At 43.1% G+C, this 72089-nt stretch overlaps 1 protein-coding gene across 1 annotated transcript; it reads left to right on the plus strand.

Annotated features, from left to right (window-relative positions):
• The first annotated feature begins 14816 nt into the window (after positions 1-14816).
• Positions 14817-58904, plus strand: BMP7 (bone morphogenetic protein 7). Its single transcript, XM_027881298.1, has 7 exons — positions 14817-15297; positions 38949-39141; positions 49424-49572; positions 54255-54452; positions 55719-55795; positions 56389-56499; positions 57713-58904. Exons 1-7 carry the CDS (start codon positions 14817-14819, stop codon positions 57860-57862), a joined length of 1359 nt encoding a protein of 452 aa, XP_027737099.1. The 3' UTR covers positions 57863-58904.
• Positions 58905-72089: the final 13185 nt, after the last annotated feature.

The raw sequence follows: 72089 nt of genomic DNA on the forward strand, positions 1-72089 counted from the left end.
CCTGCAGTTCCACTGATATTTCAGCCCATGAGAATCTGAGATCATAGTTTGGCTTCAAGGAAATTGAATGTACTGAAGTACAGATATACCGTCTTTTCTCACCACTGGAGGGAACGTTTTTGCCCTAGCTTGAAAAAGAACTTGGGTGTCATTAAGATAAAATAGATTATGGAGAATTTGATATATGTGTAAATGCCTCCAGATATTTAATCAATGGGGAAGCAGTGGAACAGGTTTGGGCAGTCTACAGGTTGATGACCTATTCTGATAAAACCTGACTGGACTATTGAAGTCATTCAATATCCATGTGTGCTGCAGTTTCTCATGGCCAGCTACCTACATGAAGCACAGATTCCTGATTTTATTAACTTTAACTTGCCACCCTCATAGAGGTTATTGCTTTAGGATATAAGAAAGTAATCTGAAAGGGACGTTGAAGTTTTGCCTATCAAAAACAAAACAAAACCAAAACCAATCCCTCAAAACCCCCCCTCAGCAACAAAACCAAGCCATTATACATCCAGACGGGGATGGAGAGGAGGAAACTGCGGGAAATATTGGCTATGAGTTCTACTATATGCATAGACACGAATTCTTGGCTGCCCACTGTATGAGCTAAAAGGTTGGATAGTAACAGTGCTCTAGAAAAGATTGAACCCTGGGGCTTACTGCGAGGCAATGATGGATTTAATGAGCTGGGTGTGTCTAGAGGGAATGGAGGAGATTCTTCTCGGGACATGCCCGCACTTGAAACTGTGTGGGGTTTGTGCATCTCTGTTAAATGATTTAAAAAAACTATTGTATGATCAGAGACACACACCTCCTCACAACACTGCCCTGCACATAAGATAGTCTTATTTCTGTCATTGCAGTTCCTCGTGCAATAACAACTTACTCCTTATGAGCTTAGTTTATTTCCTCGTGTTGTTCAAACTCCTAAAGTGTTTTGTGCTATTTGCCCCATAGTCGGTTGTGAACCATTTCACACCTTTTCAGTTACAAGTAGAATGAAACCTGGCATATTCAGTGTGAAACTGAAATAAAAATGCCCAGTGAAAATGCTAATGCTACGGGTTTGCCTCTGTTCAACAGGCTGCATTAAATAGCACATTTCCATTTACGCAACAGAAGGTTTTGTTAGTCAATAAATCCATGCAATCTCAGAGGAAAGAATTAATCTTACATAATTGGAGTTTTGTTTCAGGAAATGAATTTATACTAAGAGATTCAATCTCTTAATTAAAAAGATTTAGTGTATTTGTGTTCCACTTAGCAGTTTTATTTGTTCTTTAATTTGCAGGAGTCCATACTGGGAAATAATTTAACAAAAACGCCAAGAGGAAAGGGATGTGCATACCAGGTTTGTGTACAGACAAGAAACAGGCTCTCTTGAGCTATGCTACTACTTTTGACTCCTAAAGACCTCTGAAAATCTCTGAACATGGTAGTTGCTGTGTCTGTAAAATGAAATGGAGCAGTGGGTTATCTCACATGGCTGAGAGTGCTGGAATCCATAGAAGGAGCAGTTGGTAAGTGCACTCCTGGTATTATGAATGTAACAAAATCAAAGAAAGCAGGATAAGATTTCATGGATGGGAAACACTGCCTTAACAAGAGCCTTTTTCAAATGTCTGTCTCTGCTGACAAAAGATGAGGAAATTACTAGTAAATGCATTAAATTGTATTACGGGAGAAAAAAAAAAAAAAAAAGGAGCTGCCATCTTTATATTCAGCCAAGAGAAGAAAACCAGCATTGAGTTGTAGGTACAAAAATGTTTGCATATTGAGAGTGATCCTGTATCGATCTTGTGTCCCAGTGTGGGAATTTTGTTTGCAAAAGAGCTGCTGGAATTGTTCTGCAAAGAACATCCAACCCTCCGGACCCCCCTGCCTTTCCCAGGAACTCTTGCTGCTTGGCTTACTCTTTCTGACTGTTAAGTCTGAAAAGAGTTCACAGAGGAGCAACAGGATCAGAATTTCCCTCTCACCTTTTGTTGCAGAAAAAGAAAGGGGTTTGATCCAGTCCTCTAAAAAGTGAACTGGACCACAAAAACCCCCATGTTATGCTCACAAAACCATCACCCTCCTAACTCCTGGAATTAAAATTTTTAAACCTGCTGTTTTCAACCAAATATAGCCAAATATCTTTTAGACCCAACAAAAAATTATTCTGCAAATATCATTTGCTATGACTTAAGTAAGTATTTCATAGATCTGACTTCGGCTTCCATTGAAAACTGATGGAAGGAACCAGTACCCATGGACACAGGCACATATTTCATCCAACCCACCACTACCAGTTCCAGGTCATGCTGATTAACACTTTTCACATAAACACACTTCTTATTTCAAATGTTAATGCCTGCTTAGTGCAAGGTGAAAGTCTATCCAACGATAGAATCCCTTAAGAGTGTTAATTAAACAGGACAATAATAATCCACTGGTGATTTATAGTGAGGTGGATTACTAGAGCATAGTGGTTGGTCTGATAGGCATTTATTGCCTACTTAACCATTTAAGTATAACAAAAAAAAAATCATTGTGGGACAAAAGGTGATGAATGTTTCTGCTAAAACAGTCCATTAAGATGATTCATTAACATTACAAAGAGGTCTGCAGCCTGTGTGCCACTTGGAGCCTTTAAAAGTCTGGGAAAGTGAGAGGCATTACCATAGGAAATGCTTCATGCTAAATGCTCGCTGATAGAATCTAAAGTCCACTTTCTGCAGATAACATCACTTTTTACATTTTGCACTACAAGGTCTAAGGATGCTTTGTACTTCTCGGTTCCTAGAGAATGTATCTTCCTAACAGCGCAGTGCGGGAGAAGAGGAGCAATAAAAGTCCCAATGCTCTGGAATACATTCGAGTTCCTCACACTTCCCTTTGAACTGATGGGCCTGGAATGCTGAATCGCTGGTTACACCACTGCGGAATGACATGGGAGTCATGAGTTATAGTCACAACAGCTACAGCTTTATTAAATGCACACCAAATAAAGCTCCCATAATGATCTTTTCAGGTCAAATAACAGCAGATGCCTGCTGTGTAACAGCAAGGCAGTATACCAGCTACAACTGCTACAGGAATTGTGGGAGGGTTAAATCAGCGTGTAAATGTACCCAAAATAGCAAAATTTAGTTCTCAATATTTTCCTAACAAATTATTCCCTGAAAAGTGAAACTAATGAAGCTTGATTCTTCATGGACTTACACTACAGCTCTTACACTTCCCTCTTGGAATAACCCCCGTTGTCCTCCACCATATCCCACTGCAATGCCTCCAGCCCCCCTCACCCCTCCAGGCTCTCACCTCCCCGCTGCAAGAACAGGCAGTTTGCCTTATCCCCTGAGGAGTACCACAGCATGCCTTGGCATCTTTCTCCTAGCCATTCCTTGGCTTCCTTTGGTTTGGCAGCCGAAGGAAGCAGTGTTTTCACCAAGGAATATCAGAGCAATGTGCAAATCAGTCAAGTGTCTTGCTGATGTCAAACACAATGAACAATTGCTGAATTCTCCCTTCTTCTTTAATGGGAGCATTAATAAGGATTCCTTCCTCTACTTAGGAGCTAATTCTTGCAAACTGGTAAGGACAACTGGACAGGCCCTGAAACATCTGCATAACCTGTGACAAATGTGTCAGCATATTGGAAACTGGGTCAGACAAATAATAAGATTGTGTAGGTGGTTTCCCTAGGGAACCAGACTAAGAGGTGTGATAGGATCTCCACTGACCAGAAGTCAGTAGAATCTTGTTTATAGTGTGTACAGCACCTGCCCAGACTACCTGGTCTCAAAACAAGCTGGACCAGGTTCTAGGAGCATGGCAAGACACTTGTACCAGAGCTAATACATTCTGCTTCTCAGTAGGTTATTGAGTTGGTTTGTTTCTCAGTTGGTGAATTAGCACAGCTACACCAAATCCTGGGCTGGAGATGACTTTCCTGGCTTTTATTTTCACCTCTAGATACTTCAGTTGTTCAGAAATGAATGTTAGAAGTGAAACATTACAGATATTGAATCTGTGGAAGGAAGTAGAGCTTGACGAACACACGTGTCATCAAAGACAGCTACCCGAAATGTAACTCCCCCCAGTATTGTTCAATATCTCCCAACTACCTGAAGGATTGGGCAAGCAAGATTTAATGTGTGATGCAAAGTATATTTCCATTTTATTCTTCTAGGAAAACAAGGTGCTGACTGCATACATGATCTATGAGCTTTATTACAAGGCATGCTGGACTGGACTGACTCCATCTACAGAAATGGCATAACTGTTTCCAAACAGGGCCATTAACTCAGTAATCAGCTTTCCAATAACTAGTCTCAGACATGGTAAACATCTTTAAAATTCACTATGCTGATTAATGAATTGAGAGTGCTGAGGTGTGGAGATGTGGAAGGAAGGAATACAAAATAGTGGGAGGTTGGCAGGAGCACAGGCTAAACCAGAAAGAGAAGCTGAACATGTGTGTCCACTGCCACTTGATGAGATTCAGAGTGGGAACAAGGATAAAAGGACTGGATTGAAAGATCCATGTTTGCAAAGCAAAGGAGAAAGGCTGAAATTTCAACCCAATAAATTTTCTGTTTTCCCCCCACACACACATACTGAATTTAACCTCATTTCAGTATTAGTTAAGAGACAGTCATAACATCTCTTTATATTTTACTCTAGATATTCCTTATGAAGTTCCCACAAATCTACCCACCAGATTTCATCATTCCAGACCTCACTTCACTTGTGATCTCTTCTTAAATCTACAACAATACTGAAGATAAATGTCTCACATTTGTACAGTACAGAGGTAGGTCTCAGCTCAGAAAAGCTGGTTGAGAATCTTTGGACAAAGCGCTTTTTTCCATCAGAAAATGTTAACTTGCCAAAAATAATTTTTTAAAAAGTAATACGCTGATTTCCATGGAAATACAGTCAGGCAGGTTCAGATATTTCCATGAGAAAAATCTATTCTGAATGAGAATGGAGTAGAAATGTGGATGGTACTTTATTGACTCCCAAAGTCAGAAAAATACCCAAGTGTATGCTAGCACCCTACCAAACACAACAGAGTAACTGTCTATTCTCTGTACAGCTACTTCATTTTGTTTTAAAAAAATAAAAATAAAATTCCCCAGGCCAAAGAGAGACTGAGTGATGAAACAGCTGGTGACTAAGTCTCACCTACGAAGCACAGGACTCCAAGCAAGCTCTTTTTCAACCCACTACAGAGCCCAAATTTCAGTCTGACAAAAATAATGTTGAAAACATTATGTCAAATGTCTGCTCCAAATCCCATAAAGCACTCCTTGGATAGGGCCCAAGTAAATACCCTAGCCACTGGATGTTGGCTATTCTGGGATGTCTCATTCTTTCTATTCATGTTTTGTTTTTTAAATCATTCTGTGACAAATCTAAAACAAATGTCAAAACCGTTAATTTTTTTACACACTAGATTTTTTTCTGTTTCTGGACAACTCTAATTCTCAGTGCACCACCCTTAACTCTTCAATTCATTTCTTCTCTTATAACTTGGTCCAAGATGCTGGCCTTTAGAAGAGTGAGAGACATTTAGCTCTTGCATAGGGAAAATTAATTTGATTTGTGCATTCTGTATTGTCCTACATCACTGATTTTTAAAATTGGGGCCTATGAGCTACTTCTATAGGGATTCAAAAAGGTAATTAAGACATATTGCTTTGGCGTGACATAAAGAATTGGCGGCTGCCAAAGTCTGCAAATCAGAAAATGTTAAAGATCTCTGCTTTAATATCAATATACTGTATCCTACTGCTGTTAGTGTAGGTTGAAAGCTTGCAATGAGCTTTCACTTGCACTGGAATAAAGAACTACCAACATTATTAAAAACTAAGAGAATCACAATATTGTTTGGAAGAGAGTGAGAAGAATATTCTGGCTCAGGAGATACATGTATAGCCAGATCCATCACTTCCAAGAGAAAGTCATTTTACACCAGTCAAAGTTAATATGGAGTGCACGTTGTTACTTTTTTATCTTCTTTATCCTAATGTAATCATATGAAAACTGAAGAAAAATATCACTTGACACACTTCTTTTTCATGATTAGCTGTTATCACGTCTCCAATATGACCTCTAAACATGAGAGTTTCTAGTCAAAACATTAAATGAAATCTGCTCTACATGGCATTAAAAACAGCTAGAAATCCATTTATTAATTTTTTTCTGTTTAATAAAATCCCATAAACTTATCTAGATAAATTCAGAAAACAGCCTATCCACCTGGACTTCTCAACCAGAAAGTCTCTGAAGCAGCCATTTTAAGTTAGATACAGTTAATTTTTTTTCCTAGAAATTTCCAGTAAAAACAATCTTCAAATGTGTATTTTTGAAGAAAGATTTGACAGAATGAATACCGTACCTTCAAGCTATCACATTGCACAGTTATCATATTTAATCCTGCAAACTACAGCTACAGTACTCTGTAGGAAGCCTACGTGCATATAAATTAGAAAAATAGAATTACATTCATTGAAAACATGGACATGTGCTCATGGGCTTCGGCTACACTGCTGTGAAAACACATTTTCACAAAAGGCTTGGTCAAGTCTCAGCTGCTCTTCCTTCAGAACTGTCCTTTAACAGGAGCATTTTCTCTATCCCAAGCCCAACAACGCAGTTTACAGTAGAGAGGAATTAGGCCCTGCAGTTTTTTTCCCTTGATGTCCGAACTGCCCTTCCATGCACACCAAATATAGTAAACAGTAAATGCTCAGCTTTTTGTTCTTGCCTCAAGGCTTAGAAACGACTTGCAAATCCTCTCAATTCACTTTGCCTCCCCATTCCTTCCATTAGACTTGCTAACAGTATCTTTCACAAAGATTCTTTTGTTTGCACTGGAAAGATTTCTTTGACGTTTCTCTTTCTCTCAGTATCCTGCCACAGGGCGCTGGACCTTCATCCTGGGACTTGCCCAAATCCTTCCTTTTTCCAAGACTGCAATGAAACCTTCCGTCCTACTCTCCTACAGAGGACGAGTGTGGATATTATTCATAATCAAACCACAAAAGCTTAAAGCTGTGAACTGCTGAGCACTTCCCAGAAACACGAGACTGCCCTCAGACCCCCATCACATCATGGAGACTTGAAGGTGTTCTGAATCTTGTTACTTTCTCTCCACGCTTTATCCTTTTGCTCAGAATTCCTGTCTTAATGGATGTTCTTTTCTCTTCCCCTTCCACAATCTCTTCCTGTCTGAGTCCAAATAAAGCAGCAGCCCATGCTTTAAGTTAGAAATACCCCTATAAATCCAATAATAGGACACAAACTCCAACTTATTTCGAAAGAAACTGGCATTTCTATTTGCAAATGTAGCCAGTGTAATTCCTAAATCATCCAAATGATGGACTTTTGCTGCCCGACTTGTCATCACTTCCCAATTACAGACAGTGAGATGCTCTGTAAACAGGTTTCTGTTGAAGTGGAAGGTCTCCTGTGCTATTTTCCTGATGTATTCAGGACATGGAAATAGGGACAGGAATAATAGGAAGTGATTCAAAATCTCCATAGCCCTCAACTGCGTGAAGACACGCTGTCTATGCTGCACGTATCCTGCATTTACTCGGCTGGAAGAACAGGGGTTTGGTCCTTAATAGTTTCAGTTTGTCACTGTGCCTTCAATATCTCTAACTGAACAACTGAAACCTTTCCCCTGCTCATGCTAAACATGTTATTCACAAAGATGATATTTACCCCCGAAACAAATGTCAGGAACTTTGCAGAATGTAAAAATCTTAACTTCTCTGGACTCCAAATTTTTATTTTCGTGAATTTAACAGATAGCAACTAATCTCAACTAATTGTAAGCTCTTATATGGAACTCGTAAGAGTCTATTTTACAGCTCGATTCAAATAAACAAACAAACAAACATACAAACTGTTTCCTTCTGCTCTTTTCCCGACCATCCAAATATTTAGTACTCTTTATAGGATGCTAACTGCGGAATTCCATGCTTTTAAATTATGCTTTTTGGGTGCCTTGAACAACAAAAACAACAGATTCTCTTTTGCGGTCAGACCACCAAAGTGGAGTAAAGTGCAGTAACTCTGAGAGTTTCTGCCCCATGTTCTGCTCTGCTTGTCCTTTTGAAAGGGGGCTCAATGAAGAGCCTTGTTGAGACCTCCGCTGGTGCCACTGTTTATAGAGGGGGTCATTAGGAACAGTTTAGTCAGAACAAAAGGGGTTTTGTTTCTATTGTCCCGCTTGCAGTTTGACGATGTCTTAACTGAAAAATTATCTTAATAGTCTAACAGTATATATTCGCCTATGGGGCTCAGACAACTGCAGAAAAGGCTTTGGATGAATGCTGAAAAGATGCACTTTACAAAGCAAACTCAGTGCACGCTGAGCACGATTTAGGAAGCACTTTATTTTCTGACTGAAAACTTAGAAGTCCCAGTCTCGGGAAGATAAACTCTTATAGCATTGCACTTACAACTAAAGTAGCCTCCACAAAAGGATCGGCAGTGACACCAACCACTCCATACAAAGCCCGGGGAGCCCGGAGTTGGCTTCTGGGCAGGTGTAAATACCCACATCTCCATCTGCTCACACAGTGCTGCACCAACCCACACCAGAGGAAAGAATCCCTTCAATATCAGCTTAAAATCCTCCAGCATAAACGTCTGATTAATGATTTTCTGCTGCTAAAGCTCCGGGAGATTGCTTCATGCAGCCACTTGTAATGTGGCAAACCTCCTCCCTCGGTCGGACCGGGAGCTGGAACTTCCCTCAAACTGTGGAGAACTGGGGCCAAACTGTGCTACTCTGAGCGACTTGGGAAGGGATTTTTGTGGCCAGGGCTTTAGAGAATCAAAGGAATCTCCAACTTCCATCTTGTTTCAGACCGGTTCAGAAACACAGCTATAAATCATCGCAGATATAAAGTTATTTTAGAGGCAGAACCAGAGACCAAAAAATGCACATTGTGTCTCTGCAGCCCCATGCAGCTCGGAATTGGCAGCTCAGAACTTCCAATTTGAGTGGCTTTAATACGTATTTAAAACAAATTGTGAAAATAATTGTTCCTATGGAAATGAAATATAAATAAAAATAGAAGCTGAGACCATATAAGATAATGTTGGACTGAATTCTGTTTCCTGCTTATTTAAATGCACAAGATAAGCCTCAACAAGAGAGAGACTGCAGGGTGCAGCTGTTGTATATAATCCTGCTTCCTACAGACCTGTAAAACCAGCAGTCTCCAAAGATCTCTCTGCTCCAGCAACACAAGTTTTATGATTCAGGGGCATGGTACATATGGTTTAGCATACACACCCCAATTTTCCATGCAACCTCCCCTGTTAGGATTACTAATACTTGTGGCATGAGCAGTTTGTACAGCAGCTGTGCAAGGGTTATGCAAGCATTTATGTACACATTGGAATAAAGGCTCAAAATAATGGTTCTTTTGAGGTATTACTCTGCACCTGCCTAGAGAGAAAAAGTAAAGCCATCCAAATTCATCCCATTGCACTTTACAGGTCAGAATCAGTTTTTGTTCCCTTTGACAAAGAGGGATAGGTTTTATATGCTTTTTGTACAGCATAAAAAAATCAAACTGCCTTTAGTAAATGCAAACAGCAGAAAACTATAAAAGACACAAGTATACGTTAATAAGAAGAATCCCAAATGTCTGGTGGTGAACTGCAGAAGCAAAGATCACCATTTCTTGTAAGAAAATGTAACAACTAAGCAGAATTTCAGAGGCACATTTCCAAGGTGCTGCAGCACGGCTTAAGTCCTCTCCGAGCAGTGACGTCCGAGCGTGTGCCCAGCATAGCTTTTCACAAATATAAGCCTGAGATTTCAGATGTTCAGATTACAACGTTACCAGTGAAGGAAATGCCTGGGTTTGTGCCAAAAAACGTCAACCAAATCGAGTGTGCACGCAATAATTTAATAGTACAAAATTAAATTCAGTTTTGTTTGGGCTGCTTTGGCAATATTTGATTCCACGTTAAACAATACTCATGTGGCTGTATCTGTGCTGCAGAAATATATTACTTACATAAAGTTTGAAGACATTACTGAAGTATACTGGTGTGTGCACATTTACAAATGCTCACACCAACGTACAAATAAAAATATAAAATACAGCATAGGCCTATATTCAAGCTGTAAACAGATGCATGATACAAATGTTTCAATGACATGAACTCATTTCTGATGTTCCCTGAAATAAATATAATAAAAGAACCCCTGTGAAGATCCAGTTTTATGAAGTGAAGCCCTTTGAAATACTGAACTGTGAAGGGCTGAACTTTGTCCACCTTACTCAGTGGATGAACATTAAACTCAGTGCTACAGTCCCATTTCATAAATCCAAAGATCATTTTCTATGTTAGCTATCACTAGCATCTCCAGAAGAAATAACGCTTTTTTCAAACCTCAAAACACAGATTTCATCTCCGACTCTCCTCTGATCAACAGCAATGAGAATCAATACTAAATTTTTATAACATAGTCAGTATTGTCCAACCCAGCACCGTTCAACCCAAATCTGTTCAGATTCCTGGTTTAGAGCTAATATAATGGCTTACCCATAATGAGATTAATTTCCTGTTGGTGAATATGTTCTCAGTAATAATGCTGAAGGGATGAATAGAAACTTTTGATAAGAATGATCCAATACAGCGTAATTAAATATGCAAGCTAATTATCCATTCTTATACAAATAATAATACTATTATTTTTGCTATATAAGTGTTTTTCGTGCTCAGGGCACAGAGAAACAGTTTAAAATTCCCCAAACACATGTTATTTTAGTGGGATTATTTGGAAGGAGAAAAAAGTTTGCCATAATTTAGGACCTGCACTTTGTTCAAGACAAATGAGAGAAGATGCAAAACAGAGGGGAAAAGAAACATGGTTAAAGTTAAAAAGAGGACATCAAAGTAGGAAGACAAGGAGCTTGACACTGATTCCACAGAAAAGAGGAAAAAATGCTTTGTGTCTGATTTTTGAAAAGTCATTAAATGAGTCTGTGAGCAGAACCCACACTTTTTACTGCCCATTTGGTAAAATTGAATGCAAATGGCCAAATTTTGCCACTGGCACACACCTTGTATGGGCACAGGACGATGACCTGCACATTGTTGTCCATTTCATGGTTTTAAATAAGACCCTTTATTTATCTCCTAAATACGTGCCTGCAAATACACCGACTTCCACACAAACGGCAGTACTTGCTACAAAAATCAGATAAGACTGTACATATAAAGCTCAAAGAGATCAAAAAGTTACTCAATTGGTAATGTGGCTTGTGCAGAACCTCAGAAACATTGTGAGTTTGTTTTTATAGAAATTATCTGGAGCAGCAAGTGCCAACAAACAGGGATTACTTCATCGCAAGCATTTAGTTTTCCTTCTCAAGAAGAGGAGAATAGACAAAAGAAGCAGAGAAGAGTAAGAGGAAAAACTGGTTTCTTAATTGATTCAGGAAGGAGGAGGAAAAAGACAGTGACATGAAGGTGCCAATATTTCAGCACCCTGTGTGGAACTGATCCTACAGGAAGCAGGATGAGGTTTACACAGCAGGCAAGAAAGGAGAGAAGGGAGAGATGTTGTCCATGAGAAAAGGTACAAACTGGATTGCCTTTCTGTTTGAAAGATATTTGAAATTCAAGCTCAGATCTGAGGGCTGAACCACTGCAGTTTGAGCTGTATCATCCTTTATTGTATCCAGCAGAATAAATGCTGCCCTTTGTTGTATCCCAAATCAAGCTAAAGCCAAGAGCTGAGGACTTAACATCAAAAAGTTATTCTTTAACAAATTCACTTTCTCATCACACACTGCTAGAGTGATTTTGTTCTGCTGCTTTAAGAATACATGCAGGCAGTACCCCTATTTCAAACTATCATAGACTTATTTAATGCTCTATCAGTGCAACACAATCAGTGAAAGTATTGTATAAAAGAGAAAACTTTCCCAACTATTCCTATGAAAGCCTAGGATACAATTTCAGCATTGCCCCTCTTTAATGAGCATATCCTGCATTAAATCAGGATGTAGCTGAATGTGGCCAAACCCAGACCATTTAAACAGACAGAACAAGAACGAAACAGATTCAAACATCACTTTTTCAAGAAATTTGTCAAATCAGGAGGTTTCAAGGTTTACTTTTTATCCTCTGCTGTTTCTTTAATGACACCTAGAGCTCCAACAGCAGCTACCTAAGGTGTTAGCAAGCCAGCAGCCAAACCTCCCACGCTTTTTCTTTTCTTTCTCTCAAAGCGTGTTGCCATTCCAAAGCATAACACTGACCTGAAGTTTAGCCAGCTTTTGAAAGGGAGCTACAAGTAATTCAGGTGCAAGTAATTTAGGCAGCAGAGACACCTGCTCTCCACTCCACTGTTCCAGCCTTACAGATCTTTTAATCTCAAAGTCCAAGCCAAAGGCAAGGCTCCTTGTCCTACTGCTGCTTGATGAAAGGCCAACACTCACAGTTCTGGAAAAACAGTCTACAAGGAACAAAAAAAGAAAGAGAAATCAAGTTGTCTGCAGCTGAAAGGGAGAGCAGAGGGACACCAAATCATCTGTCAGCCCTTCCTACTGCAGCCTGACCCAGACACCCTCTCCTTGCCCCCAGCTGTGCATTCCTGTGGCCTCCTTAGTTCCACCACAATAGGTAGTCAGTCAGAACAAGGAGCTGATCCAGCAGAAAATTAATACAGCAAAAACAAATACATAAATGGTTAAAAAAATACTTTAAAAACAAAATAAGCTTCCTGACCTGTGTGTAAGTATTGGTACCAGCACTGGAGAGAGGTGGGGTTGCACAGCTGAAGGTCCAGGCTAGGGTGGGATGAGAAAAAAAAAGGTCTTTCTCAGGGGGAGCCTGGCTTTAAATCAGCTTAAATTGATTGAGAAACCACACCCTCACCAAGAAAGAAATTTAGGCAAATACATGCCTCGTTAAGAGCAGGTTAGTGCTGCTTCTCAGGAAGTACAAAAGATGCTGGAGAGTTTGATCTTAACTGGGCAGCTAAAATGCAGCTGCTCAGGTACTGGTGTTTCCATTAGTGGGGAGCACTGGGACAGCAGTTACAGGGGTAATATTTTGAGCAGCCCCATTTGCACCAGTAAGTTGAGCAAGTGCTCCCATGTTACCTAAGGTGGATGTGGTTTCACAACCCCTCTCCCCCCATCATCCTCCGAGAGCTTGAGCCATTTCTAAATATGTGTTAGGACTGAGCCAGGACTTCAGTGCTGGTTCCACCACTATTTCAATAGTGCCATGAGTCATTTTGATGTGATGCCTCAGTTTCCCTATTATTACAAGGTGCACATGCATGTATACAAACACATTAAATCATTCATCGTGTTTCCCATGCAGCTTTTTGACTAGTTATCTGCAGTTCACGCAAGGATTTTAAACATAAAGCGCTAAAAAAAGTGCTGAGCATTAGTTTCCAGAACAGTTGCAAGATCTGGTGCTGGATACTACTGAATATTGATAGTCTGAAAATATCAGATGAATAATCTATCAAAAAAACACCTCCAAAACTGCTGAACTCTTTTATCCTCTGCTCCACTTCTTCCTCCTTTGCCTTAGAAATGAATCTTAATATCAGCATAAACTTAGTGTGTGTGTGTATGTGTGTGTATACATATATATGTATATATATATATGTGGTTTCTGAAATTACTTCAGGGTGGATTCAATGACCCAAATAAACTATCCTGCCTTCTCCTTGTTTTCCAAGTAAGATTTGGGAAGCAGTAGTCTACATTTGATATTGTTGTTGTTATTATTATTATTTACTGTTGTAGCAGACGTGTACCTGGGCTAATCAGGACTGGGGCTCCATTACTGCAGATGTTGCATCCACTGAGTTAAAAAAGCCACTGCTTTGAGAAGGTAACAATTCAGCTCAGGATGGTATCCCACAAAAGTGTGTACCAGGGAGCAGGAGGAAAAAGGGAACGAGAGAGTGCAGGGTACTGTAGTGCCATAAACCACCCGCGTGCACAGGTTGATGGTTTCAATTCATTTCATCCCTCGGATTTCTAACGCTTCTCCATTAACTCTCCCCGTTGCCAGCTGGAAAAAGTGACCCGGGGCTCTGTGCACACAGACATACATACATGTCTACGTGCGTGAATATATAATCATCACGTTTTAAATAATTTAGTGCTCTTGGTTTCGTTCTGGACAGCCTCTCCTCATCTGTACTTCTTTAAAAAAAAAAAAACTAGTAGAAGGGGGAAAAGAGTGTGTATGCGTGTTTGTGCAGACAGACGATGTACTCGCATCTATAAACTCTGTGGGAGTTTGGGCCCCTTCCTTATGCATAAACTGCCCTCCCTCCTGGGGTGTCTTCTCCTTAATGACGTTCACGCTCATTTAGACGCTCGGGACCGGCTCAGCCTCTCACGGAGCCCGCAGCCTCCACACACATCCTGAAAAGCAACCTGAGCAGACGTCCCTCCTCGAGGCAGTTCCAGGGATTTTTCTCTCCCGGGCGGTTTAGGAGCTGGCGAGCGAGCGAGCGAGCGAGCGCTTGGGTTTTCCAGTGCCTGCTCCTCCCACCAGAGACACCCTCCCGCCGCTCCCCGCCGGGCCGCGCCGCTCACACGGCTCCTTCGCGGCGTGCGGGACGCGGGCACAGCGCGGCCGCTCCCGCTGCCGGACGAGAGCTCCCGGGGAAGGGTCCATGGGCCGGGGCCGATAGGAGCCCCCCGCCGCCGCCGCCGCCGCCGCCTCGGGCCATGAGCGGGCAGCGGCGCCTCCGCGGGGGCTGAGCGGGGGCCGTGCCGTGCCGGGCCGTGCCGTGCATGCCGGCGGGGCGCGTCCCGCGGCGGGGCAGCCCCCGCCGAGCCGCGATGCCGGCGGCGGGGCGCGGGCAGCCCAGCCCCTGGCTGCTGGTGCTGGGCGCCGCCGCCCCCGCTCTCTGGCTGCGCTGCGTCCTCGCCGACTTCACGGTGGACAACGAGGTGCACTCCAGCTTCATCCACCGGCGGCTGCGCGGCCCCGAGCGCCGCGAGATGCAGCGGGAGATCCTCTCCATCCTCGGCCTGCCGCACCGCCCGCGGCCCCACCTCCACGGCAAGCACAACTCGGCCCCCATGTTCATGCTGGACCTCTACAATGCCATGTCCGTGGAGGAGGGGGCGGCGGGGGCCGCCGCCGAGGACGGCGAGGGCTTCTCCTATCCCTACAAGCCCATCTTCAGCACCCAGGGGCCGCCCCTGGCCAGCCTGCAGGACAGCAACTTCCTCACCGAGGCTGACATGGTCATGAGCTTCGTCAACTTGGGTGAGTGCCGGGCTCGGCGGGGCTGGGTCCGGGGCAACAGGGCAGGGAACCGTGCCGAGGGGAGGCTGGAGCGGCCTCCTGACCACCAGCGGGAGGACAGGGGCTGGTGGTGCAGGTGGCCGCGCTTGGGAGCTGTTTCCCAGAGGGTCAGGAGGGTGGCAGCCCACCTGGGCAAAGGAAGGACAGGTAGCGGCCCTCGAAAAAGCGGCTCCTTTGCCAGGTAGTAGTTAAATGGCACCAACGTGGAGAGGGCTCAGACTTCCCATCACAGCATTTGGACAGCCACAAGCTTTCTCCACGCTCCACCCTGCGCGCCGACACACTTAAAGGTCTCCCTTTAATAGTTGCTGCACTTCAGAAATTGGATTTGCAGGTAGGAGCTAGACAGGACGATCAGCAGGTCTGTTCCACATCCCACACTGCCAAGGAATACACGAAACCGAGGCAGGACCACGGGTCCTGCACGGCTCCCAGTGCCGGGCTGGACGCAGAGCCACCAGGGCTGGCCGGACGGAGAGTTCCCTGCGGCATCCCAGCGCCGCGCTCCCGCGGCCGGAGGGGCTGAGCTGCTCGCACATGTTTTCCTAATGGCTTGGGAGGGATTCCACAGTAAATCCTTATTTACTCCTGCAGCTTTTCCTGTTGACCCCAGTTTATGCCGCTAACTCGCCTCTTTTCACAAGCACATGTGGATGGGTTTATGCAAGCGATAGAGAGTTGGCACGCTTTGTATGCGCCTCGCTAGGCCTCTCTAATTGGATGCCACGGCCCAATCTGATTTCCATTTGCTCGCTGCAGATTGCACACCCGTGTGGACTGACTTGGCCGGATTTGAGTAAAACATTGTCAGGGTGCGCGTTCTGTTTTAAATACATAATTATAGACCTGGTTCACTCTATCCATTTTTAGACCTCATCATGTGCGGCTCTTAAACCACACACGTACAGATTGGGTGTCTGCAAGTGCAAGGCAGAACCTGAATTGTATTTCCAAAACAAGATCCACTCAAACTTTGTCCCAAACAAAGGGAGACACAAAGCACAAGAAGAGCCCACCTCTGGCACATAACCTACTAGGGATTGCAGACCCCCATCTCCAATAAATCCATTGACACCTTTATGGATGTCACTGTTCTGGACACTTCCACCGTCTGGAACTTCAGAGGGAACAAAGATTAAATCACCACCTAAATCACCACCTCTCTAATCCCAGCACTTTAACCAACTTGAAAAGATCAGCAGCTGTAAAGGCTCTGTGACACACGTTAATAATTATTAGACACGGTAGCCATCCCGGCACAATTCGTGCATGATAAGGAGACACAGGACGCTGTGGGAGATCTCTAGTTTGCATGAGCTGCACCTCCTTATTAACTGCCATAAGCTTCACAGTGGGAAGCTTGGAATTACATCTGGCCCGGGGGCTGTGCTCTATGAGAGCTGGTGCTTTCCATTTGGAATTACAGTGTTTGTCTAGTCGGTGCTGGATCCTTAAGCCGATGAGCATGATACATTTAAAATCAAATATTTGAGCACTCAAAAGTACCAATGGCAGTTAAATATTTGACTTAAGAGATAAGAGAGATCTTGCTAACACTATTCTCCGTGGTTCTTGGGTCCTACACTGTGTACAGCCGAGTGCAAGGGGAGTCTCGAACAGAAGACAAAGGATGCTGAAATAACATTAGCAATATTCACACTTCTCTTTCTTTTTCGTTAGAGAGGAGAGAACATTTATGAAACATGTAAGTACCTAATGCAAGGGAGTTTAACCCTGGGGAAGCAGCTCTTCTCCTCAGGTGTAGTTATCTACTGCCTAACTTTCATCAGTGAAACTGCAGTGCTCTCGTCCCATGCTTCCAATGTAAGGAAAATCTCCCTGTCAGCCCAGGTCACTAATTATTTCAAGTACAGAGGAGTGGAATCGATCCATAAACTGTGAAATAAAAGTTACATTTTGGATATGTCGTGTCTGCGTGAGAACTCTTTACAGAGCAGGTTTCACCTTTATAAGCCGTAAGAAACTGATAGCCAACATCCCGTTGTGACGGGATGGCTGCAGCGGGTATTTCATTCATTCCGACCTGCCAGGTTTTGTAGTCGGCTTAGAAACCCAAGAGTGTTCTTGATGCAAAACACTAAATGATCATTTTATTTAGGTGCTGTCAGCATGGTCAGTGAGTAGTAAGAGCATAGGCAAAATCCAATAGTTTTAAGGACAGGTGGAATTACTACCGGCAAGGCACATTTCGGAGGTTTATCTGTGCTGTTTTGTTCCCTTGTCAACAGTGCATGCCAGGACGAGTTTAAAAAGGACATAGATCTGTAATAGCTTTCTTCATCTCTGTGCACACCTTTCATCCCATTATAGTCATCTCTCTTTCATCTTTATAGGACAAAGACAGGCCTGTTTATGGATGTTTTAATGAATTAGACCAGCCACTCACTCCCGTATATAGTCAAACACAACACCTGCTTTGAGACGTACAGTTTTCTGCGACATTCAGGGAAAATTAGAACAACTATTGTAGAACTGAATTTTTCTGGAGACTTTCTACAATGATCCCTTTTAAAGCAGAGCTGAATTCCTAAATGCAGACTGTAGTAAACTGTGTCCTACTTTTGTAAGAGATACTCTGTGAGCATTGCATTTCACAGGTAGGCTTTTATTACTATACTAGAGCCATCACAATGAGGAAGTGTCACAGCATAATAAAGTTTCATTTCAGAATGGAGGAAGTAAAAGTGAGTAAAGAAATAATACTTTTAAATTTCATTCAATAAAACATGTTAATTCCAGGCTTCTAAACGTTAATCTACAAAAAGCACTTTTTTTGCCTTGTTCATATTCTTCATTTATCCAGTTTCACAATTTCAGAGGGAAAAATATTAAAAAAAAAAAAAATTGCAAGATTTACTGGGATATATAGTAAAAAAGCCAACAACAAACCCCACACACATTGATTTCTATGGAGATACTGTGTATATTTATTCCAGAGAATTTATACTGGGGATTTGTAGGGAGGAACCAGAATACAGGTGCTCCGTTTCAGGGAGCTTTTTACTAAGCATGTAATGTTACTGTAAAATCTTGACAATTAATTAGATTTAGATTTATAACTAGTTAATTCACAGGCTACATTTTGCCTTAGCTTACACCTGTGCTAAGATGAATGGGGAATGGATTTTTGTCAAGAATGAAGTTACATGTAAATTAAAAGAGAATTTAGCCGCAGTGGTCTGACTAAGTTAGTCAGTTAATTACTGGCTAATTTTGTAAAATTTATTACTATAATTTCAGTATTTGGAATTTCATTTCTGTCCAAGTATAGTTTACAAACTGAACCATTTTAGGAACTGAAAAAACGCAAAGCATTTTTTTGCACAAGTTTAATTTGAAGTTTATAAACAGCAACTAAGGAGTAAACATCCTCTCGATGACTTAGACCTACTCTTCTAAAAATAATTGAGTTGTCCTTATGACGGTAATCTTGCCTTGGTAAACAGAGTTGCTTAGAATATTTTTAAAAGAGTCGGCACAAGTGATATGCAATTTGTTAATTTCTCTCGTGGTTGATTATAAAATGAACAACATTGTTTAATCCTGGCAAAAAAGAAGTGGGGGGGAAATTAGTCATTCTTGGAAGGAGCACTTGAAAGTGGCTTTTGTTAATATAAATCAAGAAGCTGAAGAGCCCCCAAGTTTCCTTTTATTTCATACCATCTGGCTATCCTTTTTGTTGACAAGTGTTTGGCATAGAGAACCATCTCCTTGCCCTTTAATAACAGGCTTTAACACTGTAGGGTATTAGAAAAAGATTCTATAACAGTTAAAAAATTTCCTTCGGGGAATACTTTATAAAGTGAGCACGGGCTGCAGGCATTTGCAGCTGTAACCTGGCTTGTGTTAAAATTTGGAAGGGGCTGCCTTGCATTCCAGCTCACTACAGGCCTTCATTGGTGTACAGCCAAAGGTTAATATAGATGTCACACAGTTTTTCTTTGGAGAGCCTTAGATATAAGAGTACGCGTACAGCTGTGTTTTTAGTAACCCTTTCATAATCACTTCTTTTAAACCTCATTTTCCTGCTTATATAAATCAAAGATTTTCAAGGATATTTGACCTGGATTTGAACTTATTTGATCTTCACATATTTCCCACTTGAAACAAAGCAGATTAAAAGTTAGCCCTGGATGCCTGGTCCCGATCACATGGTTTGTCCATACATTTGGCCAAGCCCTTGGCATTTTTTTTATCCTCCTCCACCTAGAAGCTGCTAGAAGCTCTCAAGCCTGAACAGGTACATCCCATAATTGTTTTGGGCAGTGTGGACATGTGCAACACTTGGTGATAGAACATTAGCTAAGGCAGAAAGCTTGCAGCAAAACAAAGGTATGAAGGACACTGATGTGCAGCAGGTATTCTTTGAATGTACAGATGTGTTCTAGAGAGAATTTAATTGATTTTCTAGTGGCAGAGCAGAACAGAAAATATTTACCTCTGCCATGCTGGTGCACTGGTAGCAGAGAAAGAAGCAGCTGAGAACAGATGTCCTTATGCAAGGAAAAAGGACGTGGAAGTTGTCCCCCCCTGTCACTCCCCCTGCTCTCACACGGTGGATTTATCCCGGAGTGAGATCTTTCCTCCTTTCCCACACAGGCTGTCCTGGGGGGGTGAAGCCCCCTCTGTGAGCTGTAGTTTAAAAGCCAAAACACAGAGGCTTATAAAGTGCTTTTGAAGGAGACAAGCCTGGATGGCCAGGTCTTGTGGTGCTGGTAACAGGAGCTGGGCACCAGTGGAACGTGCAGGACCTGCTCCCACCCGCACGCTTGTGCCCCCAGTTGTGCTGTGTGTGTGTGTGTGGTGTGTGTGTGGTGTGTGTGTATGTGTGTTGTGTGTGTGTCCCTGAAAAGAAGATTTAACTGCCTCTGGGCAGGCAGCACAAACCCAGGCGCTAGTTCTCCTCTGGAAATAAGCCCAAAACACATTTTCGGGTCGTGGGGGGAGAGATGTGTGAGAGAAGGTTACACAAGTGGTTGGAAACATTAATTAAAAAAAAGATTATAACTATTAAAGCCCGGTCAGAGCTGTTGACAGGCTCCTTTTAAATAGGACACTGCGATGTTTTAGTTTAATACATTCTGGCAGTGTCACCGGGGTTAAGGCTAATACTGGGATGTGTGGATCCTGTCATGTTATTGTCAGGAGGAATGCAGGGATTAGGTTTAAAAGTGGTGGTGGGTGAGTGGTGCAGCTGTGTACACTTATTATAAAAGATTTAAGTCCCACTGGTAAAATCAATATATTAAATTGCAAGAGCCCCTGTTTTTAATTAGTTTAAATCAAATATACTGTTAGTGCCATTATGGCTGCTATCCCTTGAACCAAGTGAGGAAATGCTAATATTTATAGGGAAACTGTTAATTTGTGGTTAAAATGATAACACATTTAGTTTTATGCTTCCAAATTGTTCTAACTGGATGAATACCAGCGAGCAGTTGCAATGGTGGATGAAGGCATCTGAGCAAGAACACAAGTAAGCAAATTTTGATAGTATGCCAGATAAAGAGACTACCTGTTGATATATAGCATTAAGAGACCATGATATTTTAAGCCCTTTCCAGTTCTCCTCTCTGGGGCCTGCATCAAAGTGAATTAACCACATCTATATAAAAATGCATATATAATTGTATATAAATAAAAAATGCTATTTTATATAGTTCTTGTCTAAAGGGAAGGGACTTCTAAAGAAATGAGGGAGCTGTTTAAATTAGTTGCAGGATGAAGATTTTCCTTCTACAACTGTTTGAAGTAAATGGGACTGCTCACGAGGACTAATCATGGATAAAGTTCTGCACACGCTTATGTTTGGAAAAATGGAAACCCCAGAGAAAATTCTTGGCTAGGTCTTCATTGGTGTAAATTGTCAAATTTCTACTGGAGCTGGCCCTGTGGTCTCATTTATACAACTCTACGTCCAAAGTAATTCCCATAAACTCCCTCTTGATTTACACTAGCACCACTGAGAGCAGAATTGGGCCAAAGAAATGCCCCTGTGTTGAAATAATGAGCACGCAGTAGTTTCTGCTAGAGCTTCACACAGTTTTCTCTCCTAATCTTGAAATTGTTTCTGAGGGAAGTTTCCTTTGCTGCAAATAATCAAAACACGAGCTAGCTCCTATTAGTCACTGCTTATCATTATTAGCCCGATCCATGTTGTTGAACTACAGCTGAATTCCCATCTTTGCAACAAACAGAATTTAACAAATAATGTTTGACAAAAATGTGAAACTGATATTTCTTAATGCAAGACATATTTCATATGGAGAAACTTCAGTGCTGAAAGATTCCTGGTATCAAAATATCTGAATCATAGTACAAATAAACAGCGCCTTGTAAAGACTGCAGGGCCGAATTCCGTGCTGGAATAATTCCACTGAAGTCAGTGGAATTGTGCCAGCAGATAAACTGCCATCTAGATTTTTTCGGTGTTAAAGATTTTGTCAGTAAAAATCTTTGGTACAAAAAAGGTTGCAGGTAGCAAAGTTTGAACTGATTCTAATTCAAACAATCCTTCTGGAAATCCTTATTTTGCTGATAAAAGCTACAGAGATTGCTGAACCCCCCTTTATTTGGATATATGCTCTACAATTCCATTATTTATACATAAATACACCTGATTTACAGCAGGTAAAATAAAAGCCATCTTGGGTGTAATTCCACAACACTGTGTTTTACCCATTCTTTTAAATATTTGTATCATCTACATCTCAGACTCAGTGAAAATCCTTTAGTAATTCAGACTGAGTGGATTGAATTAATGGCAACTTTGAGACTACAAGTTTTAGTGTAATTGCTTTATTGTCTTGGAACCAAGATGCTTACAATCCAGTTCCTGTGCAAACATGTTTAACGTGTGTTAATGTGTTTCAAAACCAGACCCTCTCCGCAAAATTCTGCTTTTCATTAATTGACATCAGTAGCATGGTACAGTATTTCAAAGCGCTGGCCAAATATAAACTGTGTTTCTAATTTCCTTACTTTCCTATGTTTGGAATGCCAATGTTAATTTGTTCCCATGGAAGAGTGAGAGCTGCCAACCACAGTTTTATGTAAATGGCTTTACAGTGCAGGGCTGCCAATATTAAATGATACTTAGGAATTTTCATGACATTTTGTATTTAGTGCTTGTGTGTGTGTGAGAGAGAGAGAGAGAAATAGAGGGAGATGTATGGGATGTTGAACAGCACAAGCACTGAAGATCAAGACAAATGTTTGAAGACGTGTATCCTTTGAGTAACTGTTACTTAATCTTCTCATTTAACATTTTTTAATAATCCACCAGATATTACATAGCGTATTCCCTATGCCTAGAAAAAAGCTGTTTTGCAGGGAACTTTGTTGCTAACCATCCAACTAATTCCCCCCACCTAATAATTTTAGTTATTTATTAATAGATGAGCAGATGGACTTTAGTTTGTGTTGTTCCTCTGATCATTCTGAACTAGACTGTGAGAATGTGATATTACTCAGCATGAGAAAATGTAAGAGCAAAAAAATCTGCCACAACTAAGGAACAGGGGAATTAACTGATTCTGATTAAACTGCCAACAGATAATTTTTCTTTAGAAGAAAAGGAGTAGCTAGATAAAATCATTTGCTTTCTTAAAGAAAATCAAGCATAATCGCTTCTTTAGTGGTATGTCTGCCTTTGTACATGAAACAAACATGAAGTCCCCTTTAAACAAGCTTATTTTAAACTGATGTTGGTAAAAACAAGGTCTGTTTATGTATTTCTCCTTTTATTCCTGGAAGATATTCAAAATACAAATTGTTCATGTTTCAGTAGATTCCTCTTAATGAGTGCTACGGTTTATCTCTCCATTTCCCCCGTTTATTGGAACAGGTGCAGTGTCTGCCATCTGTGCCAGCCCTGTGCTATACCAACAAACAAAGTGTTGTTTTGGTTCACTGGATTTAAAAGTCTCCTGAGAGTAAAAAAATGAAAGAGAAAGAATTTAGAAAGTGCCTAGTGAGGGAAAGGCACTTCAAGTAATGTGCTTTGTCACTCAAGTCTTCCTGTAAATTACCTTAAGCTATTTCTAAACTGTTTGAAAAATTTTATCCATCAAGGATTAAGTTTCTGTTGCATCTTGGAGGTCCCACACAATTCTTTATCATGTTCATCCTACTGCAGTAGCTTTCAAGTTAGAGTCTTTTGTTATCGGGTTGAATTAAATTTTACAGGAGTATAAACTCTTTTTTTCCTTGTCTTAAAGTGGAAGAAGTGCAAATTTTCATTTTTTCAGTGTTTCTGCTTCCACCTCATTTAAGGGATCCTGCAAATAGCCATCCAAGTTTAAACAAGATTATGTTGTAATTAGACAGACAAACTCATAATTATTTAAGGGCTAAACCAACAACAACAACCCTTTCAGGTTCATTTTGACAGTGTTTATCCAGGGTATCTGGAAAGGCTTACAATTAAAGTGCCTGAAGGGTGGGGATGAGATTTTTCAGCATGCAGTCAGTGCTATCAGGTCCACCTGGCCTGGGAAACTATGCAGGCTTTGTAGCAGAGAAAATCCTTTAACTTAGATCTTCGTGGCAAGCTCTTAAAAGCTACCTTCCTTTAAAAAATAAAAATAATAAAAAAAAAAAACCAAGGAAAAGGAGGGGAGAGGGAAGGCGCTGCTTCCCTCTGAGCAATAATTAAAATGAGCAAATGCCCTTCAGGCTCTGTGTGACGAGGGACCCCATCGCTCCGATCGCACCATAATCTCCCAGTGCATCATTTTTTAAGATTTTCCCCGTTGTACACAACTGCCTTTGGAATGAGCACAAAGTTTCCTCTCGTCAGGCTGCAGCCTCCCAGCACGGTGCTGGGCTGAATCACACCTCCACGGACCCCACTGATGTCACCAGGCAATATCCTCAGCTGGAGCAGCCTGGCCTAGGGCCACCCCGGCGGTGAAGTCACCACCCCTGACACCATCCGAGGAGCTGGCACAGTGTCCTGTGCCCAGTCTGGGGGGCTGTAAATTAGGGTGAGATCTGACTCTCCTACTGGAGCCACTGGGCCAAATCCTGCCTTCAGCCACCACATTTCCTTGGCGTTGTCGGGGCTGTCTCGTTTCTACCAATTGTTCTTCCCACAGCACAGTGGCAGTAAAACTTTTTAAAAGACACCAGAAAGAACTCTGGGAGAACTACTAAAAAAATGTTCATAAAATAATATAACATAAGTAGTTGGAAGTTATAATTCCGATGGAGAGACAAGTTTCTTCCTGAGTGAGGATTGGGAGCAGGGCTGGTCATGTTTCCCTCCCTGTCTACCTGGAACACCCATTGACTTTAATGAGTCCTTTGGCACTCCAAGGGAAAGCAGGTTCAGGTCTACCATTGAAATGGAAGATTAAAAATTACTGTAATTTAGAAATTTCAAATTCTTGTGGTTACAACTGAGTAGTGTTCAAATTGTTTTGTACCAATATTTTGACAATTTATTTTCATCAGCCAAGTATCTATAATGCCATCAGTGATAACCACTCATCACTAACAGGAATCATTTCCCAGTTGTATTTGTTCTGCTCGCATGCTCAGTGCTAGCTGCTCCTCTCCTGGTTCTCAAGGTTAAAACTTATTGCTTCCATCACTAAAAATATTCTGAACAATTTAATCTTGCTACTTTTATTTGTTTATTACTCTGCAGTCATTATAATCCCACAGGGACTTTTTAGATGTTAATAAAGAGAACTGCACATCACTTTTCCTGAATCTTGTGTGGCACTATAAACATCATGCTGAGTTTAAGTTCCCCTTTCTGACCATATCCTTAAAAAAATCCAGCATTTGTTCAGAGAAAGGAGGGGATTTTTTTCTTTTCTTTTTAACAAAAAGAAATAAAAGGGGGGGGGAGGAAAGAAGTAACTTTAGCCTCACAATCTGCTAGCTACATAAAACAGTAAATGTTCAGCTGAGGCAGGGAAAAACCAGAACTGCTAGAGACTGGTTGTTTCCTTTTGGAGGAAACAATAAATGTGCCCACTTGTATTTTAACAACATTACTACTGGGCCCCCTAATTACACAAATATACTTATAATAAACTGCAGAAGAGAAGAGCTGAAAAAGAACCATTCAGCACAGATCTTTCTCCTCAGCTCAAAGAGAAGCTCTTGGGTAACCACTCTAAAATCCTGGCCCTAATTAGAAGATGAAGATATTTCAGCACTGTGTGATGAATCATTTGTCTCCCAAGACAGGTGAAAAGGAGAAGCAAATCAGACATGTGGTGTAAAACTTCTCTCACTGGTGTGGGCACAACTTTGACCTCTGAATACAATAGTTCCTAATATCAATGGCATGCATTATAATCAAATTACCAGAATATTAGAGTCTATATCCATGGAAATCTCTGACTGTTACACTACATTAAAACCTGACACAGGGAATACAGAAATGCACGAAAGAATCCAGAACGATGCAGAAACGCATTCAAGCAGATCCCAAATATTTTTTTAGAAAACAGTAAGTGTCATTTTGCTCATTAGTCCACAACTGTGAGATGGGAGCTGTTTCACTGAAAATATACAGAGTAGGGGGGAAAATCTAAGTCAGCGTGTCTAATACACTGAAAGTCTTTCCTCCCTGTGTTGGCAGTTGTAGTCAAACAAATGAGTTGTGACTGGTAGGCAAGGGACTGGGCTGGAGAAGAATGATCTGTGCTTCTACTCCTTCAGAGATGCTTTCATAAACCCCATACACTCATTTCTGTGCTATTTTTACCAGTTGCACGCAACAGGACGTGAACTGCGTTCCCTTCATTCATACCAAACCCATGCGAGGACACGAGGGCGTATTACAACAGCTGATCTTTTACCCCAGAACTGCAGTTGCAAAATTGCTTTTGAAGATACACAAAAACCCAAAACAAAACAGAAAATGCTGTTGTTAGGGGCTGACTCAGGAGGCTGGGATGGCCCAGCCCTAGTGAGAGGCTCAGTGTCAGGAATCCAGCCCTGAGCCGCAGTGTGGTATGCAGGGCTAGGTGCTGCTGATGTCACTGATGGGCTTATCTCGTACCAAAAAAAAAAAAAAAAATTCCTCTTGTATAATAGGGATCGTGGGTGGCAATTAAACTGAAAATAAATCTTTGCCTCACCATCAGATGCCGTTATGCCTCAGGCATTGGCCACCAACATTTACAGTGCAAAGGGGACAGATGTGCACACACACTGTACATCCATATATATGTTTGTCTTCCTGAGGACATCTCTGAAATAATAGTTTAAACTTGCCATCACTGTAAGACACTGGCGTTTTACATCTGCCAACAGAAATATATGTGGATGTCATCAACTCCCAGATCTTTAATATTCATAGCTCTCAGGCCTGTATAGAGTTATTAAAAGAATAAACAGCCTCCTGCCTGTTTCTCAGTAAAAATAAATGTGTAGCACAGTAAACATTCCTAGAAAGCAAAACCATCTCATGCATAAGCTACGAGTCCCGTCACAGGCAAAAGGACAGTGAGAGGATGTGCAGTGGCCAGCAGGGAGGATCATTCTGGGCAGTGACCTCCTCTCCTGTGTCCCAAACCCAGTGCCCCACCTGAGCTCGGCTCTCTTGGCAGCACAGAGGAAACATGATGATCTCAGAGAAAAATGTGAACTAGGCCACGAAGCCACATTTGCACAAGGGAGGGCACTCTGCAGTATCTTTTTAAGCAGTAACTGAAGTATCTAATGATTATCTTCCAAAATGTTTACTCCCATCCCTCCAAATATTGTGTTTCTGTTGAATAATCCTGGTTTATAAACGGTGTTAATATCACTGGACCTCACACATGCAGAACACCTGAGAAATGTGCAATAGCTGTAACAGCCTGGGTGCAGGGCAAGCACTGCTCCAGCAGGGATTTCCCCTCGGGGGCAGCCAGACCTTTCCCCTGAATAGTTTGCTGCCCCCTAATCTCCCAGCACTTGCCTGGCCCAGAGCTGCAGATGTTTGTTAGTGCATAGGAAGCTTGGAAAGCCTGGCTGATCGTGGTCTTAGGGCACAGTGTATACATTCCAAGTTGAAATTGTGCTGATTACAATCAAAGGCTGAGATTCTTATCTGATGGCTGCGTGCCAGGCTGGTTATTTTGTAATATCCCACAAGCTGCTTTCTCAACAAATGCAGAATCTGGGATTTCAGCTGAGAAATCTGGCGAGTCGTATGGATTCAAACCTGGGAAACTGGTTCCTAAATTATTTTCCTTTTATCACAGTAAGCCACAAGAAAGGCTGGATTCCCTGCAACTCCTGCCCTGTTCCTCCCAGGGAGCCTCTGCAGGTGTAGACCCACACTCTGCAGTATTGGGGGGGATGCTGGTATTGTTGTGGCAATACAATATTAAAGGAGGATTAATTAGATTTAGGCTATTTATTTGGGCAGCTGTTCAGTAGATGAAAGGAAGCCTTATGCAAGTGAGATGAATAAACCTTAAGAGGCCAATGTCCAGTCACTTCTCACTCGTGTCCCTTAGCAATGTGCAGAAATGGGCACATTCCTTTGGCAAAAATGAGGCATTTGAAGATTCCATCAGCTGAACTTTGTCTTTCCAGTGTTGCCAGTAGATGCACAATATATACATGTGCTTTTAAAAGACTTTTATTTTGAACTCAAGATGTGAATCTATGGTATTAAGGAAAGCAGAACAATCCTTTATTTAGCTGCACCTGCACCTTAATGCCTAATGAGTTTAGTCTGATGGAATCCAGACCTCAGGAAGGATTATAAATTCTCATTTGATTTCATTTACTTCTAAAATACCTTAAACCAGCTGTACCAGTCTGGAATCCAGTCCTTCTTTCTCTATCAGTTTTGCGAGTGTTGTTGAATCTTTTGCTGTATTAAGAGTAACTTTATGCTATATAATGATATGGCATTAGTAATAAGGAACAGAGGGCAGCTTGAAAAAATCATGTAGTGGAAGATAATTAGCAGCATATAAGCTTGGAAAGCATCAGATTATGAGCACAACTTTTCATAAAGTTCTTTTTGCCCCAGAAACAAGATTTGGAAAAGTTGAAAGGAGATTGGTAGGCAATATCCTCTGTGACTGGGCAGTGTGAGGCAGAGGAGCCCAGCCGTGTGGGTGAACTCACTCTCCAGGCACTACTGGTACATTTAGCCTTTTCTGTCTGTTTTGTATAAACACATCAGAGACACTTGGGCAGTGACCTCCCCAAGATTACTGACTCAGGCTGTTTATTATGAATAGTGTCTAATTTATCAAATACATCTGAAGACTTCTTACTTCCCCCCAGTGTAGTTACGGGAGTGCAAGAGCATAATTTGATGCTGTTGCATCTCTGCATCCAAGAGTTACTGTGCCGTGATTTGTTTTTAATTTGCAAGTCCTCTGCACATGCCTCTTGCAGATTGAGGTGCCTGTGCTGCAGGCTCCCAGCTTCCTGCAGAGATGTTTAGTCCTTCCTTTGTGCAGACACAGGGCAGGGAAGCCCTCCAGGGATGAGCTCCCTTCCAGGCTGCCACTCACTGTGGGTTGTCTTCCTCTACCTGAATTTAGGTTAGAGCTGTCTAAAAACACTTCAGGGAAACTTTCTTTCCTTCCCCATGCTCTGAAATTTAGTCCAGGCTGAACAACTATTTCGCACTTTGGAAGTTTTCAAGAACGACCTGAATTTTCTTATTCAAAAATTTGTATTTCATGCCAAATATCCCATTTTAGATTTGCTTCTAGCAGCCTCTCACGCTGCCTCTTATCTCCCCTGGCTGAATACACTTCGTTTCTGACCAGATTTGTTCAGCCACTTGTCTTTCCTTGCTTGGGCCTGGGAATGTGTTTCCATCTGCTCAACACTGTGTGTACAAGCAGACAGGCAGGCTGCTGGTTTTTGCATCAGTGATTTTTTGAGAGGCCTCTAGCCTCGGAGCAGGTTGCAGGAAGCACCTTGGGCCCCATTTGTCTGCTGGTTGGACTGGGGGATTATTTTTCTCAGTGAACCATATTGTCAGTAACTTTTCTCCCTCTTTGTGCTCTCCAGCCTCCTCACCCTTGAGACACCCACCACCCTGCTTTCTCCTCTAAACCGGTACTACCCTCCTCTGTGCAATAAATGCCACCTCCATCTCCAGTGTCCTGATCCTCGTTGCAATACCTTCCCCTCCTCCTCAGGCTGCCACTATCTCCCTGACCCTTGGATGCACTGGCAAAATGTGTGACTTGCAGTTCACACCTAATGCTGGCACAGCTTTCCTGGGAAATTAGGCTCACCAGACACAGCTCCTTGATTTCACAGAACGAGGGAAGCAGCCCCTGCTGCCCCCTGAATTACAGAGAGAGCAAGCAGTGTAATGTAGGAGTCATCTCTCTTCAAAGGAGAAAAAGAAAAATGTATTCCTGCACCTTTACATGCCTCCCACAGCTGCATCCAGAGGATTTAGTGTTGAGGGCATGTATTAGACAGCAACATGTCTCTGCTCTCAGCCTGGGTTATTCCATGCTGTGCAATATAGTACAGACAGAAAAGAAAGCAGCAGGAATGATGAGCTTTTGCCTGTCATTTTGCTCACTGCACAGTTTGGCTACAGGGACATTACTAGAGGGGGGTGTAGAGAGAAGCTGAGGTTGCCCTTGGTGGGCCGGAGACCCACAACAGCCCTAATCTGTCTGTCTGTTGGGGGTAAATACCAGCACTCTCCCAAGTGCCAGCACGAGAGCTTGAGGCAATTGTGATGGCCACAACACTGGCCAGTTGGGAGGACACAGTAGGAGACACATTTTGCAGCATCACCACAGTGCCCAGCTTGCCTCTCTGTCCCTGTGGAAAAATGCCACCCCCAAGGTGCTGGGAATGGGAGAGCTGCTGGGGCAAATCCCCAGGTTAGCGCTGTCCTGGGTTCCCCCTTCCCCATGAAAGGACAAAGAGAAACAAGATTCAAGATGCTGGTGAGGGAGGCCCTGCAGGAGACTTCCTTACAGTGGATTCCTGGAGGATGAAGGTAGAAATACAGGGAGTCTGTCAAAAGGAACAACTTCATGAACTCCCATTTATTTCTTTCCCCTGTCACCCCCCCATATTCTCCATCCCCTCACACCCCTCAAATCCCACAGCAATCCTCAGTGCATTACAACAGCTGCAGATGGATTGCAGCTCCATGTGCTGCTGTGTTTCACATGACGAGGCTGTGAATAAGGTATTCTGAAGAAACACAACTCTTCCCTGCTTATTTAACTTTGCTTTCCCCAGATACACATACAGACACAGCAAACAGCATCAGGATTCGCACCACGATCAGTCTGTTTACTATTAGGAGAGTTTTGTGTTCACAGAGCAGTCCCACGTGTAAATTTTTCACAATACCTTTCATCTAGTCTGGCTCTGCTTTCAGCAGAGAAACCACAGAGTAAACGGGTACCAATCAGGGCACACTCAGAAAAGAAAATAGATTACCTGTGCATAACCTGCCCAGACATTTTTTAAAGAACATCCATTCTTTAAGAAGAAATAGCTTTACCGTCCAGCATTGCCCTAAAGTGTCTGCAGAGAAATTCCGGCAGGGAATGTCTCCAAATGCAGAAGTCAGCATGCATGCTTCTCTCTGTCCCTTTTCCTCCCAATGAGTATATTTCCCCTTTGCCATCGACCATACTAAGGAATTTTAATTTAAAAGCCTCCTGGGTGACACATGGGACGAGAGGATGTGGTGACTCACAGCATCCTTTCATCCCCACACCGTGATCACGGCTCCCAAGGAAGCAGGTGGCTCCACATCGTGCTCCAAAGCCCTGCCTGATGTGGGTACAACACTAACCCCAACACTGGGAGAACATCAGCAAGGGAGAAATACCAATTTCTGCCCTGAGCAGTCCTTGCTAGCTGAAGTTTGACTTAGTCAGGAAGAACTTGCTGCTGCTTCGGAGATAATTAAACCCATCTTCCCTCACCCTGCTGTTTGTACACACACAATGATACCATTGTTCGGAGTCATGCAACACATATGCTGACATTAAAGTGTTTAATCTTGTAGTACAGTATTCCATTATTTTTTGGACATCTGTACATGATAGAAAGGGTACGTATTAAGGGATTTGTTGACAAAGAAATGGCTAATGCTGATACATGTGTGGACTGAAAGGATCTTTCCAAGTTGTGTTCGGCAGCAGGGAGGCTGCTGCTTCCCAGGCCCAGCCTGGCACAGATGTGATATGCACTGTTGCTATTACCACTTTTCAATTTATAACAAGGAGTCAGTGTTTGGAAGAATTTTGGAAGCTCCCTGCTGGGTTTGTGGCTAGGTGGTCTTGCTGGCAACACCACCTTCATGCTGAAAGCTGAAAAAATGAAGTGATGGCTAAAGGAAGAATATTAACTCCAGAGGGTTTTTTTTTTTTTCTTTCCCCTTTAGAGGCAAAAATGCTTACCCCAGATCACTTTGCAGAATGAGCACTAAAGAAGTTCTAACCTCTGGGTTTGGGGATCAGGATTTATGGAGCCTGGTTTTCATCTCATTTGAAATTAGTGCATTAGTCCTGCTTTCCACCCGTGGACAGGGCAGGACTTGCCCTGCCACACACTGAATTTATCATGCAGTTACCTTCACCTCCCTCTACTGAGCTCTATAATGGGTCCATGAGCACCTGGGTGCAGGTTCTGCTGAGCATTGCTTTGGCTCAGAGCAGCCCCTTCTGCATAGGGCAGATGGGAACAAGCCCATCAGGACAGGGCTTTGGCAGATGAGCCCAGAGTCCCCCAAATGCCTGGGGGTGCCGAGCCTGTGTCTGAAGGACAGGCTGTGTTTTTAGAAGTGTCAGGATGGCAGCAATCCCTGGCGATGGGATGCGTTAATGAGTTATAGAAAAACCACAGGCTGTTTTTCTAGTAAGCTTATCTCACAGACCAAAATCAAGACAGTATTTGTTTTTCATTAGGTTTCTCCAAAAACCTGCGGTAGCTTTTAGATGACTTGGAGAGCTGCAACTATTCAATGTAAAAAGCCCTCCAAATACTGTTTTTATCACTCTTTAAAAAAAAAAAAAATCCCATCACACAGCCCGGGACATTTGCTGTATTCCATTTATAGAACTCCCAATTTATAATCTTCAACTACGTCTTCAAGTATTTCTTTAACTGCTGCTTTAGCTGCCTAATGTCAGCATGTAAATCTTGTAGCCGAGAGAATGAAACAAATGAAAACCAATCACAGAACTTCGCATTCCCAAATTCTTGCCATTATAAATTTCCTGCCACTGCCCCTGTAATTCTTGCTGTCAAGCACAATGAGGAGGGAAACATGTGCCTTTGCAGACTGTGGCCTGGCATGACATTATTGCAATCTTTGTTATAGTCCTCCTTTTGCTCAGAAAAATATAAGGACTGACCTTGCACTTCTTGCTCAGCCAGGCATCCTGCTGAGCCCAGTAGGTTCTTTCAGCTGCAGAGACCGCTGGATCCTTCCCTTAATTGGTTTCCTCCTTCTTGAACCTCAGTAACGTAAGGAGAAAAGGCCTATATTTCATAAGTGCCACGGCTTTATCCACCAATTTAGAGACAAAGAAGCGCAATTTATAGAGGGAACATTTAATGCCTGTTAATTAGAATCCCATCAAGAGGTCCCGAATTTGGCATCCTGAAAATTTACGGCGCAGTTTCACAACCACCGCAGGCCCAGAGTCCAAGGGGTGGCCCTGGCCTCCCTCCCACCGCGTTGGGAGGTCCCCAGTCCTCCTGCCACCACTCTTGGGCACTGTGGCGAGCAGGGAGAGGGCGGGATCCACCCAAAATCTCATCTGGGGAAGGGAAGATTATTTTCCAGTGGAACACACTTCCCAAGGGAAACAGGAGGGTGAGGCAGCAGATAGGACAGACCTTCCCTCTGAAAGCAGAGGCTGAAAGGGCTCCTGGACCCCAGGTGGAGCTGGTCCCAGGGCAGCTGGTTCCTGAGAATCTCACGCTCTGCACTGAAACAATGCAACACATTTTCTGAAGTTTTGGCTTCAAAGGGATGGTGATGGAGGGAAATAAAGGTAAATTTTCCCACAGAATTCAAACAAGATTTTGCACTGGTGGATGCAAACAGTGTAACTCAGAGTGTAGTTTGCCCTTCCATGGAAACGCTAAGGGTAGGATCAGTCCACTGGCTCTCAGGAGAAGCCAGGCAGCCCCCAGCCACCTCTGAAAAAACTGTCTATTTTCTGTAGCTCTGCAGCTATTGGAGGAAAGGCAGATAAATACCTTCCTACCTGCTAAACTCACCTACATTACTTCATCCTTGGGGCAAGGCAGGTACAGGTAGACTTTGAAAACCTGTTACACTTTGATGCCAGAGTGTGGCAGATTTTTTGCCATCCAAATCTCTGAGGGGTTTCTTAGGCAACTGCTGATGGCTCAGCAGCTGCCTGGCTGAGAGGCTGAGGCAAGGGGGTGTTGTCTTTTGGAATCTATTTTCCTCTGACTTATCTTTTAGTCTCAGGAATTCAGGACCTTTAATCTATTAGAGATTAAAGTCCTTTACAAATCCCTTCTGGCCTTTTTTGGGAGTAAAGAAGTTACAGACACCCTACTGCACATTCCTCCTGGTGCTTTTTTTTCATTGTAAATGAGAAACAAGTAGCTCTAATTGCAAGCACTACAATGAATGAGACAACTACTCCTAAAGTGCCTCATAAAAACAATTAACATATTATCAGGCAAAAGTGTTAACAAGAAAATTTAAGTTTTTACTTGTTAATATGTTCAAGATATATTCCAAATGCATTACCCAAATGTGCCAGGGAGGAGGAAGTATGGAATTACCAAAGCTTTCCCAATTTGGCAGCTTGAGCACAGAATCTATTCACCTGGTGTTGACTTTCTTTGTGAAAAAGAAATTTTGCATCTTCAGAAAAAAAGAGAGTAAAAATATCTGGGTAGGTAATTGGCCTCCCATGTAATCCACTGAAATTAGTGGAAACATTTCTGTTGACTTCCCTGGAGTTTGAATCAGCTCTTTGATGCAATTATTTGTTTAAAAACAAAATAATTGTTTTTTTAACACAGTTCATTCTTGGAAAACTATTGCTGTGATTCACTGATTCTTAGCTCAGCACGTGGAGTTGGTGACTGACATGGTGCTACTGTGCTGGGTACAAGGGCTGAACCAGGATGTGTCGAGAGAAATAATAATACTGCAAGCTATGTCTCAGCATAATCTCTGCTGTCACATGTCATGCCTTGCCTGCCATCAATCTGTATTACAAACTCAGAGGTCCAACCACTGTTTACAGAATTAGCTCAGGTCAGCTTTTCACTTACCAGCAGTGATTTACAAAGAAGCTGAAAACAGTTGGGGCGCTTATTTCTAGTCTCAACATATTTTGCTGTGAAAATGGCCAAACACGGGATCAGCTTAAGTTTAAGTTTTATCCTGATGTGTCATTTGCTTTGGAACTTTGGATACCCTACAGTGTTAAATCAGGACCGCAAGCTTTTCTGTCCAACATTATTTTTTTAGTACTTGTTTCAACTGTACTGCTCTGAGTTCTTGATGTCAACAGCTACACTTTCTCATTCCTGCATCTTGCTGTTTCCAAGTTCTGTATCTGAAGACTACACTTCAGCACAGGTCAAAACAAGTACCCAGTATCTGTTGACATTTTATCTCCATCTTTCCCATATTTTTGGATCTGATACCTGGCTACTTCACACCTGAGCACATGTATCCATCCTGTTTTGTTTTTACCATCCCTGTCGTTACACAACTATGCCAGTCCTGTCTCCTCTTGCATCACCATCAGGCCACAACAGAGTCGATTTGGAGAGACAAAAGACTTCAGAGAGCTCAGAACCCTATCTCTATCAGATAGTGTAGTCTGTGCAGCATTCAGATCCTGCACAGATAGGCAAGGCCAAACTTTCACAGATGCTGATCTCACTTGCATATTTGCTACAGGTGTGGCAAAGTTGCTGATAACCACTAACCTGAGATATTGCTTGTTTTGTCTGGATCACCTTAATTGTCCTGCACATTTTGGTGTCTTGATTATTTTCTCGTGAATCTGTTGTCCATCTCCATCCCACAGCTCACAACTCCCTCCCAACCTTTCCTTTCCCAGAGGAGTACGCCAGAGGGAGTGTCTGATGATCCTCATCCACTGTAGCTCCAATTAACTGCTACACTCACCATGTCCAGAGTTATTTTGCAAATTTTGAGCCATGTGTTAAGTTAGGTCAGAATTTTTTAACAGTGTGTGTGTCTCCAAAATGTGATACTACTTCCAAGAATGAGGACAGGCACACATTTACACATGCACCACCTGTGAGTGACTTTGGGTTGTTTTTTAAGGAGAGGAAGTCCACTGTTTTCCCACAGCTAAGGCACACAGTCTGTTTCGCAGCAGAATTATTTTTCGAGGATGTTCTTCCTTTTCCTATTTTACAACCTTTGATTGCACATCCAGAGCTTTGGCTTCCTCTCCAAGCAGCTGCCTTGCCAAGGCATTTGAATTGTGAGCTGGAATTTCCAATGTTTGAAATTAGGAACTGGGCTAAAACCATTCATCAAAGCCTTTGGATAGTAGTGGGAACAAACATGAGTTCAGGTTCTGTGGGTAAAAGAATTGAACCCAGCAAATATTCATATTGCTTGATGACTTTTAAGGGAGCATATAACACATAATGGCTGACAAACAGCTGAGACTAAGTCCTTCAAGAATGATCAAAACGTTCTTAAGGTATGTTGTGTCAATGGGGATCATGGATTTTATAGATCCACTGGAGAAACTACAGTCAGTCACATTCAAAGAGCTGCTGCAATTCTCTCGACTGTTTCACTGAACACTTCAAATACCACTTCCTCCAATCCTTTTTTTTTTTTTTTTAGCACTCCCCCTCACTCTCCCCCTTCAAACTCCTCAGGTAATTAACTGGAAATGACCCAGTTGCAGTATTGTCAAAGGTCTAACACCCATCAAACCCAGGAAACTCAGGCTCCTTGAGCGCTCCCCTGCTTAGCCCATGGTGTTGTATTGAAGGTATTACTGGGGTCTACAAAAAGTGCTCCATCATATATACTGTACCATATGTTCCCAAATACCAACACACAGCAGCATGACTTAGGATAGGATTTCAACCTTCATAATGAAGAGTCTTGCTTTTATGAGTTCGAGTCAGACCCTTAACGTTATTTTAACATAGATTTTGGTGTTTAATTATGTAATAAGATTTACTGCAGTCGTCTAACAGATGTTGATTCAGGGTCAGTGTTTCTCATAAATTAGTTCTGAAAGGATTTGTTACTTCTGGGTCAGCAGATAGGTCCAGAGTGCAAAGAAAAAGGGGAAAAACAATAAACACTGAGTTGAAGGGTTTCTTGGGATTCTTTCTTCAGTTACATATCCACATATTTTCATGATCTTAATGACTATAGCCACAGGAATGTTTGCTTTAACACTAAAGATGGCTCAGGCCAAAACCCTATATCCCAACATCTGCAAAGCATGGGAAAGTTCAAACTTCGGGGCTTTTTGTTTTATGACCCTGGCTGTTAATTTTTCATACTAATATGACACATTTTTTCTAGGGCTCTGCAGAGGAAATCACTGTGAACTCTAGCAGCACCCCAAAAAGTTTCATCTTCATGTGCTTGTTGTCAGACCTAGTGTACAAAGTGCATCTAAAGACCAGTGTTGGCTGATGTAGTTGCTTTGGAAGCAAATCATATTGGTACACCCTACTGCTTACACCCTGCCTGTGGTGTTATCTGTAATACAACTAAAACCACACAGCATTATAGTCATTCTTCTGTAGTTGTGGTTAAAGGAGCTATTCCATATGAGAGTGTTTTTCCCTTCCACCTATAATTTTGATGCAGACAAATTCCTTTGAGGCTGAAATCACACTTAGTATCTTACTCTATTAGGAGCATTTTAGAGGAAAGGGACTGAGGCACATTTAATAGTGTTGCTAGCACTTCCAGGCCAGTTTTAGCCTGCCAAATATTTTACAGACACTGGTGAATATTCACAATATTCTCCCATGTCAGGGTATGAGACACTGAACAATCTCCCTGAGGCTTATGAGATGTCTTAGCTAGAGATGCAACTGCTCAACCTGTAAAACCATTTGCTGAACTTAATCACCTTTGTCTTGGAAAGTTCAGAGGTTTCATACCTAAAAAACTCTCTAAGATGAATCCCAGCTATGACTAAGAGCTCTGAATTATTTCCCTGAACAGCAATCACACAGTGGCAAACTGTGAGCCCTGGACTCCTTGCAGAGGGGATGTGAGAAAGGAGGAAGAGTCCATGGCCAGCAGCTGAATCTTGGCCAGCAAAGCAGCGCTGAACCTGCTCCATGCTTGGACATAGCCTGGTTCCCACAGCCTCCCCATGCTCTGTCCATGACACAGAGGAGATCCCCACGAGTGCTGATGTACATTTGTACTGTGCAGCGCTGTAAATTTAAATAGCACTTTCCAAACTCAGGCTTGAAACTCCTCTTTTTCAGGAGTAATTCCCTTTAAGTCAATGGATTTACACAATGGATTTACTGCTGCCAGAAGAGAATCAAGCCTGTAGAAAGACAAGCATTCTTTGCCAAGGAAATCTCAGAGCTAACTACTTGAATTGTGCAGTCAAGCTGCAGAGAGGTCAAGTGGACAGACGACAGGACTGGGACATATAGGAAGTCTCTGGTTCAAACCTCAGCTCTTAAAATGTCATGCAGTGTGACCTTGGGCGAGTCAGTTCATCCCATTATACCTCTGTTTCCCCCTTTTCCTTTGTCGGACTTGTCTATTTAATTTGGAATTTGTTCCAAGAAGGGTGATTTGCGTCATGTGTCGGGCTGGGGCACTGACACCTTGCCTCCCCCTTGCTGGAGGACTGTCTTGAAGCCTTTGTTTCCTCCTAACACTGACCCCCCACTTCCGTATCCACAAGCATGAGACCATCAGCTGTCCATCAGGAGACAGGCAGGCCTGTCACTCGGAGGGATAACACACCATCCCCACACTGTCCTGGGAGGATTCCGGCACTCCTTGTTATTTCACAGTCAGGGCTGGGAGGTTAAAGAAGGCCCTCACTTTGAACATTTGCCTCACAGCCCTGAGCACTAAAGATGGTTTAACATGAAAGCTTTGACCCTTCGGAAAGGAGCCGCGAGCCGGTGATGAATTCAGCTGGCACCAAATGTGGGTCGCTGGCAAGGACTGGAATCTGTGTGTATATGTGTGTGGGTATATGCGTGTGCCTGTGTAATTTTCAGAAGCAGAGCAAGGCCAAGAACCTGCACCCCTGAAAAGCCCCATCTGTTTCTTTCAGCTCCTTCCCACAGCAGCTCTTGGTCGTTATCGGTGGCAAATGTCCAGAGTCACTTGTCAAGCACAAAGCTGCCAAAAATCATTAAAACACAGCAGTCCTCCACACCGTGTACCAGCCAGCTGCAAAACTGTTTCAAAGGGATTCTGATAAACACATATATGCTTATAATAGCCCAGATAAAGTAATGTATTTCCTAGGTGCTTTAATGAACCGAGTGACAGCGTGAGATGCTGCAATCAGATATTCTTGCCCTTTTCTGTTGTGGCAACTCTCAAGCGTGTTTGATGGCAAGGGGAAAGGGAACAAAGCAGGTGGCTAATGGGCTGTTTTCTGTTTCAGTGGAGCATGACAGAGAGTTTCACCATCAGCGCTGCCACTACCGAGAGTTCAGGTTTGATCTCTCCAGAATCCCAGAGGGGGAAGCGGTGACGGCTGCCGAGTTCCGGATATACAAGGATTACATCCGCGAACGCTTCGACAACGAAACGTTCCAGATTAGCGTCTACCAGGTCCTCCAGGAGCACCCGGGAAGGTGAGTGAGTGGCTTTGGCACCAGGTTTATACAGTGAAATCTCAGCACGTAGCTGCCACGTGTGGTGACACGAGGAGAGGTCCCTGTGAGCCTCCAGGTGCCCCAAGGAGCATCCCTGGCACTCTGGCCCCTGGGAGCACTCCAGTAGCCGAGGAGCCAACAAGCCTGGCCATGTGCTGCTGCAGCAAAACATCATAAGCTCGGGGTATTTCAAGATTCCTGGAAGTCCTCCCCACTTCCTCCTGCTGCTTATGGATCCTGAAGTGACAAAACCAAACACTTCCTTTCGACTTGTAGCTTAATTGCTAGCCTTTATTATCAAAGGCATTCGAGATCCCTAATTAACAAAGACAGATGACACCATGCTTTTTATACTGACTGATTGTTTTGCATGTGCAAAACTACAAGATGAGCTATTAAATCCATTCCAAGCAATTATTAATGTATGCCAAGCTCCTTGACAAATCCTCCAGGGAACTTGAATAAGAACATATGTTCAGTTTTCTCATCTGTTTTTAGTTCCAATTAATCAGCAATCCCAAACCATTTATCCAAGGCACTTAGTTTCATTTGCACATATTTCTCTTACATACAAATCCTACCAAAAGCGAGATTGCATTTATTTACACAGAAAGTATTTACAGTCACATTCTAGGCAGAAGTTATTCTTTAGGACTACTAAATGTGGACTACTAATAATACTACAGTCCTAATTTAGGTTTGTGAAAAGAGAAACACTAGGAATTTTAAAAGGAGAAAGTCCAAAAGGGTAAGAAAAAAAAAGTGTAATCAGGACTCTGGCTTTATAGTTTTATAAGCACTAATAAAAATGCAGGAAAAAAAAATTGAAATATGACAGGAAACCTTATCAATGCTTTTTTAAATGGTGAGAATTTCTACTGGCTTTGCTGTATGGTAAAAATATTTAACCACTGGTGTGTTTTCTTCCACATCTGACATTCTAATTTTATAGCTTAAAACTCGCAGTTCTCCTGGCATTTCTAACGACACAATTATTTGCAGGTTTTGGGGAATGTGCTAAAATGAATCTATTTTTATCAAACAGTGATAATTCAAAGTAAACACTTTAAGCAGGTTTTCCTTAAAGAAGGCAACAAGTCACAACTGTGCACAGGACCTTCCAGAAGTAGAAGCCTCCCTATGCTGTATTTCTTAAATAGGTTATTTACAAGCCTGCAGGAATAACTTTTCATTCTTGTGAAGAGCAGAAACAATATATGTGTTGGCAGAGGAAGAGGCACTAACCAGTTGTGCCAGGGTATTAGGGAATACCAGAAACCTGTTCTTGGAGTAAATGACCTTCCTCATCAGATGCCAGGGAAGTTTTCACTCAGATCCTAAAGAGTGAGGTAGATGCCCACTAGGAATCTTATTGACAGAGTCAGGATGATATTTAGTATCTTAATTTTGCAATGGTACATCCACAGGTTGGTTACAACTCTGTTGAGGGAGAGTGGCAAGGTACCACTGGGAACAGTTGTGTGGAGCCGCAAGTGTTTCTGCAAACTGTCTCCTCCGCAAATTCTTATTCCTAAAGGACAAAAAAAAGCTTTGCGAAGTGTAGACATATACATGAACCACTGGCTGGAAGAGGTGAGGAATCTTGCTAATTATACAGATGTTCCAGCCACAAGATGAGATGCAATTTTACTGCATCATATTCACCACAGGAACACTATTTTTAATGAGTGTTCGTGCATATTCCCCTTTTGCATACATTTTGGCACAGGCTATGGCGAGTTTTGAACAGTATGTCCTGAAAAAATATTCCTGATGGTTTGGATTGACCAAAGGTAAAAATATTGTCACTAACATTTGTAAAAATATTTGCTCTTTTTCTACATTTTTCCACTGACATTTTCCACCCGGCTCTGTCACAGACCAGTCATCCAAGTCAGTGTGTCATTGGGCAAGTGGAGAAAGAAAACAAACTCTCTCCAGTGTTGATCAAAAAACACCCATTCACTTTGATGCTTCCTTGGCTGTTTGTCTCATCCCGAGCCGGCTGGAAAGTCAGACCCATCTGACGTTGTTAGCAACAAGAGCAAAACAAAGCCAAACCCTCCCCCCGACACAGGCAGGGAAACATTTGCTCGCCTTTGGCTTTGTGGATCCCTCTCCCTGGAGCTCCACAGGTACAATGGCCAGCAGAAAACCAAACGGGTCCCCCTCTTTCCCCCAGGAGATTGCTGGAATTGCTGGAATCCCACACGGGATTCTCCAAGCCTGTGCTGCTCCTGTTGCAGTGGCCCAAGGCACAGCAGCTCCTGCCAGGCTCCCCAGGGGCAGCTCAGCATCGTGTCACACACAGCAGAGAGCAGGACACCTTCTAGGGCCACAGAACAGCACAGGGTGCAGCTGGAAAGCCCAGGCTGAGGCTGACTAGGGATACTTTCCTTTGAATGTGAAGAGATCACAGGATACTGTGAAGGCTGGATTTTCAGTTAAGCCACAGATGAGCCTCCAGTTTGAGGTGTGATGGTGCTCTTGGTTCAAATAAACCATAGGTATGAGCAGTTCGATAGTTAATGACTTTACATGTTCAGACAGGTTGGTATCTAACCAGCAACATCTCTTGTCTGCACTTTGTTGTCAGGGAAAAATGCAGGCATAGGTCTTTCCAGACTAACAGATGCACTCCCAGCAGACAAATCCTGAAATCCTTCCCCTCAACAGTACCAACGTTCTGATAGAGGGCAGAAGCTCTCCCTCATCCACCTCAGTTGTGGGCAGGCAGACACCTAACAACCCTGGCAGGAATAATGAGAGCCCAGCCCAGCCCTTTGCAGCAGATGAGATGCCACTCAGACTAATAGAAATTGTATCTCTATCAGATAGAAGATATTATTACAGGTGTTTGTAGGAAACCAGGCTAAATGACCAAATATTCTTTTTGGCCTTTCCAAATCTATGAATTCATTGCAAGGCAAGCTCTTCAAACTGGCAACATTTCCTTCATAAAAAGGCATGTACAGCATTCTTTAGGCACACAGCATCAGCTGTTTACTTTAGGCAAACAAGTACATTCATGAACAAAAATGTTCCCAATATCATACACACTGTAAAAACAGCTGATGTTTTGACTAATAAAACATGTCTCAAAGCTTTCGTGTGCATAGCTTGAAGTCCAGTGACTCAGGTCCAACTTATGTTTGGTCTTCATGGCTCACCCACCCAAAAGCCTGGCAAAGTGCTTTACAAAGCCAGGACTGGCTTTAGAGGGGTGCTGAGCAGCAGGACATCAAGTCCCTGTTGTGGTCACAAACCCTTTCAAGGGGGAGCTGGAGGTGGCCGTGGAGGAGCTGGGTGCTGCTCCAGCCTCCATCTCCTCCCTCCTGGAAAAGGAGGGCAAGCAAAGCAGATCCCAGTGCTCTGGAGCACACATCACAGGGCACAAGGCTTGCTACAAGGTGTTAAAGGTAATTTATCTTGAGCATCTATGCAGGGAACATGGCAAAATAAAGCTTACAGATGTGAGCCTGAGAGAAATGAACTTTGGCACTTTTACACTGGAATCATGAAATAGTTTGTGAAGCACTTTGCAAAAGAAATATCCATTACCCTCAGAGTCTCCACCTCTGCAAGCCATGGTCAAAGCAAGAATTTCAAAGGGATTTAAGTGCAGAAGAGACACACAGGTATGCAGGGGGATTTCTAACAGCAGTTGAGCAGGCTGGATACGTAACTCTTATTATAGTTGGTAAGAACTGGCATATTTTCCAAAAGTACCTACATAGTTCTGGGGGAGATTGTTAGTCAGGGCATCACCCTCAATTTATTAACCTGAAGCTGCAGAAAAAATGCAGACTGTATAGCTGCCCTCAACATCAGAGCTCGATTCTGCCCTTCTGTCTGCACCTTCAGAAGCTGAAATACCTCATCCCAGAGTTGCATCTCCTATTTCATTGGACCCAGCACTCGCACTGCGGAGTGAATCCCAACCCCTTTGAAGTCGATGGGAGTTTTGTTACTGGAGAGAATAAAACCAGGTACTTGACCAGCCTTTGGTAATTGAAATGTAGTTGTTACATGTTCACTTTGTGGCCATTATGGATTTCACAGGCTTCAAAGGCAGTGAATGATTTGAATGCTCATGTTACCAGCCCTGCAGAAAAATCAGATCTCACATGATGCATTCCTGGGTTTGACTTGCAGCTGGAATGCTTTAGCTTGTGCTTCAAACTACACCACTGCTGCGCCCAGATCAAACCTGAGCCCCTCTCCAGACCCCTTTTCCCATTCACTGGAGTCTGTTTGCATGTTGTGGGTTGAAATGTGTAATTCTAGTAACTAAGAAAGGCTTAGGCCCACCCAACCCATGAAGCAGATGTGCTTTTTTTTTTGAGCTTTTACAAATACCAGTGTGATTGTTCTATGGATGGTGCAGTACAGAAGAGAAGAGTTTGTTTATTGATGTGCCCCAGCACCATGACAGTATCTGCAACAGCATCTGGGAAGGTATTGACAATAGCTTTATTTTTTTTTGGTGACTTATCTGTAAGTCAGTTAATAACTGTATAATCTCTCAGCAAGTAGAAAGGGAACTTCAGCATGGAAACCCTGTAGCTCTCCATGAGCAGAGCCAGATCTAGTTATCTCCTTCAGACAATTCCTAAAACCCACTGCAGCCTGCAAAACCTCTGACAAATCCTGAACTTGCTAAGCAAGACACTCTCTACTTGAGTAGCTGCAGGAGGCATTTTGCACACCCCAGTAGGTTCTTGCTCAGCTAAGTGATGCACTAATGAACAGTGATTCAATGCTGAACAGAAACAGCTTTATATGAATTGTCAGAAATATGTGTGTAACCTCAGTTCTCTCAGCACTGTTTTTACAAGAGGCTTCATGTTTAGGAAACAGGTTGCATCTCAGTAACAAACTCCCATTGCCACCTTTATTCAGCCTTTGAGACCCAGATCTCACCCTTCTCTAACACTGCGTAGGAAAGGCAACACAGCTACTAGAAACACACATAACAGAATGAAGAGTCTGCTGAAATTTTAAAGTGAATTTAATTTTTCCCCAGATTCAACAGAATTTATCCAGATCTGTTTCACTACCAGTACAGTCAGCTTTCAGGCCAGTCCTTGGAAATCACCTCCAGCAAAACGTATTCCTGCTGTGGACTCCCCTTCACCCCACAGAGTCCCCGGGGGCACAAGGAGAGCTTTTATCAGCCCTCCTTGATGGGGAGGGAGCAGGAAGGACAAGCAGGGGATCCCAGGCACGGGGAAGGGAAGGTGTGGGAGGAGGGCTTGCATCAGGTCTGTGTACAGAGGGTGTTGCAAACGTGCCAGGGAGAGGCCCAGGGAGATCCTGGGGCCCTCTCAAAGTAGGAAAGTCTGAAAAATATTTTCCTAAGCTTGTCTTTGTACAGCTGCAGCTGACTTTAAGCAATGACACCAAGCAAACTGGAATCTGGATACTGCAGGTTTTTAATCCAAACAGATGTCTTCTAACCCTCCCAGGATGCTCTCTCTGCCTTTTCCTCCCTCCACCTGCTCAAACCTGGTCATAAATTGCCCAGCTCCCCGTGCCAGCTCTGTCCTTGGGCTGCCTGCTGGAAAACTTGCACCATGCCTGTGACCCAAACAGCCCCTCTAGGGTTAGAATACCCAGCAAGAGGACAGGGTTATGCTCCTGGCTTAGAGGCTGTGTTTTGCATGCTGAGCCAGTAAGACATTCCATATACCCACACTAAGTGTTTCCCACTTTAAAACAGAAGCAGGTTGACCCTCTATTTGTAAAGCTGTTCAAAGTGTTGCAAGGTGTCACTGTATGGTTATTGTTTAAAGCACTGTTAGATCTGTAATTCCTCAAACTAGCAGGGATTCAAGCAGCACAGCTACTGGGCAGCCTCAGTGTGCTCTTTGCCTGGTGGATTATCTGACATGGGCAGGGCACTGCAGCACCTGCTGGCAGTGGCCCTGGCCTGGCTGCTGCCAGGACATGGCCAGGTGAGCCAGGGCTCCAAAGCTGCTCCCAACACAGAGTGTTGGCATGTCACAGAAATCACCTTGGCTTGCAGTGCCATGAAAACTGCGGAGTTGCCTTTGCTGCTGCCTGTCCTTCTTCCCATTTATTTTTATCCCACTTGGAAGCAGTCATTAGTATTTACTACCACTTGTCAACCAGCAGCTTAAAATAACAGGGTTGATGAGGGGGATGGGGAAAGTGAGTGAAGAAAACAGACGCTAAAGCAGGGGCTGTTTGGCAAGAGAACTGTCCTAAAGCAGTGTAGACTTCACAGCATTATAGCCTATAAATACAGTTTCATCTCCTGTTCTCTTGCTATCGCATAATTGCCAACTCTCATGTTTTCACTGGGTCTCTCTTCCTAATCCATGTTCTCCTTGTGCCTCAAATCATCAAGGCAGGTGATTAGGGAAGATGCTGCACTTCTTATCTCTGGATATGTTTCTAGTGTTTATGGCTTCAAACCAAACAGCATCCTAGAGACTGAAAAAGTACCCCAGCAAAAGGCAAAGAGCCCACACGTACTATTTTCATGAAGCTTCATGGCGGTTAATCTCTTATCTTACTGTGTTGCAACACGGTAACTCTTCTTTACTATTTCCTTTCAGGATACTCCTCTTTTCTGTATTTTGTCTTCCCTTATTTCTCCCCTCTTCCCCACAGTCCCCACTTCTTCCAGTCCTTTTCCCTTCCACTAAACACCTGTGATCTCTTTTCTTAACCACATTCCTGCCACCAGCCCTCCACAGCCCTTTGGCAGCTACAGCCCTTCCACCTCTGTAACTCCAGCTGCTTTCCAGACACGATCTCACATGCATCCTGCCCAGCCACCCTCACTTTGCAATGCTTGTTACTCACCCTTGAGTCCAGAAAACAAGTTCACTAAGGAAGTTTCACAGACCACACGGTAGTTATATGACCTGTAGACAAATTTTTGGGAGTGCTTTCTAACGGGAGATGACTCTCTTTTCTGGCATCTGCTGCCAGACACTACCAAAGCCATCAGCAGACAAGTGCCAACCTCCTGTCCTCATCTCAGACTCCACTGACAGCCCGATGCTTGAGAAAGCTGAGCTGAAAGCCCCGTGTTTTATCATTGCTAAAAGCTCTGACACTCCCGCTGATGTCACTACTTTGAACGCTGAGCCATTTTGATGTGGTCTCAACAAAACATACTTGTGGTCTGGATCTAGACTTCGTAATTTGTGTAACTCTAATCTAGATATTAACATTTCCATGTCCCAGCTTAAATTTCTGTAAAAGGAGGATCATGTGCCTTTCCTATCTCTTGCTCTGGTAAAAGGCTCGGTACAGTTTCTTACATGCACTGAAGTTCTTAAATGAAAGAACTGACTGCAGGGCCAAGGAATCAAAGGGCTTTTCTGCCTCCTTGTTGCAGAGCCATTACTCACATCGCTCCAAGAATGCTCTATGAGTAGAGTTGGTAGGTAAGGTAACAGAGTGAGATGTGCACCAGAAACTTTTTTTCTTTGTGCTTAGATCTTTATCTCAAAGCTAAAACCCAAACCAGCCACATTAGATAGTCTTAACTAGCACTATCTCCTATGGCAAGTGATTAGATGTGAGCTCTCAGAGCAAATATTGTTTAAGTCTAAGCAGAATAACATTTCTTTGCTTTGCTTACCACGTTCTTGTCCAACAATGATATCTCAAGGGCTTGCTGTCTATTAGCTGGTGATTTAATGCTGTTTGCCCTGTTTTTGGAGAGCAGGGCTTTCCACTTAAAGGGAAGTTGTTCTTTTTAAAAGAACAAAAAGTTTCTTTTCATTGGAACAGGAGTCAAAATCTCAGGAGCCTCTGCTTGCAACACCAGTCAGGTTTTGCATCCCATCCCTGCCCACTGCTGGTGGGCCAGAGTGGAAAGTGCTAATCCAGGAGCGCTTGAACTTCTCCAAAGAGCATCTGACCTGGGGCTTTTTTGGGGTCCAAACGTTCCAAGTGTGTGTGTGGGAAGGACATTTCCCTTTAGTGGGTCCCTTTGATCTCTCTCACTTTGGTCTTCCCCTCCAGGCCTATTGTTTGCACATTGCTGCAACTACAGGAAAACAAATGCATTATACAATTTCCCAGACTGACTCACTCTGGTACTTGATGCCTCATGTCTGGTTACCCCGATTGCATCATGTCAGCATGGGAAGCTTAAAGGCTGGTTTTTCTGAGTAATAATACTGCAGTTGAGCAGTAGCTAAAACCCCAAAAAATTATCATTATTGCTACTATCATCAACCTGCAAACTAGGAGGAAAAAACCAAGCAAGCCAAGTCCCTATAAACTAAACCTTGTGTGAATCATGACTTCCAGTTGGGGGCCATGCTCAAATAGTGCAGTACATGAGTATAAAAACTCTTCTGGAAACTTGGCCTCAGCCATTGGAACGGGCCAATCTGTACTACTCCCTCATCCCTGGCTCCTCTGGGATGTGTTTTGTTCAGTGTGTTGTAAACAGGGAAGGGTGGGAGGTGTCCACAGGGCTGTGTAATGCTCTGCGGGAACAGGGCCATTGCTTCTGGGTGGGGATGAAACCCCAGGAAATTTGTCCCCCCTCTTGAAGTTCAAGCATCTTGCACTCCTCTAACTAATGTGTCTATGGAGAGAGGGGATTATCCATACTATTTAACTTCAGTTTTCCTAAGGGCACCCAGCAAAGCTGACTGAGGTTTGAAGAGCAGCTCCCACCACCTGCACTGAGCCTCTCCATCTCTGCACCGTAGCCCCTTCCTGAGCCATCCACCTCGGCTGCCCAAACACAGGGTCCCCTTCGTGGTAGCAAGGAAGTGTTGCAGCAAGTCCAATTCTGATGAAGGGCTTCTTCCACAAACCAAAACTTTGCTTAAAAGAAAGCACTAATTGCACCCTGAGCAGCACCGGCTGGATCTGCACGTTCAGCCGTGTGGTATCCGAAGGGATCCCGCTTTGGGGAGGAGACTCAGTCCTCCTCTTACACACCCTGGGCCATGTGTTCACGTGCTTTGCAGGAACCAATTTCAGAAATTAAATTTCATGTAAGCCATCAAGGACTCAGAGGCAGTGACACCCATTATCTCATGGAGGAAATGCATCAGCTTATATTCTCTAGCTCACAAAGGTTGAAAGCAAAGCTAGATGGTAAAAACATTGCAAAACCCCCTCCATTTCTGTTTTGTGTGGAATCTCTCAGGGAAAAGAATCACTAAAAGCTATGACTCAAATGCCTTTACGCCAACAGCACTTCTCAGATTCATTTCTGATCACTTGATATTCTGTGCAAAGAAGAGGCACTGTGTAAACTAAGCTAAACATATATATTTGCACTGACGAATCCATAGTGACAAAACTCATAAGGATTTCTTTAAGCTTTGAGGACATGATTAAAGGGTTTTCCAAGGATAGTTCTTCATTCAAAAGGATATAATTACACTTCAACAAGTTACCATGTTTGTGTGCTGTAGGTACAAAAGCAGCTCTTACAGGGCTTGTCTAGACACTTCCACTGTGTGTCTTTGTTCTTCTTGTAAAGTCTTTTTTATGAAGGAACTACCCATTTTTTCACCCAAGTTTTATATCTTTGTTAATTTCTGATAGCAGATTCTTCTCCCTTTGCCTTACAGAACCTGTGCTTTTTCTAGTTTTCATTTTTCAAAAATTTGCCAGGAAATGTTTTGTAAATCCAAATTGATTTCACTCTTCAAATGCACAGAATCTTCTCTATTGCAGATCTTTGTTATTTTCTGGTATTAGTTCTTTACCTGGAGTAACTGAACAGTGACCTTTAGGAAAAAAAAGCTATGAATTGAAAGAAAATTGTGACCACAGCAGTGCAGCAGAGTCTCAACCAGTTATCTGTAACCTCAGATGAATGAATTAAAAAACCCATTACATATGTTATTGTATGCACACCAGTGTTCCAGCTGGCTTGCACCAGTGCTACAATTATGCATGAAAGTTAGGAAATTATGTGTGGAAAGGCTAATGAGCAGCATTGTCTGCCCAATTACCAGGTTTACATATGCAAACAGTAATTTTGCAGATCTGTGCCTGGCAAGCCTTTTTTCTGAAGCTGCATCAGGAGCTCTAAGGTTAACTGTGACAGCAAAGTAACCCAAAGCCACCTCAAATCGGCTTCAACCCATCCTCCCTTTTTTGAAGAGAAGAGAAGCTTTGTCTGAGGGGAAGATATCACTGAAAGGATGACTCAAGATGCTGCCTAAAGCATACATGTGGGTGCTTATAGAGACTCCAATGGAAAGCCTGGGTAAATGGGAACTATGCTTCTTTTTTTTTTCAGGGATTCAGATTTGTTCCTGCTCGACTCTCGAACGATCTGGGCTGCAGAGGAAGGGTGGCTGGTGTTTGACATAACTGCAACCAGCAATCACTGGGTGGTGAATCCCCAACACAACCTTGGCCTGCAGCTCTCCGTGGAAGGCATTGATGGTGAGTGTCAGACACCAGCTGCAATCAGTGAGTCTCTGTCTCAGGTATCTGATTCCCAGCCAGGGGAAGCCCTAAGCATTCATCACTCTTTCCTGTGAACAGGATTTCATAAGAGTGTTTTTCCTGAATTTGCATAAGGTGGAAATAATAATAATAATAATAAAAAAATAGCCCCTAGACATATTTGAGGTTAAGGATGTACTCAGATGCTATAACAGATTGGTGACCTGCCTGCAGTAATTCCAGTATTAGCTGTGTACACGTCCCCATCAAGATACGAATATGCTGCTGGCTAATTTGCAGGTAGCACAGTCCAGTCAAGGAGAGAGGAATAAACTTTGCCATGTGCAAGAAGGCACAACTGAGTGATGTAGAAGACTGCTGTCAGTTGGCACAGAAGGCCTTTCAAATTCAGAAGACAGCTAAGAACCATGTTAATCTCCTTTGTGGCAGCAGAACTTACTGGGAAAGTCATGCATGGTCTGGACAACAAGGTCTGCAGTGTATGGTACAAATCTGTGAGGTTTGGGAGTGAGTGGAAAGACCTGGTTCTGAAACATCTCCAGAAAGGATGTTTTTAGAATCAGCTGGGGAATTTTCCTAATCAGACCTTAACTAAAAGTCATGCTGCTTTGTCTTAATGTTAAGATCCCTGATTCTCACTTGGAGACTTGTGCAAGGAAACCAAAGTATCCTGGATATCTTCTTGGGGGTTTCCAGGACTTGGGACCATCTGGAACTGCCTGGCTGCCCCACAGGATGCTTAAGGAAAAGCCAGCTCAAAATTATAAATATTCTGGGTGTAGTTATCTAAGGACATACTTTCATTCTCTACTCACTGCATCTATGATATCACTTGCTCTTGTTTTTTTCCCAACACTCTGCACGTTTCCAGTAAGTAACATTTTGCATAAAGGCTCTGCCTTTATGTTTCGAAACAGGCAACCTACAGAGAGTCATTGACATGAAAGGGTGATTTAACTCATGTGAGACCTGCACAGAGAAGTGCACTGGGTTTGTTTTAACCTGCCCTTTCTGAGTGATCAGTGAATGCAGAAACCCAAACATAAATACAAAGAAGGAACTTCACCATGGAAGTTAGTAGTCCCCACCCCAAAGACATCTTTGTATAAAGAGTCAAATTCAACCTGATGTACAAGTTAACTCCTAAAGTTAGAACAGTAAAGCAAATTGACAACCAAATTTAACCCCTTTTCAAACACTTGTCCTTGGTTTTAGTTTCCTGGTTGCCTCCTGAATGAACTACCTGGGAGAACAGAGGTTGTGTCCATGATCATTGCACATTTATTCAATCATTATTCAAGTATAGAAAATCCATCAACACCCAGGCCAGAGTTCACAGAAAAGTAATAGCTGGAAGTAGGCTGAGTATCTCCAAGCACTGTGAATACTGCAGTCTCACACTCACCCTCTGCTACTGATAAAATCTTATCTCTCTGTCCTCCCCCATCCTCACCTCCTGATTTTACAGCAAAAGTCAGTCCCATTTTTCAGCATTAAGGAGAAAGGCAGTTGATTTATAAATGTGTTACTGATTTCAACAGAGGCTTTTCAGGATCCTGCATCCAGTGAAGTGCTGCAGGTTTGCACACACTTACAGTAACTCTGCTCTGCTGGAGCAGTTAGAAGTGGACCCTTACAAACACATAGGCAGATCTGTCACAGAGAGAACTTTCAAAGACATATACAAATTCAGACTTCTCGGGAGTGCTAAAAGAAATTGTATTCCTAATTTCCATTGAGCCAAATAACAGATGAGAATGCACTTATCACTGAACCTGGGAATTTCTGATTGCACCCCTTTGCAAAGTAACTGCTGCTTTCTGCAAACAGATTAACAAAATACTTTAATCAGCCTGTCATTAAAAGTTAGAAAATCCATCTGCAGTGTTTAGTAAGTAAATACAGAGATATAGGACCCAATTGTCTGCTTGTCTTCTGTAACCAATTTCCCTGGCAGCACATCTTTGCACTCCCATTTCTCCTCCATACACATGAATTTTATTTTCTATTTTGAATGGCAAGGACATGTCCTTCCTTGCTCCCCCAGTTTCATTTGGATTTAGACCAATTGTGTGCACTAACAAGAAAGCTGCTTTTACACCTGGACTTCATATGAAAATCATATGCTGCAAACACAGCAGGATTTTGATGCAACACTATATGCTTGGGCAATCCCCAAGGCTTTAAGTGAATTAGAAAAAACACAACCAAACCCAACTTTTCTTTGTAACTGTTGTTACATATAGAGTTCTGTAATTATGAAGCAAATACAGCCTATTTTAAAAAAAATCTGACATCACAAGCACTATCCAGATGAACTGATACAAAATAAGCTGACTTAACTGATCTTTGTATTTCTTTATAATCTTGCCAAATAAGTCTATCAACGTGTATAATTAGGGTAGAATCAAAGAGGTTTTGTTTATCCCTGAGACCAGGGAACAGCTCCAGCAGAAGAAATGCTTGAGTGACTCAGTAGCCTTCAGCCCAGCACCCACAATGCCCCTCTCAGCAGCAACACATGGGTTGGGTTTACTTGATTTGGTACTCTAGATCCCATTTTTGACAGTATTAAAAAACCACCTTCAGGAGAGCAGATGAAGCCATACCCTCTGGTTCATGAGCACAGCTTTAGCTCTTGTGGGAGAAGTTTTTTATTGTCTAATGGTGATTACACACATCTCCTTATGTTTAACCTTGCGCTCTGGGTGGTTAGAAAAGTTTAAAAAAGAGCATTTTCCCCATCTCAATTAAAAAGAAATATGCTGCTTCACCTACAGAGCATTACCTCTTTTTCCCCTAAGTCAACACTGCCACCGTACTGGCCTTGAACGTGAGGTGTTGGTGTTACACTGGTATTTTACTGGTCAAATTGCTGCTCTAGTGCCAATCCATTAAACATCAGGATGAAGCTGGGTCCGCTCATGCATGCTGCTGCCCTATTCAGAGCTGTGGGAAAGGTAAAATAATTTACACTGGAAAAGCCACAGCCGAGGGCTACTTTAAACAGCTTTGGGAAGCAGAAAGTCTTGTTTGAAGGGGCAGCATTCAGTGAGCTCTAATGCCTGCAGGTGAGCTTGTTTTCAGGAAATAAGGCTCAGATCTGGCAAAGCCTGAGCACGAGTGGAACTACTTATATATTTAACATTGGCTGCTTGCTTAAGCACTTTGTGGGCTCAGCCACAAATATTTAAAATGAAAACTGTTTGGACAAGTTTCCCGAAAGAAGCTTAAGCAGAAGGTGAAGGAGCTGTTGATGAGTGTCCACATATAACTCTACTGCCATGAGTTTTGCTCTTTTCACCCAAGCTTTCCTGCTGCCCTGTCCTCAGATTAGTTTTGCTGTATCTTGCTTGTGAGGCCTGGCCATGCCAGGCAGTTTTCCTGTTACCAGGGTCCTATTAAACACCTCTTGATCCAGCCCTCTCCACAAATCCCATTTACTGATCTTGGAACTTCCTCATGGTTTTAGAAAAACATAAAATGGACTGCAGTCAAGGCCAGTCCATTCTTGGCCTTGAGCTTTGACTAGAGCCCCCTTTTCTGGGTATGTCATATTTACCAGTCTTTTGGACAGGTCCAAGAGCAAAGACAGAAACAATTTCATAAAGACAATAATTTATAAGCCTTGGCATTTACTTTACTCATCTTAAAAAGAGCAACTATAGAATATCATCTAGAAGTATTTTAGGCTACCAGCTTCTTTTTACACATTAGTCAGAAACTAGTATGGATATTTCTGCCGGTGGACTGAGAGTTCCTTTCCTGCTCTCTCCAGCCAGGCTGCCTTGCAGGGCTTCTCCAGGAAAGTGTCAGCTGTCCTTTGGCACATTTGATTTGTGGCTGACAAAGCCCAGCTCTGTCCTTAGAAAAGGATCACAAAAGCCATTAACGTAACTTGGACTTAGCAGCAGCACTCAGTAGGTTGGAACAGAATAATCCTTCATATCATTCCTGCATTTCACAGCAGCACCCAGACATCCTTTGGAGGCAACAGGGAGAAATACTAAATTTCCCACTGCCACCCTCTCCTTGCCTTTCTTGTAAATAATTAATTCTACAGAGAAACCACCTAATTGTCTTTTACCAAAAATCAAATTATTTTAAAGCCCAAAATGAAGGACACATGGATGGTAACCACCAGTTTTGCAACAAAGCAATCAGATATGGTAGTGCCAAGACGCAGCAATAAGCAAAATGTCTCTAAACATTTGGTTTTTTCACCTAAGGTATATCTGGAACTCTGTCAGCATTCCATACAAGGCATTTTTATTTTAAGTTAATAACCTTCCAGTGGGAATTTAGTGTTCCTATGGGCTGAGTTTTATGGTTCCTTTTATAGGATCACTTCAAATTATAGGTTGGTGAACTTAAAGAAACCCCTCTAAAGAATGCAGGAAAAGTTAATGCTAAGCGGATTTAGGGTAAAATAATTATAGGTAGAGCTATTTTATGTAACTTTTACACGCAGATATAAAATGAAGTTTAGCTGTGCTGAGCTGCTCTTGTCAGAAGCAGCTTTGCCGTTTAAGTCCAGGTCCTTGGTGGATCAGTGCACACAGGAATCAGCCGTACCAGCCAGCAGCTCTCCTCCCTGTTATCCTGGTCATGCTGGAAAAGCTGCTGCAGTCCCTCTTATCAGTCTGTTCTGCTCCAAGGGCAAAGCATCAACCCCAAGCTGGCGGGTCTCATCGGAAGGCACGGCCCTCAGAACAAGCAGCCCTTCACCGTCGCCTTCTTTAAAGCCACCGAGGTCCATCTGCGCAGCATTCGCTCCACGGGAGGGAAGCAGAGGAGCCAGAACCGATCCAAAACGCCAAAGAACCAGGAAGCTTTCCGGGTGTCAAACATTGCAGGTACACCGTGGGGTTGCTGGGTCTGTGTTTCTGGGTGTGGGATGACGTGGGAATAGTTTCTCCCACAATGTCTGTTTGTTGTCTCTTTGGTCCACCACTGGCATTCAGTGGTTGGTTTGAAACTGCTTGGGATTAGGGATTATTTCAAAAAAGCTAGAAAAAAGAATGTTTCTTTGGTGCAATGTCAAATTGAGGGATTTCTTAATCCAAATGAAAAAAAACACAAAACACCTAACCAGAAAAACTCCTTTGCTCCCAACATGAAATAAATTCTCATTTTGAAACAGAAGATAATTACATTAAAGCAATGAGTAAGTGATCAAAACGATATTTCAGAGGGTCTGAATCCAAAGGCTGTCCATTTTCAGAGTTTGTGATTTTAAGTTTAGCCCCCAAATAATGTAGCAGTCCCAAAAGTCTTGCGTGGAAGAGGAAAACCCATTCATTCTCAGGATAACCACAGCTATTCTGGGGGGAGCTCTGCTTCCTAATATGGAAGAAAACTCCATCAGGCATTTGAAATAGAAACGTGGCTTAACTATGTGATACCTCAGAGTAACAGGCCCTTGATGACGGTCCCAGCAGGAGCCACAGCACAGGGCTCACTCTGCAGGGGCAGCAGCAAATTCCAGCTCTTTTTGGGTGAGAGCCTCACTGAATGGAAGGAGAGCTTATGGGAGGCAGGAGGCAAAGGAAAACATGGCTTCCAACAACGAGGGTTGCAGTCACATTTTTATAGAATCACAGAATCGCTATGGTTGGAAAAGACCCTCAAGATCATCGAGTCCAACCTTTGGACCAATCACCACCTCACAACTAGACCATGGCACTAAGTGCCAAATTCCTCCAGGGATGGTGACTGCACCACATCCCTGGGCATCCTGTTCCAACGCCTGGCAAGCCTTTCCATGAAAAAACTCAGCTCAGGCCATTCTTTGTGGTACTTCTGCTTAGGTCTCCAGCTCAGGCTGTCCAGGATGGGCGCACAGTTTCAAAACTGCATGGAGAGTTATGGTTGTTCAGAAAAAAAAAGAAAAAAAAAGGAAAAAGAAAAAAGCTATTTTCCCAGATCTTTTCTGACTTTGCACAAGAAGCCAGAAGGGCATTTCATTTGTGTTAAATCCTATCATTACTTTATGACTAAAACTGAAATGGTTAAAAAAGGCACCTCATGTGCAAGAGATGAGCAGCAATGCCTCACTCCCTGCTGGGGGCTGTGGGTGCTGGGGCAGCCCAAGCTCATGGCCACCCATTCTCCCCATGCAGAGAACAGCAGCAGTGACCAGCGACAGGCCTGCAAGAAGCACGAGCTCTACGTCAGCTTCAGGGACCTGGGGTGGCAGGTAAGGGCTGTGTGTCACTGAGGTGCCTTTGCACGTCACTTATCCAGCTGCAAATAGCGAGTTCAAGCCAATAACTGGATTTCTTTTATAATTCTCGGGGTGAAAAAATTGTATATTGCCTTTAGCATGCTTAAGAAGTGCTTCTGCTAAGTTGGGAACTCAACACCCTTAGGTCCTTTTGAGGCCCTGGCACTGCTGAAAGTTCTCCTTTTTCAGCTACCTATTCTTTTAGACCTGGTTAAAAACATTTTCCTTTCTGAAAGCTTGTATCTGTGTTGCGGTGCTGGGTGAAGTGATCCTTGTGGGCAGCCAGGAGGACACTGCTGAATGGATAAACAACTAAACCCAGATGTTCAGCTACAATATGGGCACATCTGCAAAGGAGGATGTGTCTGTCCCTCCAGGAAAAGCAGCTGCTTTAGAGGGCTATAAGAGAGCACTAAAAGGGCCAGAGTGCCAGATATTTATTTTGCAGGCCACTGCAACTAAACATGGATGTATGAATGGATAGATTTATGTGCTGGTTGGCTTTTTGTTTTGCTGCACAATATTTCTGTCTTTCTCCACAATCTAATGGCTTCGATTTACTCAAGGACTGGATCATCGCTCCCGAGGGCTACGCTGCCTATTACTGTGAAGGAGAATGTGCTTTCCCCTTGAATTCATACATGAATGCTACAAACCATGCCATTGTACAGACACTGGTAGGTGCACTGTAGCTCCTGGTACAGGGTTATATCTGATAGGTGCTGTTCAGAAAGAGGTTTATACACAAAAGAGTCTCCAAGGCCTAAGAAGGAAGGTCTGCATTAGCTCATTTGATGCCTGCAGCATCTGCTCAACATGCCTGGCCAAGTGGCCTGAATTAATAGTTGGCTAGAAATTACCCTGTCTTTGCTGCAGGCATTGACATGCTCTCTCTAGCTTGAAAGGGCACTATGATAGACATCTTGATGGGGGTTTAGTTCCACTGCATGGAAATGAAAGAGCAGGATGTGAGATCCACTATGAGCATCCCTTGGAAGAACTCTGTAAGGATCCACTGAGTGCAGATTTGGGGGCAGACGGAGGAAGGGGTCAGTGAATCCCAGAATTACATGCACAGAGCAGCTGGGCTATGTATTTACTTTATGAAATGGTGCAAAGTTGTCCAGATGGGAGCCCTGAGCTCGTGACACAGCACTTGTGTTCAGGGGGACTGCTGGCTGGGGCTACCCAGACCAGCTGTGTCACCAAAGCCACTGCACCTCCAGCTGACTTGCATGCCTGGACACCCTCCCCTACCCAGCTGGGCTCCGGGAGCCCTGCACACATCTGCAGGGCACAAGGAGGCTCACTGCACCTTCTCATCTATATCCCGTGTCCTGTGCACATCTAAAGACAACATTGCAAAAAACGTCAGGGAAATTCGAAGCAACTGTTTCCAAGGAATGAAATATCTGCATGTTTCTCTCCTGGTAGACTGCTTATATTTGTCTTTTCCCCCGCTTCTCCTTGGAGGTCCCACAGCTTCAGGGGACCTGGATCCCTTGGCCCCCACTGGGTGTTGGTGCTGCTGGGCACAGGGACAGGGGCCCCAGCCCAGGGCTGAGAGGACTGTTAACAAAACCTCGCCCACACATCCTACAGAGTTTATCGTAACTGGTACCCACTGCAGAACACTGACTACTCTGACAAATGGGAGTTTTCTAATGAAAACCTGCCTCACTGAAAGATTTCCAGCTAGATCAGCCTTGGGTGCGTGCGTCAGCCTCCGCACACGCAGGGGACATCTCAGGATGTTTGTACACAAAGCCAGGTGTTCCAAACATGTCCGAGCGAGGGGGTGGGACAGACAGAAGGTTTCCTGGGAAACAAAAACATGGGAGAGGAGGGGGGAGAAGTAAATCTTAACATTCCTCTACTTTCATTCCCCAGGTTCACTTTATAAACCCAGAGACTGTGCCGAAACCCTGCTGTGCTCCTACACAACTCAATGCCATCTCAGTGCTCTATTTTGATGACAGCTCCAATGTTATCTTAAAAAAATACAGGAACATGGTGGTACGAGCATGTGGGTGCCATTAGATTTGTAGGAAAGGAAAAGGAGAAAGAAAAAAGTTATTTGTAAAGAGTGGGTTTGTATGGCTATGTGGGGGAGGGGAAAATTTTAGCGCTCCAGCCATGGGTTTAAAAAAATCCCTAACAGTTTTTAGGACCAGGCCTCTGAAAGTTCAGACAATGGAACAGTTTCTGGATCTAAAGTGGCATTTGAACACATTTTGTTTTAGTTTATTGCAGACAATGAGCTTGTAAACTGAAACAAGCCAGAGAAACTGTTTAAAAACTAATCTGCCTACAAAATTGGCTTCTACAATACATACTTTTGCAAATGAGTCTTTCTGGAGATTGCAAACTCACCAGTGTTGATTGTGAGTTAAACAGTAATAATCTATCCAAGGTGAGACTGTGCTGTGACTAATAAGTGTGTGTAGTTCCTGTAACACAGTTTGCAATAAAATAAGTGAACAAAATATACCTGGAGTGAACAGGTATTTTGTTAGAGAATTATTCCATCCCTCTGCTTCAATTTCATGAGCAAAACCAAAGATAATTACAAGCAACTTCCAGTTTTAAAATACAGTAGCAAAAGCTGGATGTGGATTGACACAAATTCAAAGCACAGATCAGTCTAAGAAAAAAATAACTAATTGGCAAGCAGAAGAACTGAAGAAATTAATTCCAAAGAGCAAGACTACTACAGTATACTTAATTACAGGGAAGGAAACTTCCTTTTGCAAGCAGAAAGTATTTGAACTTGCTATGAATTTGAAACAGGGAACAGCAAAATGCTGAGAAACAGGGATTAAACCTAACTTTTAGCTGGGGTATCCAAAGCAGCTATGGAGCTGTGTACTGCAGCTAAAGATCCCACTGCTGTTTGGAAAATGTCCATTGACTTCACTGAGGGAACAAGTTACAACACTTTTTGGAGAACATGGTCAAGTGCAGAAGGTGCTGTAAGCTGGGACATACACCCAGTACCACATAGAATAGAAACAAGGTGGGAAACTCTCCTTCCCAGGGTCAGTGCTTCTGATAAACCCTCTGCTGTGTTGGCTTAACCTCAGAAAAACAACAAAAAACATCTCTTTCAAGAGCCCCCAAGAAGCTGAAACCAGAAGAAAGAAAATGTCCCCTCGAGGCTTTTCTTCTTCCTTCTTTTAAAGTCACAGGTTACACAAACATCACACTTAAGTAATTAAAACTCTATTAAAGTTGTTGCAAAGAAGAATACAAAGTTGCAGCAACCAATCACAAACCAATTCCCTACTTTGGCATGTGCTGGGATTACCAAAGTAGGATTGGCAGAAATTTCACCACAGGGATAAAAAGAAAATTCTGCCCAATAAAACAACAGGTCCACAGCACACCCAGCTCTAAATCTCCAAACTGCAAAAACCTAAACCTCCAACAGATGGGTCCAGGACATAATAAATCCCTGGAGATTGGTGTCTCTGCTCAGTGATGCAGCCACAGTGGGGACTTGGCTCCATATCTTGCCTTAGAGGAGAGTTAGAGAAAGAAGATAAATGAACACAACCACCCCATTCTGGACATCACTCACTGCTCTTCTCCCTTTAAGTCACAGATCAAATCCAGACCAGATGCCTCACTTTAAAAAGAATAAGCAAAGGAACTAAAAAAACCCCTACTGCCTATGAAATGAATTGGAAACTTGTTTCTTATGGTCTAATTCTAATCCCATCTAAGTCAATTGGTGTTTTCCCAGCAGTTGTCTTTGTAGCAGGGTCAGGCTGATGGGAAAGTGGAAGTCCATCCACGACATCGGTAGGTTTTAAAGTGGGTGAGCAGTTGCCACGTTACCAGATGTGCCTGGCACCCAACCCAGGCAGCTCAAACATCTGCAGGACCAGCCTGGTTGCACCAGCCATGTTCCACTGGCAGGACTCCTGTAAACTATCCCAAGGTGAGACTTTGGCCAAACAGTTGCAGCCAGCCCCACGGCAGGACAACAGCTGAAGCCAAAAGACCATCTCTCCTGGAGCCTGCAGACAGGACCATCCATGATAAACAGCCAAAACTGCCCTCAGTGCGTCACTTATTTAGACTGAGGAACTGAAACCTCACAGATGGGAAGGCTCTTTTGACATTGTATACGTATATACACCAGTGCTTCTTAAACCTCCTGAAGGAAGTAAGGTGCTACCTAGAAAGTTAAAAGCTGATCATGCCTAAACTTCCACTATTTAGTAGTCAAGGATTAGTTTTTTCTTGCGGGTGTTTCAGTATTGGTGGTCACTGAGTTGGTGTATTGCATTTTTAACTTGGACCACGGTATCTTGCTGTATAGGATTCATATATTAAATATTATGTGGGGATTGTTTCTGTTTTGGGGGCTTTTTGTTATTGTTTTTAAACATAATAACAGGATTTCTGTTGCTAGGCTCAACATCAGCTTCACTGTTTGTACATTTTTATGTAAATAGTTGTCACAAGCGGAAGAAGAATTATTTATTTCCATCTCTGAATTCCTTTTTCAATCACATCCAGGAAAAATGATTCTCGGTTCCTAAACACATTTGTTTCCTTATTTAAGAAGATATTTATTAACAGTTGGCAAAAATGCATACACATTTCTGGTTCTTTTCATAGAGCAGTTGTCAGAAGCCTTTTTGTACAAACTAGTAAAATAAATCATTGCAACTTTACAAAAGATATCCCGACGACATTGTGTATCTGTGTGGTTATTCTCCTGATATTCAAAGAACTTTTTGGCTGGACAATATTTCATCTTGAGCCTCTGTTTTCATGTAGCTCAATCTCTATGTACGGGCAAAACCAGCACATGTTGCTATTTGGTGCAACTCCTTTGGTCCAAATACAACAGGGAGGGAAGAATACAAAAAATATGAATGTGTTTTGCAGTCTGCACTGCAAAGATCCATGATTGAATTATAGTGCAGCTGTCAGCAGCTGTTTCAAAGAAGCGGGGGGTAAATTAGTTCTGTTTACTGCTAACATAGTTCAGAGATTTAGTCATCCCAATAAAATTATAGAGGCACAAGAAAGTAAGAAAGAAACTCCAAAGAAACATCAGCCAAGAAGCTGACATTTTCTATTTTAGATTGTTTTAGCATATTTCAGAGATGCTGCTGGCATGAGGTTTCCTACTGTGGATACCACACTGCATTGCTATGGAGGCAGCTGAAAAAAATAATGGTCTAAATCCCTCTTATTAACTAAATTTTATATCTTCAGGGCATAACAGCAATTTTGGGGTTCTTGTTTACTTTGAGCTGTGAGCAGAGTAGTGCCAGGTTATGCAGATGTATTTGCTGAGCCAGAGGATTAAATCATCAGCATTTTGGAGTTAATTTGCCATCTTCCACAAGCAATTACAAATTCATAAGTAAATTTGCTTTGCGCACTGCTCGGAAGTCCAGCAAATCATCAGTGGAAAGACCTTTACTGAGCTAAACCAATACCTACTTGGCTTCTGTAGGCCTGGACTAATGTTAGAAAAAGGATCCTCCAGTATTTCTCACTATGGTCCCAATTCTCTGCAATTAGATCTGGTGTAAGTCAAGGGTAGTGCCAGAAAGGGGAGGAAACATCAAAATAAATCAATCATGCTGCTTTGCAAGGCCAGTCTTGCAGCCAACAGCAGTTTTACCATTAACTTCAACACATCCAGCCTTATATCGTGAAATATCAGTTGGTTTCCAGCTCTGCCACAAATACACACAGCTTGCTGGATGTGCTTTGGGGCAGCTTTCCCAGCCTGGGAGCCAGAACTCTGTTCCCAAGCTGGCTCAGCCTCCCCGTGGTCTGCAGCACTCCCATGGCTTTGTCTCCTCATCTACTGTTCTGGAAGAGGAATTCTTGACATCAATACATATGCTGCCATAAACTGGCAGGGCCATAAAACTCTAGTGAACGAGCTTCAAAACAGCTAAATTTATCTCAGTAATGACATTTTAAAGCACATTTAAAACATTTTATAGATCAGTTATTTTAACTTCCTTTCAGGCCAGACTTTGAGGATGTTATGTTTGCTTAATTGAGCTGTTTCAGATCTGTTCCAGCACTGACAATAGAATTCTTTTGTCCCCATGCAGGAAACTGCCTCCATTGCTGCCAGTGTTCATATAATAAAAAATAATTATTTAAATAAGCCTTAGTGTAATTTTAAGATTTTTGATTGTTATGGAAGTGTCAGCTGTAAAGCCTAAAATCAGAGAGGGAGAGCAGAACTTGGGCAAGTGCAGTTCAGCAGCAAGGCCGAGGGCTGGGGGAATTTCCTCTGCCTGCAATGGGAACTGATAAAAACCCCCACAGACTCCTCTTTTGAGTTCAGAATTTGCATCTCCTCTATGCTTCCCTCCAAATACCCTGCTTGCTGACTTCTATTGCTGCCACAAACACATTATTCTCTGTATTCCACCCTTCCTTCGGAGAGAAATTTTGCCCAATTAAGTTAAAAGGAGCCTGTTTGAAGTTTTTATTTATCAGGTAATGATTGACAAGACCTCGAGGCAAAAACTAGGAGCACTTTATTCTGCAGTCATTCATTACCCAAGTACAAAAGCAACACAAATGGTTTATTATGGTCACTTTTAGTTACTCTGTTTTAAATAAAAATATCTATTCCTTTTTCCTGCTTAATACTGTGGAATTTGTATTCCTAAACCAGCAGCTAAGAAAGACCAGGAGTTTTGGATAATATGTTTAATGCACTGATTTGTTTCCTAGTGCACACATGGGTTTTCTAAGGCCCTGTTTGCTGACCAGGCAACTGGAGCACTCTTTTAAATGTTAATATTTTGAAATTTATTTATTGATATTGTAAGTTTTGCCACTTTGGGATAAATCTGCTGTTTTCTCCAATTAATAGAATCCTGATGTATGAATTAATTCTGTAAATGAATACAGCACAGTCTTAAACAGCTTGAGCTTTATGTTTAAAAGGAAAACAGGACAAGCCATTGGCAGGTTCATCAACTTCCCATTTTTTCCACCACCGAAAAATACTGGAGAAACTGGGGGCTCACAAACCCTTAGGAAGGCAGCTTTGCACTTGACTAGTTTTTGCAGGCATGGTTAAGCATTTAACCATTTGCAGGGTAAAGCTCTACATGGGGCTGCTTGAATTAACCTCACCCTCAAAGAATTGGCTTGCTTGTCTGCAATAAAACCCAATCCAGGCCAGTCAGCAGTAATTTGGGGAATGGAGCATTTGTGCCTGGAGTTGGGAGGGGGCGAGTGCCTCTATCCACTGCAACGTCCATGGGCTTGCCCGTAATTAAAAACATGCTCTTACCCTTTCCCTGGGAGCTGAAGTGACTCCTGAGTTAGCAGCTCTGTGCTGCTGATAACTTGGGGCTAATGGGCTTATTTTAAGCAGCTCTTAAGAAAAAGGAGGAGATGCCAGGACTTCAGTGGATCTGCTGTGCTTTAGCATGTCAGCACCTGGGGCTCAAGCCCAGGACTTCAGGGTTGTGCTAAATTTCCAAAGCAGCACATAGAGGTTTAGAATGTCACTATGACTGTGGGGTACAAAAAGCCTCACAGAGGCATTGGGAGCCTTTCAGCCTAAATCCCCACCTTCCCTTCCATTGCATGGTCTCTTCACTAAGATCCAGAGCGGGCAATGGCCCCGGTAGTGGCTGCTGGTGACACCAGCAAGGTGACCTTTGGCTTGGCTAATGAAGGTGAACTGTTGCGGGCAACTGGATTTATTCCCATGTTATTTGTTGCTGCTGTGTCAGGTGCTTCATATAAAATATGTGGAAGCAGAGACATTTAGTGTCTGGATTCAGTTATGAAGGGTCAGAGCTCAAAGATATCATTTCTCAGGTCCCAACAATTTAAGCCATTTTGTTCAGTGTTTGCAACAAGCTGTAGGCAAGAGCAGAGTGGTTGGTGGCTCTACATCTGCCTGCCTTGGGCAGAAGCACTAGTAAGCCTCTTTAAAAAAGAGATATTTGGGCAAATTCCTAATGAGAACAATAAATAATAATAATAATAATTGCCTCATTTTAGCTCTATATTTGACTACATACTAAGCACAGAAGAAAGGAGCATAAACAAACACGATCAGGGGATCCAAAACTGACATGTGAGTTTTGCTTCCCATTTGTTTATACATTTCCCACAGTGAACTACTGCCACTACTGATCTATATTTGGCTCCTGAAGTAAGAATCTAGCTCTTAAATCCACTGAATTGAGTTGTTCTTCCTTAACAGGGAATGGCCTGGCTGGACTGCAGTTTTAGGACTTGGTTAATTACTCGAAGGACATATTTCATGACACCTCAGGGCTAAGGCTTGGAGCAAATAGCAAGTAGAGGCAGGGCCAGGTGTTAGTGAGAAGAAAGTGTGCAGCAAATGATTTTAGGCCATACAAGCAGGTTCTGAAATCCATCTTGCAGGGTTTTCTTGGAGACCCAGTCAGTTCTTTTTAGGGAGCAGGACCACGACACTCACAGAGGCTGGGCCACATTGGAGCAATTTTAATCAGTAGATCTTTTTCCTAACACCGAAGTAAACTTTTTTTTCCTTTTCTTTTTGAAATCAGAGAAATGCACAAGTGATTCCAAGTTCAGCTCAGCCCATCAGTTGTTTTGGTTTCACATGACTACTGAGAAATCAACTGTAAAAGCTGTTGCAGTTATATACACACATACCATGCGCAGAATGTGAACTGTAAATACTGGCAGGGAGTCTGGTTTAAGAAGTTGTAGTTAATGTTGTGTCAGAAAAGCTCTTGGAACCCCCATTTCCAGAGACTTATAGTGCAGGGGGTGGGGAGGGAATAAATCCGATTTTGCTGGAGCTTTGCCTACAACTCCTCAGCCATAAAGCCTTTATTTATGGCTGTTACACAGCATGAAGGATTCAATTTGTCCTTTGTTATGAATTTCAGTGGATCATGTAACTGTTTATTTCCAGATATTTAAAAAAGAAGTTGGTATTTTTGGTTTGCAGGGAAAAAAAACAAAGCTCCTCATAGTCCAGGCTCGTGGGAATGGGCTTAGACCACACTTGGTAGAGGCAGGGGGTCCCAGGGTCCTGCAATTTCTTCCACTGGGTCCACAGAAAAGGATGAGACAAGGCAGGGAAGTGCTTTCATGAGGTTGGTGTGCTTGGGTAAGGAGTCTAGGCTGTAGGCTGAGGTATCCTCCAGCCCAACCTCCACCACTTCAGTTGCTCAGTGACAATCTAGCAACTGTTTCAGTCTTTATTCAGGAATGGGCCCCTACAAGAGCTGCTGGAGGCACTTCTTCACAGGAGTAGGTGAAAAACCATAAATAATTCAAGACACTAACTGTATCAGCTCTTCACAGCTTTGAGAGATTTCCTGCTTCTAGTAGCAGCTGAGAACAAGATGCTCAATAAGAAAATATCACAGCCAGAGAGAGACGTGTGTCTTCAGTGACTCACTGCACTTTGCAGCCTGACTCCTCTGCAGTGGCAATGTGGAGTCACAATGACAATCCTATTAATTAACACTTGCAAGGCATTCCCTCTTCAAAGTGTTTTTATTGGTGTTAGTTAAAAAGGAAGAAGACTGTATTTTGCATTAATTTATTTCATGTTTCTCATTTAGTTCAAGAACAAGCATTGGGAAACCTGTTGTTTGGGCAAGAGGTAACAGCCTCAAGTTAAAAGGGATGGAGGCTCCTTCCTGGGAGTTGTGGGAGACCAACAGCAAATTAAGCCCACAGGTCAAATATTATGTTCTCCAGATGGGAGTGACAGTCTTTGAGGAAGCAGATCTGGTTTTCTGCTGCAGCACCTCTCAGAAAATGAAAAGAAAAGCATCTGCATGACACTGCAGGATACTGGAGTGGCTGTTGCTTCATTTCCAGACCGTGTGTCAGACACACTCTGGTGTCTCCTCAAGTGTCCTCCTTCCCTTTAGGAACAGAGGTAGAAGTCCAGGGACTCATCAAGTCAGGGACGCTTGATGGTAGAAGACCAGAGACACTTGCAAATGAGTTTGCTCCAACCCTTCTGGTGGTTATTTTCCAGCACTGATTTCAAGCCATCTCCCTGAACTGCCCTATTTTCCAGCACTGATTTCAAGCCATCTCCCTGAACTGCCCTATTTTCCAGCACTGATTTCAAGCCATCTCCCTGAACTGCCCTATTTTCCCAGCTCTTAGCCTGCCTTGCAAAGTCCTCACCACTGCTGTGCTTTGGACACCCTTGCAGCCACATATATGTTTGTGTTCACATGTTTTAATATATCATCTGTCCCTCCCACCCTCCTCTACATATGAGAATATTCTGGGAAAAATAACAGAGTCAGTGCACAAAAGCATTGAACTACAGCTCTTCCTGCTTCAGTCAAATTAAGGAGAGACCTCTTCTGTACAGCAACAACTGATAAACACTGTGCCCTATACTTAGGTCCTCATTGCTGTGTCTACCTTAATTGCTGCTTCCCATTTGCTTTGGCCTCCTCTCAAAGGAAGCAGCACATCTAATTGCACAAGGGGGGAGATGTCTGCCTCTGATCTGTCTGACCAGTTTCTCCCAGAAGTGGTTTAGGGAGGTCTCTGTTGGTAGTAGACGAAACCAGCAAATGAGAGCAACTTTGGGATTCAGCCATCTTCCCAAACTAAAGGATTTTCCCCGTTCAATAGGATGTTGTCACATTTGGCTGCCAAAACTACTTATTGTGCTGTGAGTTGTCAGGCAAAATTAAGCTCCACTGCTTCCACTGCCTGAAGTTGTGAGGCCACCTCATCTTTGAGAGGAAACTGCCATATCCCCCTCCTCACTCCATTTTCTTCCACCATTTACCCAATTGCATTAGCAACAGCAGCAACAACAGAAAGTTTGTGGCAATGGGACTGGAATTCCTCAGCTGAGTTTATTTTAACACATCTAGAATACCAGATATTCACAGAGCTACATATAGAGATAGGGCTACATCTGTGAAGAAGAAGGAAAAAAAAAAAAAAAAAAGGGCCCTATACTTCCCAAAGCCACAAGGCCACAAAGATAGATTATGTGAATTACTGTCATTACTGAAATTGCCAGTTAAAGAAGAAACTTCTAAGCACCATGCATTGCTCTAGCAGTTGGACTATAGGAACCACTGTAATTACAAAGTATTTTAAATCATGCCAGTACAAACATGATCTGGAAATGGAAAATACCGTGCTAGTCATTTCATCTGGAAATTAATGGCTGGCACGGAAATGCATGGAACTGGTTACTCATGCTGAGCACTGGGCACAGTGAAGTCATGTCCACCACCGCTCCTGACTACCTTTGACTACAGGCAAAGGTTATTTCCAGTCTCACCCACACTTCTGGCAGCCTCCAAATCCAAGTGCTGCTCCTCACAGGGAGAGCTGGTATTGCTGTCAGGGGACGAGCTGTCAGCTCACAACATCCCCAAGTGTCAAGAAAGGTGTGACACGCAAAGGCCAAGGGGCTACATGAGGCACGTCAGCCTCTCTTGCAAGATCAAAGCAACGTTTAAGTCAGGTTATGCACAAAGAGGCATCTTAGTGAGTCTATTTGGAATAACGAGTTTTAAGAACTTTTTACTAAAAACTTTGAGAAGAGAGTTTGTAGCCAAGTAATTGCCATTAAAGAGAGGGAAACAAACAAACAAACAAATCTATCTTTGCAGCAACTTCCAGATTCAGTGCAGAAGCCCCAGGTTTTACAGGCAAGAACAGCATTTCTACCCAGTTTCTGAGCAAGGAAACAGTTGTGGGTAAACAGGAGAGAGACAAAGCAGAAGCTCATTCATTTACATCACTCCTAGTGTGTTACAGCCTGGGTACACAGCAGTCAGGTCCCTTCCCCAACACCACTGTCCCAGCTGCAGGTGCTCACACCAACAGGGTGACCCCACTCCTTCACTGGGCAACATCCTGGGGACTAATCTCCAAACGCCATCAGCCTAGAGAGTGGCTGTCCTTATCTACTGCAGAACAGCTGTTGTGGGCTTCTGTCTACAAGATCAAAGGAGACCTTATTAAAAAAATGCCAGCATTACTCAAAGCTGGAATAGGCTCACTGTGGGATAAAGCTCACCACGTCCCACACAGGGCTGGGGAGCAGAGGAGCAGTATCATTCCAGCCAGAACTGCAGGCTGAGCTCTGCTGTCCCAACGACAAGAGCAAATCAGCTTTCAAAGACGGAACCTGTCTTCCTATTTCTCATCCCCTCTTCCAATGTTTTGCAAAACAATGTTTTTGCACCCCTACATGGATAAAGCACCATCCACTCTTCCCTAGAGGACAAGCTCCAGCTACAGCAGCAAAATTCACAATTTCAGGATTATTTTATCTGCAGGGTTGGAAGAACTTACAGGAACCTTCTCCCCTACTCTGTGCTGTACTCATCCCTGGCACTAAGTACAGTAGAGTGGGTAGCATCAGAACAAGGCCCAACAAACACTGCTAACAGACAGATTTTGCCAGCCACAGCAAGTGAGGCCACTGACTTATTTAGTCGTGTACACAACCAGCCCCAGTCCTGGTCAGGACCAAAAGGAAGTTCAAAACAAAGCAAAGAAAGCATTAGAATAACAATTAAAATAACATTACTCTGAAAATCCTACACAAAAACTCCTCTCCCAGGATTCACACTGTATTTCATACTGCAGCCTCTTCACAGATCACCCCAACACCTCTGTGTCCAGATTCAGAACCAAACTGGCTGAAGACCAAAAGACGAAGGTGGAAGAGCTGTTCATCTGCTGTGTCCCACACAGGGACCTCACCTCTGGCCACTCCAGCTCTACCCCTGCATCAGCCACACTGCCATGTTTCTCAGCCACTTCAAGTCACTGTATCAGTATATTTAGGAATACAAAAAGTAAAGCTTACCTCTTCAGTACCAGAGATCAGCTTTTTCATTTCCACCACGCAATCACTTCAAGAGAAGTAGGCTGCAACATCAGGATGGCACCAGAATTCTGTCCTTACAGGGTAAGGAAAACTCACACCTTGCTGAAGTCATCAAAGTACCAAAGGCCATAAGACTTTTCTCCTCCTCAGGACAAACCCCAGCCTCTCTAACCAGGCCCCCAGGACCAAGCTCTTAGCTCAGCTTCCCAATGACTAGTTCAAAGCTCTGTAACTCAGTGCTCTTTGGAAACTTCTGATTTTCACCTCATTTAGTGATAATTTTCCCATCACCTTTTCTCAATCAGGAGTCACCATTCCTTCTCCCCCAGGTGATATGGCTTAAGTATGGAGAAGCCTCTCTCTCTGTTCTTACAGCCCCCAGGCCCAAAGAGCTCACTAATTAAGCAATCATCCATTGCTGAGTGCGTGGGTGGTGTTCACCTTCACCTAATTGATTGGCAGGAGGGCCAGGCATTCATTCCTCTGAGAGTGGCTTGGACTACTTTACACAGCCATTTGGGCAGTTGGGGTGTTCCTAGTGAAATCACTGTTTCCCTGGAAAGAGTGGTGTAAAAAAGGTAGATTTTTCACATCTCATGGCTCATTGTAACAAGGATTGCTCCCAAAATCGTCATCTGCCAAGCTTGTCTAGAAGACTGGAGGGGCCCACATCTGCAGAGGGGTTGGGAGTCCAGCCCACATATGTGGGTGTATTCACATGGTCTTAGATGCCCAAGGCTGCACACAAGAAATCTTTTTCCCCTCACATGTGACTTGAAAAGCAATTGCAGGCTGTGCTATCTGTCCCCAGCCCTGTATCAGCCTCCCAAGCACTTCCGTGTCTTCCTAAGAGCCCCAGCTTGTACAATCAGCATCGCTTTAATGTGGTCTCTGTTGTCTTTGCATCTGGGTTCCACATTTAGGAATCCAGCACTTTGGGATGCAGCAGGGGTAGAGTGACAGTGCCCAAACCACTTAACTGGTTGTTTGCCAATCCCCCTGTTTTCTGCAGAAGGATTTTCCTCCAGTTCAAATTGATGGGCAGCGCTTCCCACACTTGCACAAGGCTGTGTTTTAACAGGGAGTTTGTGAGTCTAAAGACTGCATTAAACCACACCATGTCTTAACACAACCCTTACTATAACTTAAGTGATTTACACATCAGAGAACTGCAGAGCCTACTAAGGCAAAAGTTCCTATATCGAATGTTGATAATTACTACTCTCTCATCTCAGCAAGACATAACTCAGACATGGAAGGAGCTGGACCTGGAGTCTTGACCTCCCTTTCACATCATCCACTGCATAACTTTGGGCAGGAGGAATCACCCATCAGTGCCTCGGTTTCCCTATTTGTACAGTTTTAATTTTGCAGATGTGGCAGAATTTTTAAAGGAGTGGATATGATGATGGGCTGTAAATCACACAAAGCCTGGCACTTGGAGGCAGGGGGCAGAGCTTATGCCAAGGAGCCTGGAGTGATCACACTCAATGAGCAGAGAGGCACGAAGGCAAGCACTGAGTGGCCACAGGTCCTGCCCAGTCCATCTGCCCCAGAGCAGTAACCAGCCTTGGGTGGGTCACTTCCAGAGCAGTAACTGGGAAATCACATAGCAAGTCAAAAATTGAAAGTGTATGGCCAACATTCACCTGTCCTCATGTAGGCAGTGCAATGGCTTCTCTCCTACTTTGCTGAATGGAAAAGTTAACCTCTCCAGATATTTGTGATGTGTCACATCTCACAGCCTGGCTTACAGGCAGAGCTGCCAGCTGAGGGTTTTATAGTCCCAGAAGGGAGAAGAAGGGAGTGAGCTGATCCCATTGCTATGGAGAAATGATTAAGAGGTTTTGTTGAGTAAGATTTGGAAAACAAGAAAGCGGAGATGACTGAGAGTCTTGATATATATTTCAAATTTTCAGCTTTATCAATAACTTCCTTTTTCTCCTCTGAAATACACCTCTGAAAATAAAAAATCCCCTCTATTAAAAAAAGGTGTTGTATAAATAAAGCACAGATGTCAGACATGGCAAAGACTTATTTTAGGTTTAAACTTTTGTTAAAATTTGAAGGAAAGCTCTGTGAAGAATTTTAAGAACATATTCATTTTTATCAGACCTTTATATTAAAATGCAGTTGCCACTTTTCAGTCTGTTCCTCATAAAAAAAGCAGCCTTGAACTCCCCCAGACCTGCAGTTTCTATAAACCTGGTTTGAGTGTAGACACAAGACACTTCCTACAAGGCAATGGAAAGGGAACAGTCCAGGTGGGAGCTGGACCCAAGAAAGGCTCACACAGCACCTACAGGAAACTTGGGTCAGTCTAAAAAAATTTTGTATTTGCCTGACTTGGGGGATGGAAGATTTTAGCTCATTCCTGAACTCTTTAAGGGAATCTTTCTTTCACAGAAAACAGTGGATCCTCAATGGCTCAGGAAGTTACGAACTGGGGGGATCCCTGCTGGCTGTGGGCACAGCTCTCATGGGTGGAGCTGGAGCACCTGAAGCTGCTCCCAGAAATGGATGAGGGTCTGGCAAAATTAAGGACAAACATGGGCATGCTGGGGGACACCTGAGGATGCAGTGGGACTTCTCTGTCCTTCTTTTGCCTGTTTGAGCACCAGTGATCTGGGACAGACCTAAACCATCCTCACGGATAAGCAGCTGCCGCGTACACACTCCTGAGTTCACGTTTCTCAAAGAAAGTTGAGCCTACTCTGAAAGCTTGTCTTGTTTTCTCTAATTCAATCCGGAAAACAGTCATATTAATACCAACAGATACTGCCCACACGCAAATCAGAAAAATTAAAGGGCATTGCAAAAGTGACTGTTTCCAGTGGTCAGATTAGCTGCAGGCGGAAGCAATTCGGGATGCATTAATGCTAACAGGCTGTAATTGTCCAGAGGCATTGTCTCGCAGTGCAACACTTCTCTTTGGCTCTTCAGAGAGATTTCTTGGAATTTTTTCAATCGCTTTTCTGCTTGAAATATATGCTACATTTCAGATCTTTCCTTTCCATGTCACAAGAGAATGAGCTAAAAGTTCATCAACAGCCTATGGCAACATCTCAGCGGAGAAAGTTGAAGTCATTTCTTAATGCCATTTCTTATTAGCTATCATCATTGTGTAAATGTTGCGAGTACAAGAGCACAGGAGGTCTGCTGTTAATCATTATGAACCTTGGTTTCTCCCTGCCTAGCAGTTAAACCTTCAGAATCATTTCATTTCTTTAAAATATACGGAAAACTGGCTTCTCCCAGACCCTTGGGTGTTCTAGTGAATAATACCGTGGACTTAGTTCCCAACCAGCTTTCTGTAGTTAGTTAGTGAGATAGATCTTCTATTTAAAGATAAGTTCCATCCCACCCCTCTGCAATCTGGTTATGATTACTGGTTACTGCCACCCGCAG

This window comes from Empidonax traillii, unplaced genomic scaffold (assembly GCF_003031625.1).
Source record: "Empidonax traillii isolate 1590-97213 ecotype Southwest subspecies unplaced genomic scaffold, ASM303162v1 scaffold86:size2944007, whole genome shotgun sequence".
NCBI lineage: Eukaryota > Metazoa > Chordata > Aves > Passeriformes > Tyrannidae > Empidonax > Empidonax traillii.

Bases quoted from the DNA above. Each gene is read 5' to 3' on its own strand.
- BMP7 (XM_027881298.1), top strand. From the start codon at position 14,817: ATGCCGGCGGGGCGCGTCCCGCGGCGGGGCAGCCCCCGCCGAGCCGCG. The intron at 39,142-49,423 runs GTGAGTGAGTGG...TTTTTTTTTCAG, and splicing joins CTCCAGGAGCACCCGGGAAG to GGATTCAGATTTGTTCCTGC. The intron at 54,453-55,718 runs GTACACCGTGGG...CTCCCCATGCAG, and splicing joins CCGGGTGTCAAACATTGCAG to AGAACAGCAGCAGTGACCAG.